We start from the raw sequence: 60,948 nt of genomic DNA, 5'->3' as shown, positions 1-60,948 counted from the left end.
GGGGTCCCCGTCGGGGGGGGACGCCCGGCCTGAGCCCCACGGGGGACACACACCCCACGCGGGGACCCACAGCCATAGTGGGCACGCACAGCCCACGGGGGACCCACACCCAGAGGGGGCACCCAAACCCGTTAGAGGGCACCCACACTCCGTGGGAGACCCACACCCCACGGGGGACTCACACTGATAAGGGGCCGCCCACACCCAGTGGGAGACCATGCCCATATGGGACCCACGACTGATAGCGGGCAGCCCACAGCCCACTGGGGACTGCACCCCACTGGGTCCACACCTGATAAAGGGCACTCACACCCCACTGGTGACCGACACCCCACGGGGGAACCACGACCTGGCAGCCCACACCACACGGAGGACTGCTCCCACGGGGACCCACACCTGATGGGGGTGGCCCACACTCCGTGGGGAACCCACACCCCACGGGAGACCAGGCACCACAGGGGATAAACACGCGATAGGGGGGCCGCACACCCCACGGGGGTACCACCCACCCGTGGGGGATAAAGACCCCACAGGGAACCACCACGGGGACCCACAGCCCTTGTAGGACACACGCCTCATGGGACCCACACCTGATAGGGGGCACCCAGACCCCACGGGGACCCACACAGGATAAGGAGGCCCACGCCCCACGGGGGATCAGATCCCACGGGGGACATACCCGATAGGGGGCACCCAGACCCCAGGGGGACCCACACCTGATGGGGGCCCCCAAACCCCATAGGGACCCACATCCATAGGGCAGCCCACACCCCGTGGCAGCCCACACCCCGTGGGGACACAACCCCCCCCCCAGCTGCACCCACGCCCCATAGGGACCCCACACAACATGGCCCTGCACCCTGTAGGGGCCCGACACTCCCCAGCTTCCCCCCCACTCGCTATAGGGCCCTCACCCAGCCCCTGCGACAGCTATAGGGGCTCGGCCCCGATACGGCTCTAACTCCCCCCTCACCCTATAGGGGCCCTGCTGACCTATAGATGGGTCCCACATTGGTCCACCCTGCACGCATGGGACCCTGTACCCCACGGGACCCTCCACCCACACCCAGCACCCTGCACCCACGGGACCCGCACCCCACAGGACCCTGTACCCCATGGTGTCCTCCACCCACATCCGGGACCCTGCACCCACGGGACCCTGCACCCCACGGGACCCTGCACCCATAGCACCCTCCACCCCACAGGATCCTGCACCCACACCCAGCACCCTGAACCCACGGGACACTCCACCCACACCCAGGACCCTCCACCCCATGGGACCCTCCACCCACACCCAGCACCCTGCACCCACGGGACCCTCCACCTGACACCCATGAGACCCTGCATGCACCCCACGGGAACTTCCACCCACACCTAGTACCCAACACCCACGGGACCCTCCACCCCATGGGACCCCGCACCCACACCCACCACCCTGCACCCACGGCACCTTCCACCCCACGGGATCCTGCACCCACACCCAGCACCCTGCACCCACGGGACCCTCCACCCCACGGGACCCTCCACCCACACTCACCACCCGACACCCATGGGACCCTGTACCCACGGGAACCTCCACCCCAGGGGACCCTGCACCCACACCCAGCACCCACGGGACGCTGCGCCCGCAGCGCCCTGCAGCCCGCGGTGCCCAGCGCCCGCCGCCCCCGCGCAGCCCCCGGCCCCGCAGCAGGAGCCGCGCGCTCTCTTGCTGGCTTTATTTCGGCTGCTCTCGTCCCCCGGCAATAAATAAATAAATAGGGGGCGGCGCGGGGCGCGCGGCCCCTCGGGCGCCGGTGCGCGGCGGTGCGGCGGTGCGGCGGTGCGGCGGTGCGGGGCGGGCGCCGCTCACAGCACGATGCTGTCCTCGTAGAGGGAGAGCAGCAGCAGGGCGGCCCAGCCGGCCAGCAGCCCCGCGTTGTGCAGGGCGAAGAGCAGCCAGGGCCGCCGGTCCTGCACGCTCAGCATGGCCGGCAGCTGCGGGAGCGCGGCGCGGGGTCAGCGCCGCACGCCCGGCACCGCCCGCACCCGCTGCGCCGCGCGCCCCCGGCAGCGCACCCCGGCACACCCGCTGCGCCGCGCACCCCGGCACCGCGCACACCCGGCACCCTGCATCACGCACCGTGCACGGCACACCCGCTACACCGCGCGCCCCCGGCACCGCGCACACCCTGCACCACGCTCTGCACGTGGCACACACCTGGCACCGCACACACCCGGCCAGGCACACACCCTCATCACACGCACAGCAGAGCACACACGCTGCAGCATGCACACCCACCCCACACCCACCACCTGAAACCCACGGCACCCTCCACCGCACGGTGTCCTGCACCCACACCCAGCACCCAACACCCAAGGGCACCCTGCAGCCACACGGCCAGGCGCACACCCGCATCACACACGACACAGCACACGCACTGCACTGTGCACACCCAGCCAGGTGCACACCCACATCACACACAGCACACCCCCTGCACCATGCACACCCGGCCAGGCACACACCCGCATCACACATGACACAGCACACACGCTGCACCATGCACACCCGGCCCGGCGCACACCCGCATCACACACAGCACACACACTGTGACGTGCACACCCGGCCAGGCGCACACCTGCATCACACACACCACACCCACTGCACCATGCACACCCGGCCAGGCACACACCCACATCACACATGACACAGCACACGCACTGCACTGTGCACACCCGGCCAGGCGCACACCCGCATCACACATGACACAGCACACACGCTGCACCATGCACACCCGGCCCGGCGCACACCCGCATCACACACAGCACACACACTGTGACGTGCACACCCGGCCAGGCGCACACCTGCATCACACACACCACACCCACTGCACCATGCACACCCGGCCAGGCACACACCCACATCACACATGACACAGCACACGCACTGCACTGTGCACACCCGGCCAGGCGCACACCCACATCACACACAGCACACCCCCTGCACCACGCACACCTGGCCAGGCACACACCCGCATCACACATGACACAGCACACACGCTACACCACGCACACCCGGCCAGGCGCACACCCGCATCACACACAGCACACACACTGTGACGTGCACACCCGGCCAGGCGCACACCCGCATCACACATGACACAGCACACGCGCTGCACCACGCACACCCGGCCAGGCGCACACCCTCATCACACACAGCACACACACTGTGACATGCACACCCAGCACATTGCACACCCTGCATCGCACATGGCACACGCGCTGCACCGTGCACACCCAGCCCAGTGCACACCCACATCACACACTGCGCAGCACACACGCTGCACCGTGCACACCCGCATCACACCCGGCCTGGTGCACACCCGCATCACACACAGCGCAGCACGGCACACGCGCTGCACCGCGCACAGCCGGCCCGGCGCACCCCCGCATCACACCCGGCGCAGCACACGCGCTGCGGCGGGCACCCGCGGCCCCGCTCACCATGTCGCAGAGGGCCACGTAGAGGAAGAGCCCGGTGGCCACGGTGAAGATCCAGGCCTCGAGCTCGGCGCTGGTGGCCACGGCCAGGCCCACGTAGAGGCCCAGGAAGGCGGTGAGGGCGCTGGCGAAGTTGAGCAGCAGCGCCCGGCGCACGCTGAGCCCCGCGTGCAGCAGCGCCGCAAAGTCTCCTGCCGGGGCCCCGCGTCAGCACCCCGCGCCCTGCACCCCCCTGCACCCCCTGCACCGTGCACCCCCCTGCACCCCGCACCCCCTGCACCGTGCACCCTGCACTGTGCACCCTGCACCCCCCTGCACCCCGCGCCCTGCACCCCCCCGCACCCCCTGCACCGTGCACCCTGCACCGTGCACCCCCCTGCACCCCGCACCCTGCACCCCGCACCCCCCTGCACCCCGCACCCCCTGCACCCCGCACCCCCTGCATCGTGCACCCCCCTGCACCCCGCACCCTGCACCCCGCACCCCCTGCACCCTGCACCTCGCACCCCCTGCACCGTGCACCCCCCTGCACCCCGTACCCCCTGCACCCCGCACCCTCCTGCACCATGCACCCACCCTGTACCCCATACCCCTGCACCATGCACCCACCTGCACCCCACACCCCCCGCACCATGCACCCCCCCCTGCACCCCACACCCCTCTCACCGTGCACCCACCCTCCACCCCACACCCCCTGCACCGTGCACCCACCCTGTACCCCATACCCCTGCACCATGCACCCATCTGCACCCCACACCCCCCGCATCATGCACCCCCCCTGCACCCCACACCCCTCTCACCGTGCACCCACCCTCCACCCCACACCCCCTGCACCGTGCACCCACCCTGTACCCCATACCCCTGCACCATGCACCCATCTGCACCCCACACCCCCCGCACCATGCACCCCCCCTGCACCCCACACCCCTCTCACCGTGCACCCACCCTCCACCCCACACCCCCTGCACCGTGCACCCCCTGCACCCCACACCCCTGCACCCCACACCCCCCGCACCCTGCACCCCCCCTGCACCCCACACCCCCCGCACCCTGCACCCATCCTGCACCCCCCGCCCCCCGGCGCCGCGCACCCAGCTCGTGGGGCAGCTCGTGGCACAGGACGGCCAGCGAGGTGGCGAGGCCGGTGCGCCAGGAGGCGGCGAAGGCGGCGCCCAGGGCCAGCCCGTCCGCCAGGTTGTGGATGGCGTCGCCGGCCGTGAGCGCGTAGGGCAGCGTGCGCAGCTCTGCGGGCCCCATCAGCCCCACTGCGCTCCCTGCCCCACGGCGCTGCCCCTGCCCCATTGCACCCGCCGCGCTGCTCCCTGCCCCACGGCGCCCGCCCCGCCACCCTGCCCCTGCGCCATTGCACCCGCCGCGCTGCTCCCTGCCCCTGCCCCACAGCGCCCGCCCTGCCGCCCTGCCCCTGCCCCATTGCACCCGCCACGCTGCTCCCTGCCCCTGCCCCACAGCGCTGCCCCTGCCCCATTGCACCCGCCACGCTGCTCCCTGCCCCACGGCGCTGCCCCTGCCCCATTGCACCCGCCACGCTGCTCCCTGCTCCCTGCCCCATGGCGCCCACCACCCTGGGGTCTGCTCCCTGTGCTCCCTGCCCCACGGCACCTGCTGGGCTGCTCCCTGCTCCTGCCCCACAGTGTCCGCTGGGCTGGGGGTCCTGTCCCTCAGCCCCCCAGCCCCATCCTACCCCCCCTGCCCCCAGCCCCATCCAGCCCCCCATCCTGCCCCCCCAGCCCCTGGCCCTATCCTGCCTCCCTGCTCCATCCTGCCCCCCAGCCCTGGTCCCATCCTGCCCCCCTGCCCTCCTCGGTCCCCTCCTGCCCCCTCTCCAGCCCCCCATCCTGCCCCCTCAGCCCTGCCCCTATCCTGCCTCTCACCCCCATCCGGCCCCCCCCTGCCCCCTGGCCCCATCCTGCCCCCCTGCCCCCCCTCCTGCCCCCCAGCCCACCCCCATCCTGCCCCCCAGCCCCCCCTCCTGCCCCCCAGCCCACCCCCATCCTGCCCCCCCGGCCCCATCCTGCCCCCCTGCCTACCCCCATCCTGCCCCCCAGCCCCATCCTGCCCCTCTGCCCACCCCCATCCACCCCCAGGCCCCATCCTGCCCCCCTGCCTGGCCCCCTCCTGCCCCCCAGCCCCATCCTGCCCCCCCAGATCCATCCTGCCCCTCTGCCTACCCCCCTCCTGCCCCCCAGCCCCATCCTGCCCCTCTGCCCCCTGGCTCCCTCCTGCCCCCCGGCCCCCTCCTGCCCCCCTTCAGCCCCCCCATCCCGCCCCCCGCCCCCCCGCGCCGCCCCCCCGCGCCGCCCCGCAGCATGAGAGCAGCCCGAGCGCCTGCAGCCCAGCGGCCCAGTGGCCTAATGGATAAGGCATCAGCCTCCGGAGCTGGGGATTGTGGGTTCGAGTCCCACCTGGGTCGCCCGCGGGGGCTCCTCCCCCCGCCTTTTTTTGCTCGCCCGCTATGGGGTGGGGGCTGTGGGGCGCTATGGGGTGGGTGGGTGGGTGGGTGGGCGGGGGGGGTCTCGTACCCCGACTGAGCGGCTCCGGCTTGGTCTGGCTCTCGGGGGGGTCTTCAGCCTGCACCTGGGGGCAGCGATGGGGGTCCGGGGCCCTGCCCCATGGCAGCCCCATAGCCCAGCCCTGCCCCACGCCACCCTCCACACCCTGCCCTGCCCCACAGCGCCCCCCACACCCACACCACCCCATGCCCAGCCCAGCCCCACACCCAGCCCCACACTACCCCTCCTGCCCCCAACCCCCCTGCCCCCCACAGCCACCCCAGCCCCCCCACCTCAGCCCCACACCGCCTCCCCACCCCCCCAGCCCCACAGCGCCCCCCACACCCAGCCCAGCCCCACACCGCCCTCCCCACACCCCCCCAGCCCCCCACCCCTCACACCCCCCAGCCCCCCCGCACCCCCACACCACCCCCTCGCCCACCCCAGCCCCACGCCGCCCCACCCCCTCCAGCCCCCCAACCCCCCCCACCCCCCCACCGCCCCCCGAGCCCCCCGGCCCCTACCAGCTCGGTGCGGGACGAGCCCTGGGGGTGCTGGTGGCCCCCGTCCTGGCAGCGCTGCAGGGCCACGGCGTGCTGGCACCGGGAGCCCCCCCGCGCCGCCGCCTGCGAACGGGTGCCGTCAGCCCCGGCCCCCCGCCAGCCCCCCGCCCGGCCCCCCGCCCGGACCCCCGGCCCGGACCCACCTCCGCCTCCTGGGGCACCAGGATGCTGAAGAGTTTCTCCAGGAGGAAGAAGCCGTAGAGCCCCCCCAGCACCGCCAGCAGCTTCCAGGTGTAGCGGGCGTCCCCGTCCCCGTCCCCATGCTGGTGGCCGCCGGCCGCGTGCGAGTGCGCGTGCAGGCCCAGGAACTGCGCCGCGGCCCGACGGTCAGCGCGGGCCGGTGCCCCCGCCGCCCCCGCCGCCCCCCAGCACCGCGTGTCTCTGCGCGGGTGGGCACGGGCGGCTGCGGTCAAGGGTCCACCCGCGCGCCTGTTCGCGTGCGCGCCCTCCTGCATCCCTGCCGGACTGTGCACATGCACACACACAGACACGCACACCCGTTCGCATGCACACACGTGCGCGCCCTCACACATCCCTGCCGGACTGTGCACACGCACACCCGTTCGCATGCACACACGTGCGCGCCGTCACACATCCCTGCAGGACTGTGCACACGCACACCCGTTGGCATGCACACACGTGCGCGCCCTCACACATCCCTGCAGGACTGTGCACACACACACCCGTTCTCATGCACACACATGCACACCCTCACACATCCCTGCCGGACTGTGCACACGCACACCCGTTCTCATGCACACACGTGCACACCCTCACACATCCCTGCCGGACTGTGCACACGCACACCCGTTCGCATGCACACACGTGCACACCCTCACACATCCCTGCCGGACTGTGCACACGCACACCCGTTCGCATGCACACACGTGCACGCCCTCACACATCCCTGCCGGACTGTGCACACGCACACCCGTTCGCATGCACACACGTGCACGCCCTCACACATCCCTGCCGGACTGTGCACACGCACACCCGGTCGCATGCACACACGTGCGCGCCGTCACACATCCCTGCAGGACTGTGCACACGCACACCCGGTCGCATGCACACATGTGCACGCCCTCACACATCCCTGCCGGACTGTGCACACGCACAGTCGTTCGCATGCACATACGTGCATGCCCTCACACATCCCTGCCGGACTGTGCACACGCACACCCGGTCGCATGCACACACGTGCGCGCCGTCACACATCCCTGCCGGACTGTGCACACGCACACCCGTTCTCATGCACACACGTGCACACCCTCACACATCCCTGCAGGACTGTGCACACGCACACCCGTTCTCATGCACACACGTGCGCGCCCTCACACATCCCTGCCGGACTGTGCACACGCACACCCGTTCGCATGCACACACGTGCGCGCCCTCACACATCCCTGCCGGACTGTGCACACGCACACCCGGTCGCATGCACACACGTGCACACCCTCACACATCCCTGCAGGACTGTGCACACGCACACCCGTTCGCATGCACACACGTGCACACCCTCACACATCCCTGCAGGACTGTGCACACGCACACCCGGTCGCATGCACACACGTGCACACCCTCACACATCCCTGCCGGACTGTGCACACGAACATGCACACATACACGCACACACAGGGGTGCACACCCTTGCACATCCCTGCAGGACTGCGCACACACACACACACACACACACACACACACACACACCCGTTTGCATGCACACACCCTCCCGCATCCCTGCAGCACTGCACACACACACAGGGGTGCACACCCTCACTCCCGTTTCCATGCACACCCTCACGCATCCCTGCAGGACTGCACACGCACGGATGCGCACCCATGCACACCCTCCTGCATCCCCGCAGCACTACACACACCCCCACAGGTGCACACCCTCACACCCATCTGCATGCACACCCTCCCGCATCTCCATAGCCCTGCACTCCCTCGCACACCCTCCCACATCCCCGCAGCCCTGCACACCCTCGCACACCCTCCCGCAGCCCTGCACACCCACACACGCAGGTGCACACCCTCACACCCGTCTGCGTGCACACCCTCGCACATCCCTGCACACCCACACACACGCAGGTGCACACCCTCACACCCGTCTGCATGCACACCCTCCCGCATCTCCATAGCCCTGCACACCCTCGCACACCCTCCCGCAGCCCTGCACACCCACACACGCAGGTGCACACCCTCACACCCGTCTGCGTGCACACCCTCCCGCGGCCCTGCACACCCACACACGCAGGTGCACACCCTCACACCCGTCTGCGTGCACACCCTCGCACATCCCTGCACACCCACACACACGCAGGTGCACACCCTCACACCCGTCTGCATGCACACCCTCCCGCATCTCCATAGCCCTGCACACCCTCGCACACCCTCCCGCAGCCCTGCACACCCACACACGCAGGTGCACACCCTCACACCCGTCTGCGTGCACACCCTCCCGCGGCCCTGCACACCCACACACGCAGGTGCACACCCTCACACCCGTCTGCGTGCACACCCTCGCACATCCCTGCACACCCACACACACGCAGGTGCACACCCTCACACCCGTCTGCATGCACACCCTCCCGCATCTCCATAGCCCTGCACACCCTCGCACACCCTCCCGCAGCCCTGCACACCCACACACGCAGGTGCACACCCTCACACCCGTCTGCGTGCACACCCTCCCGCGGCCCTGCACACCCACACACGCAGGTGCACACCCTCACACCCGTCTGCGTGCACACCCTCCCGCAGCCCTGCACACCCACACGCGCAGGTGCACACCCTCACACCCGTCTGCGTGCACACCCTCCCGCAGCCCTGCACACCCACACACGCAGGTGCACACCCTCACACCGGTCCGCGTGCACCCCCTCGCACACCCTCCCGCCGCCCACCTGGGGCACGAGGTGCAGCAGGGCGTCCCCGGTGAGCGAGCCCACGGCCAGGCTGACGAAGAGCTGCACGACGTAGGGGCGGGCGCCGGCGCAGGCGGTGCACAGCAGCAGGGTGATGCCGCACAGCGAGCACAGGCACACGGCCAGCGTGGCCAGCGAGCCGTACACGTACCCTGGCGGGCGGCAGCGCCGTCACGCACCGCCGCCGCGCCTGCCGCCGTTGCCCGCCGACGGGGTGACACTCACTCTCGGCGGTGCTGAGCTCCCCGGCGGCGGTGCCGGCGGTGGCGTGGGCGCCCGGGCAGGCGCCGCTGAGCCGCTGCTGGAGCAGCGCGGGGCCGAGGCGGGCGAAGTCGGACCGGGTGAGCGGGGCGGCCGCATCCAGCCCGTGCACCTGCAGCAGGGCGCTGGGGCCCAGGCACACCTGGGGGGGGGCACCGGGGCTCAGCCGGGCCCCCCTGCACCTGCCCCTAGGGCTGCCCGGGACCCCCGGGACCCCCGCTCACCGTGTCCCACGCGGAGCTCCTGCCCGACGCACGGGCGTCCTCGTGCGCGTGTGCATCCTCGTGCACGTGCTCGTGGTCGCCCTCGTGCTGCTCCACCGGGATCAGCTCCAGCTCCTCCATCAGGGCGCTCAGCCCTGCCGTGCACCCGTCAGCCCCAGCCCCCAGCCCCGCTCCCCTGCGGGGTCCGGCCCTGCGCTGGTTGCAGCCCCCCCGGGGTGGGCACGGGGGCACGGGGGACTGCGCCCCACCTGTCCCCCACCCTCCTGGTGGGTCCAATCAAGCCCATGCCCTGGTCTGGGGCACTGCTGCACCCCCGGCCTGCTCCCTGCACCCCCAGCCTGCACCCCCAGCCTGCACCCTGCATCCCCAGCCTGCACCCCCAGCCTGCACCCCACACCTCCGAGCCTGCACCCTCAGCCTGCACCCTGCACCCCCAGCCTGCACCCTGTTCCCTGCACCCCCAGCCTGCACCCCCAGCCTGCTCCCTGCACCCTGCACCCCCAGCCTGCACCCCACACCTCCGAGCCTGCACCCCCAGCCGGCCCCCTGCACCCCCAGCCTGCACCCCCAGCCTGCACCCTGCACCCCAGCCTGCACCCTGTTCCCTGCACCCCCAGCCTGCACCCCCAGCCTGCTCCCTGCCCCCTGCACCCCCAGCCTGCACCCCACACCTCTGAGCCTGCACCCCCAGCCTGCACCCCACACCTCCAAGCATGCACCCCCAGCCAGCCCCCTGCATCCCCAGCCTGCACCCCACACCTCCAAGCATGCACCCCCAGCCTGCTCCCTGCACCCCCAGCCAGCCCCCTGCCCCCCAGGCCGTGCCCCCCCCCCCCGCCCACGGCCCCGGGCTTCACCCTCCAGCGAGAGGTTCTGGGAGCCGTTGCCGAAGCGCTCGAAGATGTAGTCGAGGAAGAAGGTGGGGGGCGGCAGGGCCCGCAGGCAGCTCCCGCGCACCACGTGGGCGCCCAGGGTGGCCAGCACCCGCTCGGCCAGCCCGGCGCCCACCCGCGGCGCCGCCGCCGCGCTCTCCGCCAGCACGCGGGCCGCGTCCACGCAGGGCTGGGCGACACCGTCAGCACGCAACGCCCACGGCACCGCGGCGGTGCCCCCGCACCCCGGCCCGCGGGTGTGCATGCGACACCCCCGGCACCGCGGCTGTGCCCCCGCACCCCGGCCCGCGGGTGTGCATGCGACACCCCCGGCACCGCGGCTGTGCCCCCGCACCCCGGCCCGCGGGTGTGCATGCGACACCCCCGGCACCGCGGCTGTGCCCCCGCACCCCGGCCCGCGGGTGTGCATGCGACACCCCCGGCACCGCGGCTGTGCCCCCGCACCCCGGCCCGCGGGTGTGCATGCGACACCCCCGGCACCGCGGCGGTGCCCCCGCACCCCGGCCCGCGGGTGTGCATGCGACACCCCCGGCACCGCGGCGGTGCCCCCGCACCCCGGCCCGCGGGTGTGCATGCGACACCCCCGGCACCGCGGCGGTGCCCCCGCACCTCGGCCCGTGGGTGTGCATGCGACACCCCCGGCACCGCGGCTGTGCCCCCGCACCCCGGCCCACGGGTGTGCATGCAACACCCCCTGCAGCCTGGCACATGGGTGTCCATGCAACACCCGCAGCAACGTGGCTGTGTCCCCTACACCCCAGCATGCGGGTGTGCGTGCAACACTCCCAGCACCACGGCTGTGCATGTGACACCCTCAGTACTGTGTGTGCCACCTCCCCGTGCCCTGGTACACGTGACAGCCTTGGCGTCCCACGTGCCACCTCCCCGCGCCCTTGTGCATGCAGTGGCCTTGGTGCTCTGTGCGCCACCTCCCCGCGCCATGGTATGTGTGACGGCCTTCGCACCGTGTGTGCCACCTCCCTGCGCCCTGGTGCACGCAGTGGCCTTGGTGCCCCATGTGCCACCTCCCTGCACCCTGCTGCGTGTGACGGCCTTCGCACCGTGTGTGCCACCTCCCCGCACCCTGGTGCACGCAGTGGCCTTGGTGCCCCATGTGCCACCTCCCTGCACCCTGCTGCGTGTGACGGCCTTCGCACCGTGTGTGCCACCTCCCTGCGCCCTGGTGCATGTGATGGCCCTGGCGCCCCATGTGCCACCTCCAGCACCCCAATGCATGCAACACCCTCGGCACCCCATGTGCCACCTCCAGCACCCCGATGCATGCAACACCCTCGGCGCCCCGTGTGCCACCTCTGGCGCCCCAGTGCATGCAACACCCTCGGCGCCCCATGTGCCACCTCCAGCACCCCAATGCATGCAACACCCTCAGCGCCCCGTGTGCCACCTCCAGCACCCCGATGCATGCAACACCCTCGGCGCCCCATGTGCCACCTCTGGCGCCCCAGTGCATGCAACACCCTCGGCGCCCCGTGTGCCACCTCCAGCACCCCGATGCATGCAACACCCTCGGCGCCCCGTGTGCCACCTCTGGCGCCCCAGTGCATGCAACACCCTCAGCGCCCCATGTGCCACCTCCAGCACCCCGATGCATGCAACACCCTCGGCGCCCCATGTGCCACCTCTGGCGCCCCAGTGCATGCAACACCCTCGGCGCCCCATGTGCCACCTCCGGCGCCCCGATGCATGCAACACCCTCGGCGCCCCATGTGCCACCTCCAGCACCCCGATGCATGCAACACCCTCGGCGCCCTGTGTGCCACCTCCGGCGCCCCGGTGTCCCCGCAGCCCCCGGCGCGGTGTGGTGCGGCGCGGCGGCTCACCTCGTGCTGGGCGGCAGCGGCGCCGCGGTAGTTGCGCTGCACAGCGCCCATCAGCCCGGCCACCGCCTCCAGGCTGGGGCCGCCGGGCGCAGCGGCCCCGGCGAAGCTGGCGTGGAGGGCGCGGGCGCGGGCGGCCCAGGAGCCGGCGGCGGTGGCAGCGCAGGCGCCCGCCGGCTCGCTGACGGCCAGCAGCACGGCGGTGCCCAGCCAGGGCAGCTCCGCGGCCTCCAGGCGGGCGTCATCGCGGCGGCCCCCCTTGCCCACCAGCCCGAAGACGTCCTCGGCCGAGATGCACTGCGGGGACAGGGGCAGCGGGTGCGTGGTGGGGACACCGGGCTGGGGGGGGGGGTGCCGTGGGGATATGGTGCCACGGGGGGCATGGTGCAACAGGGACACGGGGACAGGGTGCACCGGGGACATGGTGCAATGGGGACATGGTGCCATTGGGGACATGGGGACATGGTGCAGTGGAGACACGGTGCTGTGGGAACATGGTGCCATGTGGGACATGGTGTCAGGAGGACATGGTGCCATGGAGGACATGGTGCCACGGGGGACACAGGGACAAGGGGACATTGTGCCATGGGGACATGGTGTCATGGGGAACATGGTGCCATGGGGGACATGAGGCACCATGGAGGACATCATGCCATGGGGATATGGTGCACAGGGGACATGGGGACGTAATGCTATGGTGGTATGATACCATGGGGGATATGGTGCCATGGGGGATGTAGGGTCATGGGGAACATGGTGCCATGGGGACATGGTGCCACAGGGGATATGGGGCCATGGGGATATGGGGCCATGGGGCCATGGGGACATGGTGCCACAGGGGATATGGGGACATGGGGCCATGGGGACATGGGGCCATGGGGATATGGGGCCACAGGGGATATGGTGCCGTGGGGATATGGGGCCATGGGGCCATGGGGATATGGTGCCACAGGGGATATGGGGCCATGGGGATATGGGGACATGGGGCCATGGGGACATGGGGACATGGGGATATGGGGCCATGGGAACATGGGGACATGGTGCCATGGGGGACATGGGGCCATGGGGATATGGGGACGTGGTGCCATGGTGCCATGGGGACATGGTGCCATGGGGGACATGGTGCCATGGGGATATGGTGCCGTGGGGATATGGGGACATGGTGCCATGGGGACATGGTGCCACAGGGGATATGGGGCCATGGGGATATGGGGACATGGGGCCATGGGGACATGGGGACATGGGGATATGGGGCCATGGGAACATGGGGACATGGTGCCATGGGGGACATGGGGCCATGGGGATATGGGGACGTGGTGCCATGGTGCCATGGGGACATGGTGCCATGGGGGACATGGTGCCATGGGGATATGGTGCCATGGGGACATGGTGCCACAGGGGCCATGGTGCCATGGGGATATGGGAACATGGTGCCATGGGAATATGGGGCCATGGTGCCATGGGAATATGGGAACATAGTGCCATGGGACTGTGGGGCCATGGGGCCATGAGGACATGGTGCCAGGGGGGACATGGTGCCACGGGGGACATGGTGCCATGGGGATATGGGGACATTGGGCCATGGGGACATGGTACCACAGGGGACATGGTGCCATGGGAATATGGGGGTATGGGGACATGGTGCCACAGGGGACATGGGGACATGGGGATATGGGGACATTGGGCCATGGGGACATGGTGGCATTGGGCCATGGGGACGCGGTACCACAGGGGACATGGGGACATGGGACCACGGGGCCGCGCCACGCTGGGGCAGAGGGCAAGGCGGCAGCAGGGCGGCTGCGGGGAGCAGCGGGGCAGGGCGGCAGCGCGACCCCCCCGCAGCCCCACGCCGGGGCACCCACCCACCCCCCACCCCGGACACCCCCAGCCCCTCGGCAGCCCGTCCCACCCCGGGGAGCCGCGCGGGGGCCGCCGCGCCGGCCGGGCTGGAGTTTGCCCTGGGGCGGCGGCGGCGGCGGCGGCGGTGGCGGCGGCGGCGAGGGCGACGGGCACTTTCCGCACGGCCCGCGCCGTGCCGCGCCGTTACCTTTCCGCACGGCCCGGCGGGGCAGTGCGCACGGGCCGCCGCGGCGCCCACGAGGGCCTCCACGGCGGCGCGGGGCAGGGCGCCTTCTCCCGACGACAGCAGCGCCCCGAGGGCCGCCGGCGGCCCGGCGGCGGCGGTGGCATGGGCGGCGGTGGCATGGGCGGCGGTGGCATGGGCGGCGGTGGCATCGGCGGCGGCGGCCAGGCTCAGGGCCAGCAGGGCCAGCAGCGGGGCCATGGCGGCGCGGCGCTGGCTCGCTGGCTCGACGGGGCCGGCGGCGCGGCACCCGCCGCTCTAATCTGCCCGGGGCCGCGGCGGTGATTGGCTCGGGGCGGGATTGGCCCGGGTTAACCATTCCTCAGGGCCCCGCGGCCGCCGCCCGCGCCCCCGCCCGCGCCCCCCGGGCCACTCGGCTCCCCCCCGCTCATTGCACCCACGGGCGCTCAGCTCGCCCCGATTCGTTGCACCCATGGGTGCTCCTCTCGCCCCAGGCTGCACAGCTCGCCCCAGGGTGCTCCTCTCACCCCGATTCACTGCACCCATGGGTGTCCCTCTCATGCCAGGGTGCTCAGCTTGCCCCAATTCACTGCACCCATGGGTGTCCCTCTCATGCCAGGGTGCTCAGATCGCCCCGATTCACTGCACCCATGGGTGTCCCTCTCATGCCAGGGTGCTCAGCTCACCCGAATTCATTGCACCCATGGGTGCTCCTCTCGCCCCAGGGTGCACAGCTCACCCCAGGGTGCTCCTCTCACCCCGATTCACTGCACCCATGGGTGTCCCTCTCGCCCCAGGGTGCTCAGCTCGCCCCAATTCACTACACCCATGGGTGCTCTGTTTGCCCCAGGGTGCTCCTCTCACCCCGATTCACTGCACCCATGGGTGTCCCTCTCGCCCCAGGGTGCTCAGCTCGCCCCAATTCACTGCACCCATGGGTGTCCCTCTCATGCCAGGGTGCTCAGCTCGCCCCGATTCACTGCACCCATGGGTGTCCCTCTCATGCCAGGGTGCTCAGATCGCCCCGATTCACTGCACCCATGGGTGTCCCTCTCATGCCAGGGTGCTCAGATCGCCCCGATTCACTGCACCCATGGGTGTCCCTCTCATGCCAGGGTGCTCAGCTCACCCGGATTCATTGCACCCATGGGTGCTCCTCTCGCCCCAGGGTGCACAGCTCGCCCCAGGGTGCTCCTCTCACCCCGATTCACTGCACCCATGGGTGTCCCTCTCGCCCCAGGGTGCTCAGCTCGCCCCAATTCACTGCACCCATGGGTGCTCTGCTTGCCCCAGGGTGCTCAGCTCACCCCAATTCATTGCACCCATGGGTGCTCCTCTCGCCCCAGGGTGCACAGCTCGCCCCAGGGTGCTCCTCTCACCCCGATTCACTGCACCCATGGGTGTCCCTCTCGCCCCAGGGTGCTCAGCTCGCCCCAATTCACTGCACCCATGGGTGCTCTGCTTGCCCCAGGGTGCTCAGCTCACCCCAATTCATTGCACCCATGGGTGCTCCTCTCGCCCCAGGGTGCTCAGCTTGCCCCAATTCACTGCACCCATGGGTGTCCCTCTCATGCCAGGGTGCTCAGATCGCCCCAATTCACTGCACCCATGGGTGTCCCTCTCATGCCAGGGTGCTCAGATCGCCCCGATTCACTGCACCCATGGGTGTCCCTCTCATGCCAGGGTGCTCAGCTCACCCCGATTCATTGCACCCATGGGTGCTCCTCTCGCCCCAGGGTGCACAGCTTGCCCCAGGGTGCTCCTCTCACCCCAATTCATTGCACCCATGGGTGTCCCTCTCACCCCAGGGTGCTCAGCTCACCCGAATTCATTGCACCCATGGGTGCCCCTCTCGCCCCAGGGTGCTCAGCTCACCCGAATTCATTGCACTCATGGGTGCTCTGCTTGCCCCAGGGTGCTCAGCTCGCCCCAATTCACTGCGCCCACGGGTGCTCCTCTCGCCCCAGGGTGCTCAGCTCGCCCCGATACATTGCACCCATGGGTGTCCCTCTCACCCCAGGGTGCTCAGCTCACCCCAGTTCACTGCATTCATGGGTGCTCTGCTCACCCCAGGGTGCTCAGCTCGCCCCAATTCATTGCACCCATGGGTGCTTCTCTCACCCCAGGGTGCTCAGCTCACCCCAGTTCACTGCACTCATGGGTGCTCCTCTCGCCCCAGGGTGCACAGCTCACCCCAATTCACTGCACTCATGGGTGCTCTGCTTGCCCCAGGGTGCTCAGCTCACCCCAATTCATTGCACCCATGGATGCTCAGCTCACCCCGGGGTGCTCAGCTCGCCCCTGGGCTGCTCAGCCCCCCTCAATTCGTTGCACGCATGGGTGCTCCTCTCGCCTCCATGGGTGCTCAGCTCACCCCTAGGGTGCTCAGTTCCCCCGAATTCATTGCACCCATGGGTGCTCCTCTCGCCCCGGGGTGCTGAGCCCGCCCAGACCCCTCCTCGCACCTGCCGGCTCTCGGCTCTGCCCCGAGGTCCCCGTGTCACCCCAGCCCGCGGCGGCGCCCGGCGCTCGCCCCCCTCCCGGCGGTCACCTGCGGGCCGCGAGGTCCTGGGGGGCCTCGGACCCCGGCCGTCCCCGTCCCCGCGGCCGTCCTGCGCGCGGGACCCCGGCGGAGAAGGAAGTGAGCCGGCCCCGCCGCCGGCTGACGCCACCACCGCCGCTCCCCCGTCACCCGCAGGCGGCACAGCCGGCCGGGCCGGTCCCGCGGCCGAGCCCGGCGCCCGCGGCGAGGCGAGGAAACCGGTGGAGCCGGCGCGGGGTGCCCGGCATGCACGGCCGCCGCGGCGACCCCCCCCCCCACCCGCCCCGGCCTCCCGCTCGGCCGAGCCCGACGCGGGCGCACGTGCCGGGCCGGGCCGGGCCGTGCCGTGCGCACCGGCCGGCCTGTCCACGTGCCCGACCCGTTGGCGCTGCCTCTGCCCCCGGCACGCCCAGCCCGGGCGCCGGAGACGGGTGCCACGGCGCCGTCGAGCCGGCCCGGCCCCTGTTAAGGGCAGCACTATCAGCACGCAGATGGTGCGTGCCCATCACCGTGGCGTCTGGGCTGCCCTGGGAGCGCAGCGCCGGTGCCTGCACCGCCGCCCCCCAAGCTCCTGGGGTTGCAGCGGGGGTGAGCGGGGGGCTCGCCGCGGGTTTGTCCCCGTCTTTGCCAGCCGCAAGACGGCCGCCCGGCAGGGTGGCACCCGCGGGTGGCCTTGGGGTGCAGCGCCGGGCGCCGGGGGGGGGGGGCAGCTCCACACCTGGGCCCAGTGGCCTAATGGATAAGGCATCAGCCTCCGGAGCTGGGGACTGTGGGTTCGAGTCCCACCTGGGTCGCCGCTGCCACCACCGCCGGCTTTTGCCGCGCTGGCCCCGGCCCCAGGAAGAGGAAAAGCTGGGAAAACCCCAGGCTGGCGGGTGGCGGGATGCGGGTGGCGGAGCTGGCCCGCGGCCCAGGAAGAGTCACTGCAGGGAAAACCCCGGAGGGGGGTGGCAGGAGCCCGGGGGGGGGTTGGTGACAGCGCTGGCTCTGTCCCCAGGAAGAGCCGGGGCTGGGAAAACCCCGAGTGGCCAGACAGTCCTGGCCCCGGGCAGAGGGGGAGTCGGGAACGGCGCCGGGGAGAGGGGGAGTCGGGACCCGCTGCGGGGAGATGGAGAGTCGGGAGGAGCCCTGGGGAGAGGGCAATTGGGAACGACCCCAGGGAGAGGGCAATCGGGAACGGCAGAGGGGAGAGGGGGAGTCGGGAACGGCGGAGGGGAGAGGGGGAGTCGGGAACAGAGGAGGGGAGAGGGGGAGTCGGGAACGGCCCTGGGGAGAGGGGGAGTCGGGAATGGCACCAGGGAGAGGGGGCGATTGGGAATGGCCCTGGGGAGAGGGGGGAGCTGGGAATCGCTCCGGGGAGAGGGGCAGTCGGGAATGGCTGCGAGGAGAGGGGGAGTCAGGAACGGCCCCGGGGAGAGGGCAATCGGGACCGGCCATGGGGAGAGGGGGCGATGGGGAACAGCCCCATGGAGAGGGGGTGATTGGAAATGGCTCTGGGGAGAGGTGGAAAAGGGACCGGCCGCGGGGAGACGGAGAGTGGGAACGGCTGTGGGGAGAGGGGGAGTCGGGAACGGCCCCGGGGAGAGGGGGCAATTGGGAACGGACCTGGGGAGAGGGGGAGTCAGGAATGGCCCCGGGGAGATGGAGAGTTGGGAATCACTGTGGGGAGAGGGGGCGATGGGGAACGGCCCCGGAGAGAGGGCGATGGCCCACAGAATCACAGAATCACACAACGGCTGAGGTTGCAAGGCACCTCTGGAGATCATCTGGTCCCAACCCCCCCCTGCTCAAGCAGGTGCCTCTAGAGCACGTTGCCCAGGAGCGCGTCCAGGCGGGTTGGGAAGATGTGCAGGGAAGGAGACTCCACAAGCTCTCTGGGCAACCTGCTGCAGCGCTCAGGCACCCTCACAGTCAAGAAGCTTTTCCTCATCTCTCCATGGAACTTCCTGTGTTCCCGTTTGTGCCCGTTGCCTCTTGTCCTGTCGCTGGGCACCACGGAGAAGAGTCTGGCCCCGTGCTCTTGACACCCTCCCTTCCGATACTTGTACACATGGAGGAGATCGCCTGCCAGGCTTCTCTTCTGCAGGCTAAAGAGGCCCCGCTCTCTCCGCCTCTCTTCAGAGCAGAGATGCTCCAGTCCCCTCACCATCTTTGTAGGCCTCCGCTGCACTCTCTCCAGCAGCGCCATGTCTCTCTTGTCGTGGGGAGCCCAGAAGTGGACACAGTACTCCAGGGGAGGCCTCCGCAGGGCTGAGGAGAGGCCGAGGATCACCTCCCTCCACCTGCTGGCAACACTCTTCCTAATGCAGCCCACGATCCCTTTGGCCTTCTTGGCCACAGGGGCACATTGCTGGCTCACAATTAACTTGTTGTCCCCCAGCACACCCAGGTCCTTCTCGGCACAGCTACTTTCCAGCAGGTCAGCCCCCAGCCTGTCCTGGGGCCTGGGGTTATTCCTGCCCAGGTGCAGCACCCTGCGCTTGCCTTTGTTGAACTTCCCGACGTTCCTCTCGGCCCCACTCTCCAGCCTGCCCAGGTCCCTCTGCGTGGCACCACAGCCTTCTGGTGTGTCAGCCACTCCCCCCAGTTCAGTATCCTCAGCCGACTTGCCGAGAGCGCCCTCTGGGCCTTCCTCCAGGTCATCGCTGGATGCCTTGAACAAGACTGGAGCCACGACTGCCCCCTGGGGGACACCGCTAGCTCCACGCCTCCAACTCCACTCTGCGCCACTGACCACAACCCTCTGAGCTCTGCCATCCAGCCACTCCTCAATCCACCTCACTGGCCACTCACACAACCCACGCTTCCCGAGTTTACCTATGAGGATGGCATGGGAGACAGTGTCAGAAGCCTTGCTGCAGCCCAGGCAGACACCATGCACTGCTCTGCCCTCCTCTACCCAGGCAGTCCTTCCCTCAGAGAAGGCTATCCGATTGCTCAAGCAGGGGTTCCCTTTGGTGCCTCCGTGCTGACTACTCCTGATCACCTTCTTGTCCTCCGTACGCTTAGTGCTGACCTCCAGCCTGAGCTGTTCCATCAGCTTTCGCGGGATGGAGGGGAGGCGGACAGGCCTGTAGCTTCCTGGCTCCTCCTTCTTGCCCTTTGGCGAGACTGGAGTGACACTGGCTTTCTTCCAGTGCTCAGGCACCTCCCCTGTTCTCCAGGACCTTTCCAGGATGATGGAGAGTGGCCTAGCACTCACATCCGCCAGCTCCCTCAGCACTCGTGGGTGCGTGCCATCAGGGCCCATGGATTTGTGGGTGTCCAGTCTGGACAAAAGATCTCTAACCCGCTCCTCCTCCACCAGGGCAGAGTCTGCCTTTCTGCAGCCTCCCTCTCTCGTCCCCAGGCTCTGGAACTGCTGAGGGCTGGCCTGTCCCCCCTTCCCTCACTCTCCGCACTTCCTCCTTCCGCTGGAGATTGCCCAGCAGTTCCCCGCCCCTGCACGCAGGTCTCCTGCCCGCTTTGCTCGGCTCCCTGCTCACAGGGACGCACCGACCTCCAGCCCGGAGGATGCTTGAACGTGAACCAGCCCTCCTGGACCCCGCTTTGGCTCCTCCCCCCCCGTAGCCCCGCCCTCACCCGTAGCCCCGCCCACCCCCCCGTCGGCCCCTCCCGCCCGCAGGCGGCGCAGCCGCGCGCCGAGCGCCCCCCCTCCCCCGCCAGGCCTGGCCAGCCGAGCGCCGAGGCGCCGCCATTTTGCGGAAGTGAGGCCCGGCGGCGGCGGGTCGGTGCCGGTCGCGCACAGGATGTTTCACGGTATCGCCGGCCCGCCCGGCGCGGGAGGTGAGGCCGCTGCGGGCCTCGGGGGGGGGGGGAGCGGCTCCGGTGTCACCGGGGATGGGGGGCGGCCCGGTGGCACCGGGGATGGCGGGGGGGCTCCGGTATCACTGGGGACAGGAGGGCTCCAGTGTCACCGGGGATGGGGGGGGGTCCATGGTGCCAGCGGGGGTGGGGGGGGGGGCTGCGGTGTCACCAGGGATGGGGGGGGTCCATGGTGCCAGCGGGGGTGGGGGGGGGGGCTCCGGTGTCACCAGGGATGGGGGGGGTCCATGGTGCCAGCGGGGGGGGGGGCTGCGGTGTCGCCAGGGATGGGGGGGGTCCATGGTGCCAGCAGGGGTGGGGGGGGGCTCTGGTGTCACCAGGGGTGGGGGGGGTCCATGGTGCCAGCGGGGGGGGGGCTGCGGTGTCACCAGGGATGGGGGGGGTCCATGGTGCCAGCAGGGGTGGGGGGGGCTCTGGTGTCACCAGGGATGGGGGGGGGGTCCGGTGTCGCTGGGGGTTTGGAGGGGGGGGACACTCCGGTGTCACTGGGAATTGGGTGGGGGGATGACACTCTGGTGTTACTGGGGACTGGGGGGGGGGGACACTCCGGTGTCACTGGGGACTGGGTGGGGGGACGACACTCCGGTGTCACTGGGGATTGGGGGGGGGGGACACTCCGGTGTCACTGGGAATTGGGTGGGGGGACAACACTCCAGTGTCACTGGGGATTGGGGGGGGGACACTCCGGTGTCACTGGGGACTGGGGGTGGGGGGACGACACTCCAGTGTCACTGGGGATTGGGTGGGGGGACGACACTCCAGTGTCACTGGGGATTGGGGGGGGGGATGACACTCCGGTGTCACTGGGGATTGGGGGGGGGACGACACTCCGGTGTCACTGGGGACTGGGGGGGGGGACACTCCGGTGTCACTGGGAATTGGGTGGGGGGACGACACTCCGGTGTCACTGGGGATTGGGGGGGGGAACACTCCGGTGTCACTGGGGATTGGGTGGGGGGACGACACTCTGGTGTCACTGGGGATTGGGGGGGGGACGACACTCCGGTGTCACTGGGGACTGGGGGGGGGGTGGACACTCCGGTGTCACTGGGGATTGGGTGGGGGGACGACACTCCAGTGTCACTGGGGATTGGGGGGGGGGACGACACTCCAGTGTCACTGGGAATTGGAGGGGGGGTGGGGGGACACTCCGGTGTCACCAGGGCCGGGAGGGCTCCGGCGCTCCCGAGCCCCCCAGCAGCTCTGTCCCCATCCGCGTTCAACGGCGTTTCCCCGCTCGCAGCCCCCGGGAACAAGCCGGAGCTGTACGAGGTGAGTCTGCTGCCCCCCTGCTCCCGCCCCACGGCGCCGCTGTCCCCCCGCCCCGTGGGGCCGCGCTCCGGGCTGCCCCCCCGCTGACCGGCGTCTCCTCGTTTCCCCTGGCAGGAGGTGAAGCTCTACAAGAACGCGCGGGAGCGAGAGAAGTGAGTTCTTGCCCCGTCCCGCCCGCCGCGCGCACACACACGCGCGTCCCATAACGCGGGGCGAGCGGCGCGCGCCCCCCCGGCCTGCTCGCCGCCTGTCCCACCCACCCGCCGTGGGGCACCGGGGCCGAGCGGGGCGGCGGTGACGGCGCCTCCTCTTCCGGCTGCAGGTACGACAACATGGCCGAGCTCTTCGCCGTGGTGAAGACGCTGCAGGCTCTGGAGAAAGCGTACATCAAGGACTGCGTCTCCCCCAACGAGTGAGTGCTCGGGCGGGTGCGGCGCGGGGGCGACTCCGGCCCCTTCCTTCCGGAACAGCCTTCGGAGGAAGCTTTTGGTCCCTAGCGACGCCGACTTGGGAGGTTCCCCCCGTCCCTCTCCGCGCGTCCTGTCCCCTTCTCCCCCCTGCCCTCCCTGAGCTCTGCTCCGCCAGGGAACGGAGCCCCTTCCCTCCTGCCCGCCGTTCTCACCGGGGGCTCTGCGCCCGCTCCCGCCCTGCCCCAGGTACACCGCGGCCTGCTCCCGCCTCCTGGTCCAGTTCAAAGCCGCCCTCAAGCAGGTGCAGGGCTCCGAGATCAGCTCCATCGACGAGTTCTGCCGCAAGTTTCGGGTGAGCGGGGCTCCGCGGCGCCGCCTGGCCGGGGCCGCTGCGACGAGACGGTGCGACAGGGCCACAGGCGGAGGCGGCCGTGCAAAGCGTCGCTTCCCGGGAGGCGCGTTCAGCGCGCGGCAGCCGAGGAGCCCGCGGGGCTGCGGCTCGGCCCGCCGGCTCCTAACGGCGGCCTCGTCTCCCGCAGCTCGACTGCCCGCTGGCCATGGAGAGGATCAAGGAGGATCGGCCCATCACCATCAAGGACGACAAGGGCAACCTGAACCGCTGCATCGCCGACATCGTCTCCGTACGTCGCCCCGCCATCCCGGCGCTCGGCCTGTCCCTGTTACGAGGGGCGGGTTCGGCCCGCGCGTTCCCGGGGGCCTTGACTTCCCCAGGGCTTGCGTCCTCCCCCGCCTGGCCAGCGGCGTCCTGCTGCCCCCTTGGCCGAGGGTCCCACGGCGCGGCCTGCGGGTCGGCACGGCCCTCGAGGGCCACGTGCCGCCGGTTACGGACGCTTCGCTCGCGGCGGCGGCGTTGCGCCCTGGGGGGACGTTGCTGTCCCGGGGCGGGAAGCACCCGCTCGCAGGGCTGGGGAAGGGCCGTAGCCGAGCGCCTCGTCTCTTGCAGCTCTTCATCACGGTGATGGACAAGCTGCGCCTGGAGATCCGAGCCATGGACGAGGTAGGGAGCGCCCTGCCGCGGGCGCTGCTCTCTCCCCGGGCTTCGTTCGCGCGCAGGGGCGGGGGCTGGCAGCGCTGCCGGCGCGCGCTCAGCGCGGAGGAGCTCCGGGCGGTCGGCGGCAGGGGACGCGAGCCCCAGCAGCGCCGGCAGCCAGCCCTGGCCTCTGTCCGCAGATCCAGCCTGACCTGCGGGAGCTGATGGAGACGATGAACCGGATGAGCCACCTGCCCCCCGACTTCGAGGGGCGGCAGAAGGTGAACCAGTGGTGAGTGCTGCCGGGGCCGGCGACGTCCGCGAGCGCTGCCGCGGGGAGCGGAGCCGGGCTCCCTTGCTGCCCCACGCCGGCGGGCAGCGCCCGAGCCCGCTGACGCGGCCCCCTCCCTTCTCCTCGCAGGCTGCAGACGCTCAGCGGGATGTCCGCCTCCGACGAGCTGGACGACTCCCAGGTGCGGCAGATGCTCTTCGATCTGGAGTCGGCTTACAACGCCTTCAACCGCTTCCTGCACTCCTGAGGCGGCCCGGCCCGCGCCACGGACTGTCGGCGCCCGCCGGCGCTCCCCTGCCCGGCGCCTGGGCCCGGCCCTTTCACGGACGCCTGGCTGCAGCGAGGGCGGGAGACGCTTCCTACTCCCTCGCTGTAGCGCCCGGTTTGGGACTCGGGCCCTCGCCTCGCCGTCCTTACCAGCGTTACGAGCAAGGTGCTGAGCTGCCCCAGCCTCCGTCTCCTCTGGTCCGCGCACCGCCTGTACCGGCGAGGACAGGCAATAAACCCCCCTTGGTCAGCGGTCATCCTTCACCTGCGCCCTGGGCACGGGGACGCCCGTGCTCCGACAACGCCGGCTGCGGCACATCGGACGGGGGGGGGGGCCGCCGCGCGGTAAAGCGGAGCTGGGGGCCGGTGGGGCGCTGGTCCCACGGAGGCGCCGCGAGCAAAGGCAGGCTCCTGTCCCGGGGCAGCAGGCAGGCGGGCAGGGACGAAGGGGAGCCGGGCCCAGGCCTCTTGCTCCTCGCCGGTAGGGAAGGGTGGACGCAGCCCCCAGGAAGCACCAGCCAAGCTCGTAAATACTGTGTAATGTTCAGCCCAGTTCCAAGGTTAAAAACGCGCGCGCTGGCGAGCAAAGGGCAGCACCGCAGCCGCCCCGGCGGCGCTGGGCACCAGGGCCGGGCCCGAGCAGCGGGAGCGCCCTCAGCGCGGTCCCGCAGCGCAGCCTCCTGGCGCGGACACGCTCTGTCGTCACCCCAGCGCCTACTTTGGCCGTGGCTGCTGGTCAGCGGCGCGGCTAGAAGAAGAGAGGCGATGCCGCGAGCCGCTGGCGTGGCAGCCGGCTTCCCCGAGTCCCCGCGTGGCTGAGACGCCGGCGGAGGGAGCAGGAGGAGCCGAGGGAGCCGCAGTCCGGGCCCTCAGAGGCTCTTGCAGAAGAGCTTGCGGTGCCGGGTGAGGGTGCGCAGGGCGGTGCCGGGCGGCCCGTGCCAGGCCTCGCCGGCAGCCCGCTGGTCGCTCGGGCTCACGCGCCGGCTGCAGAGCCGCAGGTCCCGCACGCCGGCCGCGGCCCTGGCCCAGGTAGCGCCGTCCAGCGGGCCCTCCACGGAGCAGCCTGCGAGGGAAGGCGCCGTCGTCAGCCCCCCCCGCAGCGGCAGCGGCCCCCTGCCCGCTCAAGCGCCGTCCCTACCTGCCAGGCTGAGGTAGCGGAGCCCCTCGCGCCTCTCCGCCAGGGCCGAGAGCAGCGCGCGCAGCCCCGCGACACTGATGCCGGGGTTGGCAGACAAATCCAGGGACACCAGAGTGGGGCAGGCGGGAAGGCAGCTGCGGCCAAGGGGAGGCGGTGAGGGGGTGTCCCCGTCCCCGCGCTCCCGCAGCGTCCCGGCACCGCCGCGGCCCCCAGCCCCTCACCTGGCCAGCTCCAGGGCCGCCGCGTCGTCCAGGTGGTTCCCAGAGAGCGTCAGGTGGGTCAGGGCGCAGCCCTCCTGCAAGGGAGCCGGCGCGGCTGTCGGCGGAAAGCGGGTGGCCACAAACCCGCCCCGTGCAGGGCGGCTCTGCCACGGCCTCCCCCCCGCCCAGAGCAGGGGACCCCGGGGGACCCTCCCCACGAAACGGCCGCAAAGGCTGCGGCTGGGCCGAGGGAAAGGGGAGCGCCGAACCCACGATGGAGGGGTAAAACCCAGGGCAGCGCCGCTTACCTGCGTCAGGTACCTGCGCGCAGCCTCGGCGAGGGCCTGGGCGCCCGCTCCGGCCACGGAGCCCGCCTCCAGGCGGGCGAGGGTGCCGCAGGGCAGGCTCCGCAGGAGCTGCTCCAGCCCCGCCGGCCCCAAAGCGTTGCAGGACACAGCCAGCGTCTTCAGGTGCGCGGCTCCTGGGAGCAAACGCCCGCGTTGGCGCCTCGCCTGCCCGCCGCCCAGCGCTCCCGCTGCCCCGCCGGACCGGAGCCCAGGGCCGCTCACCTGCGAGGGCGCCGGCCAGCGAGAGGCGGCAGTGCCGGAGGAAGCCGGCCGCGAAGCCGCAGGCCTGCAGCCGGAGCGTCGTCAGCACGGGGCAGGCCTGGAGCAGCAGGGCCAGGGGCCGGCAGCTGGCATCGCCCAGGGGGTTCAGGCTCAGATCGAGCTCCTCGAGGCTCTGTGACGGCAGGGGAGACGGTGCTCACCAGCCCGGCCAGGGAAAGCCACTGCTGGGGGGGCTCCAGGTCCCAGGGGGACGGAGCTAGGGCACTTTGCCCCCTCCAACCCCGGCAGCCGGGCCGCATCCGGTGCCAAGGACTGGCTCAGGATGGGGCAGAGCACTGGGTCGCACCCCCGGGAGAGCAGCTTTGCACCCCCCCCCACCCACAGCTCTCCCCCTACCTGGAAGGCCGCCGGGCCAGGGAGCTGGGGCACGAGGTGCTGCAGGCCCTGGGCGCTGAGCTGGTTGCCCGAGAGGTCGAGGAGGGTGAGGCCGGGCATGGTGCTGAGCGCGGCCAGCAGCTCGGCGGCCGCGCCGTCGGCCAGCCCGCTGCCGGCCAGCCGCAGCTGCCGGAGGGGCGCCTGCAGCTTGAGGGCCCGCAGCAGCGGCGGGAGGTGCGGGGGGCGCAGCGCGAGCCCGCCGGCGCTGAACGCGGGGCTCTGCTCCTGCAGCTGCGTCACCTTCAGCAGCAGCGGATGCGGCTCTGCGAGGGCGGGAGACGCTGACAGCTCCCTGCCGGCCCCCAGGGGGCTCCCCGGGACCCCCTAGCCCGGGGCAGGGGGCTCGGAGCAACCTCGAGGGTCGTCAGAGCCCCAGCCCCAACCTGCAGCGCTTCTCCCTGCCGAGCTCCCCCCCAGAGGCAGGAGGGGTCGGGCTGCTTCCCAGCCCTGTCCCCGGCTCCCCGCAGGGCCGGTCCCCCAGGCCGGGGCGGTGACGGGGTCCTTACCCACGGCCAGGCTCTGACAGGCCTTGCGATAGCGCTCAGCCAGAGGCGGCAGGTCCCAGGACTGCACCTCCGCCAGCACCTGCGAGCGAGAGCAGCCTCCGCTAGCTCAGCGGGCGAGGACGGGCCCCGCGTGCCGCCTGGGCGCACTCACCTCCTCGTTGCTCTGCAGGACGTCGCCCACGAGGTCCTGGGGGGCCAGCAGGGCTCCCTCCTTCTTCAGGGTGAGGCGCGGGAGCAGCCCGCAGGTCTGGTAGTAGCGCTGGGCAGCCTGCTCCGCCAGCCAGCTCACGGCCCGGCTCTCGCTGCCGCGGGGCGAGCGGCAGTCACCGGCGAGCGCTCCCGCCTCGGCCCATCCGCGGAGGACGGGGCGACAGCAGGAGGGGCACACGCGAAGCTGAGCTCTTACCTCTGGGGCACGGGGACGAGGAAGACGTTGTCCTGGACCCGGACGCGCACTCGGATGGTGGGCAGCGGAGCCGGGGCGGCCGAGAGCGAAGGGGGCTGCCAGGGAGGAGAGAGGCTTAGGAGACCCAAAGGGCACCTCTATCCCCCCTGCTCCCCACACCCTGTCCCCTCACCTGCGTGGGGCCCCGGGGAGGGCTCTCCCCACCGCCCCCCAGGCCCTCGGCCTCCGTGGGGCCATCGGCCCCCCGCGGGACGGGGTTCCCGGCCGCCTCGGGGGCGCCGCGCTCCCGGCAGCGCCCCAGCAGGGTCCTCTCCACCAGGCGGGTGAGCCGGCTCTGCGTGGTCCGGCGGCGCTGGGGCCGGGGCCGAGGCGGGCAGGGGGCCCCGCTGTCGCTCTCCGGCCCCGTGCTGTCCTCCGAGGCGGCCCCCGGCTCCTGCGGCTCCCGGCGGAGCCGCTTGCGGACCCCGCGGGCCGCCCCCAGGTCGTCTTCCAACCAGTCGTCCTCCACGTACTGCTCGGCGGGGATGAGGGCCGGACGCGGGGCCGGCCCGCGTGCCACCTCCGGGCTGCTGCCGAGGAGGGACTTGGCGCTGCCCAGGCCCCGGATGGCGGCTTCGTACTCGGCCTGGCTCCTGCTGGGGGCCGCCGGCTGCTCCGGCAGCCGGCTCCCCTCAGACCCCAGCACCCTCTGCCGCTTCTTCACCGGCCTCAGCGGAGACATGTCGCCGTCCTCCGGCTCCGGCCTGTCTCTCTGTGCCCTGGGGGGCTCCGTGGCGGCACCCCAGGCCTGGGTCCCAGTCCCACCAGGGGCAGGGGCCTTCCTGGGGGGGCCTTCGCACCCCGGGGGAGAGCGGCGCAGGATCAGGGGCTCTGAGAGCTCGGCGTCAAACAGCTGGGAGTCCTGGGAGAGCGGAGGCGCTGCAGGAGCTGCAAGGAGAAACCAGAAATCCTGAGCTTCCCCCAGTGACGGGGTTGGATGGAAGAAGAGGGTCCCGGTCCCCTGAGGCCGGAAAGCCTCCGCGGCCCTGCTCGAGAGCATGCCGGCCGGGGACAAGGCCGCCTCCCGGGTGCCCCGGCCGTGCCTCACCTCGGCTCGACGCCGTCTCCTTGAGCAGGCGCTCCATGGCCCGGCAGCGCTGCCGCGTCTCCTGGTCCAGGTCCTTGCTGTACATGCTCACCCACTCTTCCAGCGTGCCCAGCGGCGTCAGGCCCTGCGGAGGAGGGGACGAGGCTCGCCAGAGCCGCGAGGGGACCGGCTCCCCGCGGCCCCAGCCCCTTTGCCAGGTGCCCTCCGTCCTGCCTGTCCCCCTCCCCGGGCTCCTCGCGCCCCCGCCCCCCCCCCAACGCCGCTCACCTTGGCGTTCCTCAGCGTCACCGACGCTCCCCTCTGCACCAGCAGCTCGGCCACGTCAAAGTGGCCGCAGCTGAGCGCGTCGTGCAGCGGCGTGATGCCCTCGCAGCCCGGCCCCCCGGGGTCGTCTATAGCAGCGCCCCGGTCCAGGAGCAGCCGGACGATCTCTGGGGGCAGGAGGCAGCGGTCACTCCGGGATCCCTCCCCCAGCGCGGGGCTCTGCCCTGTCCCCCGGCCCCCCACGCTCACCCAGGTGCCCGTGGTTGCAGGCCTCGTGCAGCGGCGTCCAGCCACAGTAGTCACGAGGGTTCAGAGGGTGCCCCTGCCGAAGAGGGGGGACACACGGGGGACAGTCGCACCCGGATGGCTGTTGTATTTGCCAACAGGCTCCGGGAACCCTCTCCACAACCCCCGCCAAAGGAGCCTCTTGCTCCTGCATAAAGGCCCCTGCTGCTGGGCAGACGGTCGCTGTCTCCCTGCAAGCGTTGCCCTGTCCCCACGGGCGCCGCGGCTCTCCGTGCCCCGAGCCAGGGCCCCGTCTCCTACCTGCTTCACGAAGAGCTGGGCTCGCCGCAGGTCGCCCTCGATGCAGGCGCGGTGCAGCGGCGTCTCTCCCCGGTCGTTCCGCCGGTTCCACTGCGGGCACAGGGAGGGGCGGTGGGGACCCAGCACCCACGGGGGCCCGCGGAGGGACCCGGCGCCCCAGGAAGACACCCAGCACCCACGGGGACTAGGCTGCGCTAGGGCAGTCGAGCCAGGACTCCTCTCCCCTCCGCGTTTCCCCCCCATGCCGGACGAACCCTGGGGAGCCCCAGCCCGCAGCCGGGGTTTCACAGCAGCAGCTCAGGACGAGGGAGGAGAGGAGCGGCGCTCACCTTGCTGATGCGCCGGCGGCCGGGGACGCTCTTGCTGTAGCCGTCGAGTTCATCCTCCTCCTCATCTGCAACAAACCCCCGTGAGGTCCTGGGGCCGCCCAGCCCCGTAGGGACCCCGTGTGGGGCCGCCGGAGCCTCGCCGGCACTGCCGACAGCCCTGCTCTCCAGCCGCACCTCGGGGAGCCCCCGGCCGGCCCCGGCCTGCTCACCGCTCTCCGACAGCTCCAAGTCGCTCTCGTCCAGGGCCTCGCTGCTCTCCAGCTCCTCCTCCTCCTCCTCCTCCCCGGCGCTGTCGCCTCCCGAGGCCGCCAGGCTCTGCAGCCGGGCCATGGTGGCGGGCGCCTCCGCGCTGCCGTGCCGCTGCTGCAGCGAGTGGAGGTGCTGCAGGATCTGCCTCTGGGGAGGGGGAGAGGACAGGCCGGGTGGGCTGTGCGTGGCCGGGGCCGCGCGGCAGGCACCCGGCGGCACCCACGCAGAGGGGCCGTGGGTCACAGCGCTGGGCGCGGGGCCCTGCTAGGGCCAGCCAGCGGGAAACGCCCGCAAGGCCTACTGCTTAGAGAAGGACGACTGCAGGGGCATCGCAAAACACGGGTGTGGGTTGTGGGGCGGCCGCCAGGTCTCAGCACCCCAGCGCAGGGTGCCAAACACTTATGGGGCTTAAAGTCAGCTTTTGGTGCACCAGTTCCCCGGAAGCAGGCTGATCGCACCACAGCTGCCCGATCTTAAGCCGTTTCTAGGCCTCCAGGAGCAGCACGTGGGGCTGGACGGAGCCCGGGCGCGACCCCAGGGCCGCCAGCGCTCAGCCCAGGGCACGCATGGGTGCGCAGGGGCTGGGAGCCCACGGCCGGTCGCCGGCCCCTCACCTGCAGCCGGGGCTCGCTGGCCTCTTCGGCTCGTTCCAGCGCCGTCCTGAAGCAGGCCTCGAGCTCGGCACGGGGCTCGCCCACCTCCTCCTTGGCCAGCGCGATGTTCAGCCACGTCTTCCCCTCCTGGCGCAGCGAGGGGTCAGGGCTGCAGGGCGAGCAAGGGACTGCCCGGCCCCGCACCCGCCCCGGGCGACAGCGGACCCCCGACGACACCGCGCAGCCCCGTACCCTCTCCTCTCCACCCTGACGCAGGGGCAGCTCCTGAGATCAGCCCGGAGCTGGGAGCCTGCCCTCACGGAGCACCCTTTCTGTAGGAAAAAGGCCCCCGGGACTCTCCCCAGGGAGGCAAGGGCCCATCTCACCTCCAGCGCGTTGCCCCGGTGCAGCGCCAGCTCCTCCTGGTAGTGGTGCACGGCCTGCGCATGCTCCTTCAGGTCCCCGAAGGTGGTGGCCAGCGAGACGTGGATCACAGCCAGCTCCTGCGCGGGTCTCTGCAGGGCCTGGGCGTAGCCGAGCTGCAGAGAGGGACGCGCCGTGAGCGGTGCCAACGCGCAGGCCTCTCCCACCCCGGGCCTGCACCCCGCTCACCTGCCTCTTGTAGTACTCCACGGCCCTGCCGTAGTCCCCGTGCTTGGAGAACACGTCCCCCAGCTGCTCGCAGAGAGCCAGGGCCGCCGGCGGGTCGCTCACCGCTGCCTCCTCCAGAGCCTCCTGCAGGCGGCTCACCTTGGTGGCTGCGGGACAGGGCAGCGGTCAGGGTGGCGGCGGGTGCCCCGGGATCACCCAGCGGCTCGGCATCCCCTCGCAGCATCGCCCCCTGTACAGCCTGGGGACCCATGCATCCTCCCAGCCCTGATCCGGGCTCCCTGAGCGCCAGGACAGCGACCTGCAGGACGGCCTGGAGCTGGCCTGGCTCCCCCATCAGGCAGGAGGCTCCTGGAGAGCCACGACAGCGCAGTCTGGGACCCCAGGGGAACGGGAGGCTGTGGCAGAGCCAGCGAGCACAGCAGCCCTCCCGCCTCAGGGCTCCGGGCCACCGCCTCTCCCCTCCGGACGGCCAGGGATGGGGGGAGCCCAGCTCACCGTAGCGGAGGTTGCAGCGGATGAGGTCCCGCTGCCAGGGCTGCCGCGATCCCAGCACGTAGGCTTTCCTCAGCGAGCGTTTGGCAGCCACGAAGTCGCCCAGGCTCAGCAGGACCTGCGAAGCGCCCAGGAGCCAGCATCGCGGAGGGGGCACGGCCGGAAGCGGGGACTTCACGCGGCACGGAGCTGCCCCTCTGCCGAGGACGGAGCCGGGGCCCCACGCTCACCTGGGCCGTGCTGCTGCAGCACTCGCTCTCCATGGCCTTCTCCTTCATCCTGCGGGCGCAGTCGCGGGCCCGGTCGAGGCAGCGCAGGGCCTTGGAGTGCTCGCCCTCCCGCAGGTGGATGTTGCCCAGGTTGAAGTAGGCGCGATACAGGTCTTCGCAGAGCTGCGCCTGCCTGGAAGCAGCAGGTCGCAGCCAGCCTTTCCCCACGCCACCCCGTCCCCCGCTGCAACGCAGCCTCCGGCAGGGCATCCCGTCCCCCGCTCCGCAGCGGGGCTGACCTGCCCCACGCGCCGGCTGCCTGCCCGCGCGCCAGGCTGCTGCCTCCGCCCCCCGCCGGGCGGGAATAGCCTGCCCTTACTCGGAGAGGAAGATGCTCTGCTTGATGTAGTGGCTGCACTTGGCCTGATCCTTCAGGCTGTCGTAGACCAAGCCGAGGTTCAGGTAGAGACGGGCCCTCATCTCGGTCAGCTCCCGGTTCGGGACAGCCCCTGCGACACACAGAACAGGTCCCGTTTCACAGCCAGCCGCAGGCCTCTCGGCTCGCCCGGGCCAGGCAGGGCTCCAGGAACGTCTCCCACCGGGCCAGCACGGCTAGCGCCGCTCCCCGAGCTCCTGGGGACCGAGCCCGCGCTCCTGACAAACGGGGCTGGAGCCCCAAAGCACCCTGCGCGCCCACCGCCCTTCGCCGTGATGACAGTGCTCAAGGCAGCCAGGGCCGAGCGCTGGCGTTTGCCGGGGATGGAGGTGCTGGGGGAGAGCAGGGGGTCCGGGCGCACCCAGAAGGGCCTAAAACACTCCCGGGCTCCCCGGCGAGGGGCTGAGACGCTCCCCCGAGGGCCCCAGGCAGCCCGCTCACCTTCCAGCTTCTCCTCCACGATGGCCAGGCTGGTCCTGAAGGCCCGCTCGGCCTCGCGCAGCGCCGGCGCCGCCTCGGCCGGCGGGCGGCTGTCGGCGACGAACATGTACGTGCGGCCGATGGTGGCCCAGGCCCGCTGCTGCTCCGTGTGATCCGAGAGGGAGCGGGCCAGCTCCAGGTGCTGGCGCTGGTGCTGCGGGCAGCGGAGAAGGTGAGCGCCGGCGGCTGCCGGCACTGGCCCCGCTCGCAACGCCGGGGCGCCGGGCGCGCACCTTCAGCGCCGCCTCGTAGTCCTCCAGCTCCGCCAGGCGCTCGCCGATCTTGCGGTGGGCCACGGCGCAGCCGATGCTGTCGCCCGCCCCCTCGAGCAGCCGCAGCTCCTGGCGATGCTCTTCCAGGGCCTCCTCGTAGCGTCCTGCCGGGCACCGAGGGGCTGCCATGGGGCGGAGGGAGGGGGCCCCCGGCCCGAGGCGCGCCACCCGCCACCCCCAGCCCCCTGCCCTGCCCACGGCCGCCCGCGCGCACCATGGCTGGCCAAGATCTCCCCGAGCTGGTTGCACGCGGCGGCCTCCTCCACCAGGTTCCCGCTGCGCTGGGCCTTGTCCTTCGCCTTCTGCAGCTCTGCGGGGCGCAGCGGGGCGGCGTCGGCCCCGCAGCCCCCCGGCACCCCGCGGACCCCCCAGAGCGGCCCCACAGCGGGAGGGGACCCCGCAGCCCCCTCTGGGACCCCGCAGCCCCTGCTCCCCCCCCACAGCTCCACACCTAGCAGGGACCCCACAGCCCCCCTGGGACTCCACAGCCCCCCTCGCCCCCCCACAGCTCCACACCTAGCAGGGACCCCGCAGCCCCCTTGGGACCCCGCAGCCGCTGCTCCCCCCCCACAGCTCCACACCTAGCAGGGACCCCGCAGCCCCCCCGGGACCCCGCAGCCGCTGCTCCCCCCCCACAGCTCCACACCTAGCAGGGACCCCACAGCCCCCTCTGGGACCCCACAGCCCCCCTCGCCCCCCCACAGCTCCACACCTAGCAGGGACCCCACAGCCCCCCTCGCCCCCCCACAGCTCCACACCTAGCAGGGGCCCCGCAGCCCCCTCTGGGACCCCGCAGCCCCTGCTCCCCCCCCACAGCCCCACACCTAGCAGGGACCCCGCAGCCCCCCAGGACCCCACAGCCCCCCTCGCCCCCCCACAGCTCCACACCTAGCAGGGGCCCCGCAGCCCCCTCTGGGACCCCACAGCCCCTGCTCCCCCTCCACAGCCCCACACCTAGCAGGGACCCCGCAGCCCCCCTGGGACCCCACAGCCGCTGCTCCCCCCCCACAGCTCCACACCTAGCAGGGACCCCGCCGCCCCCCCGGGACCCCAGAGCCCCCCACCCCCCCGAAAGGCCCGGCAGAGCCCCGCAGCCCGCCGTGGGGCAGCGGGGGGGAACCCGAACCCCCGCGACCGGAGGAAACTGTAGCGGGGAAGGGGCCGCAACAGGGGGGAGGGGGGAGACCGGGCTGGAGAGTGGAAGGGGAACGGGGGTGGGGGGGGAACAGCAGGGGAGGGGTCCCGGGGATCGCAGGGGAGGGCACCGGGGGGGGGGGCTCCGAGGGGGAAGGGGAAGGGCCTGGGCCTGGCGGGTCGTGAGGGCCCCGGTGGGGCGCGGGGCACCGGGAGGAGGCCGGGCCCGGTGGGGGGGGGGGTTATGAGGGCCCCGGGGGGGTCCCGGGGTGCCCCCGGCCCGGCCGCTCACGGCGGATCTCCCGCGCCCGCTCCGCGCTCATCCCCCGCCGCCGCCGCCGCCGCCGCCGCCGCCGAACCGCCCGCGCGCGCCGCCGCCGCCGCCCCCCATTGGCCGCCGCTCCGCCCGCTCCGCCAATCCGCGCCGGCAGCGCCGGAGTCCGCCTCGCCCATTGGCCGGCTCCCGGACCCGCCCCTCTGGCCGAAGGACTACGGCTCCCGGCGGGCCGCGCGGCGGCCGCAAGGGCTGCTGGGATATACGGAGGCCGCGAGGCGGGGTGGGGAGGGGCTGGCGCACCCCGCCGGGGCCGGTGATCCCGGGGACCCCAGAGCTCCCAGTGCTCCCAGTAACCCCCCGGCCACTGCCCCAGTGCCCCCAGTAACCCCCTGGATACTGCTCCAGTGACCCCAGTGCTCCCAGTAACCCCCTGGCTACTGTCCCCAGTGCTCCCAGTGACCCCAGTGCTCCCAGTAACCCCCTGGCTACTGTCTCCAGTGCTCCCAGTGACCCCAGTGCTCCCAGTAACCCCCTGGCTACTGCTCCAGTGACCCCAGTGCTCCCAGTAACCCCCTGGCTACTGCCCCAGTGCCCCCAGCACCCCCAGTAACCCCCTGGCTACTGCTCCAGTGACCCCAGTGACTCCAGGGCTCCCAGTAACCCCCTGGCTACTGTCCCCAGTGCTCCCAGTGACCCCAGTGCTCCCAGTAACCCCCTGGCTACTGTCCCCAGTGCTCCCAGTGACCCCAGTGACCCCAGTAACCCCCTGGCTACTGTCCCCAGTGCTCCCAGTGACCCCAGTGACCCCAGTAACCCCCTGGCTACTGCCTCAGTGACCCCAGTGCTCCCAGTAACCCCCTGGCTACTGCTCCAGTGACCCCAGGGCTCCCAGTGCTCCCAGTAACCCCCTGGCTACTGCTCCAGTGACCCCAGTACTCTCAGTGACCCCAGTAACCCCCTGGCTACTGCCTCAGTGACCCCAGTGCTCCCAGTAACCCCCTGGCTACTGCTCCAGTGACCCCAGGGCTCCCAGTGACCCCAGTAACCCCCTGGCTACTGCCTCAGTGACCCCAGTGCTCCCAGTAACCCCCTGGCTACTGCTCCAGTGACCCCAGGGCTCCCAGTGACTCCAGTAACCCCCTGGCTACTGCTCCAATGACCCCAGGGCTCCCAGTGACCCCAGTAACCCCCTGGCTACTGCCCCAGTGACCCCAGTAACCCCCCGCCTATTGCTCCAGTGACCCCAGTGCTCCCAGTAACCCCCTGGCTACTGCCCCAGTGCCCCCATGGCTCCCAGTGACCCCTTGGCTATTGCCCCTAGTGCTCCCAGTAACCCCCTGGCTACTGTTCCCAGTGCTCCCAGAGTTCCCAGTAACCCTCTGACTACTGCCCCCAGTGCTCCCAGAGTTCCCAGTAACCCCCTGGCTATTGCTCCCAGGGCTCCCAGTGACCCCAGTAACCCCTTAGCTACTGCCCCCAGTGCCCCCACGGCTCCCAATAACCCCCTGGCTACTGCCCCAGTGTTCCTAGGGCTCCCAGTGCCCCCAGTAACTCCCTAGCTATTACCCCCAGTGCTCCCAGTAACCCCCTGGCTACTGCTGCCAGTGACCCCAGTGCTCCCAATAACCCCCCACCTACTGCCCCCAGTACTCCCAGTAACCCCATCCTAGTGCCCCCAGGGCTCCCAATAACCCCCTGGCTACTGCCCCCAGTGACCCCAGGGCTCCCTCAGCCCCTTCTGGCTACTGCCACCAGTATCCCCAGTAGCACCCTTGGCTCCCCCAGAGCCCTCTGCAGTGACCCCTGCCCAGCACCCCCAGCCCCGTAGTGCCCAGTGTCACACCAGTACCCCCCCCACACTCCCCAGCAGCCTCCTAGCGACTCCTATCACCCTCCTCCCTGCCCCCAGCCCAGGGCTCCCAGTATTCCCAGTCCAATGCCCACTCCGGACCCCTAGCACTCCCAGTACCCTGCCCAGTGCCTCCCCGCAGCCCCTGCGCCCCAATATTACATCCCCTGGACCCCCAGCGCCCCCCCGGCCCGCCCCGGGGAGAGCAGGGAGCCAACCTGACCTTTCTAATTACTGCACTCCAGGGAAGAGGAATTAGCAAGAGCAGCTCGTTAATTTGTAATGAGGGGGAGGCGCGCGCTCCCGGCCCAGGAGACACCGACACACAGCCGCTCGCCCCGCTTCTTCCTTGGGTTTTTTTTTTTTCCTTCTTCTCTTTTAGCTACAGAAAGAGCTGTGTAAACGGGGCCGGGAACCCCCCTTCCGCACTGGGAAATTTAAAAACACCCAAAAAGAGTCGCGGCGGGGAGAGGGGGGGAAGCGTCCGGACCGAACCTCCTGCGCGACCGGCAGCGCAAAGGCGGCAGGGTTCGGTGAGCTGCCGGTCACTGCCCAGGAGCAGCTGGCTGACGCGACGCCCCGCGTTTAAAAACACCTTAAAACCAGCGCTAAGTGAAACAGGGCTGTAGCTCTTCTCCGCGGTTTGGTGAACGGCTGCGCTCTCCCTCTCCAGAGCAGGCGGTACGCATTCAATATATATAAAAAAAAGATATCATCACATTGTAAAATTGCATAATTACTAGACGAGCCTGCGACTTTTTCCTGTTCCGCAAGAAACTCAAGTTTCGGCAAGACGGGAAAGGGGCAGGATTTCACCCCGCGCTCCGAGAGGCCTGCAAGATTTGGCCTCCGTTTCTCCCTAGGTCCGTACGCGCGAGCAAGGGTTTCGGGCTGGAGGCAGAGGGGGACGGCCGGGGTGGCCTGCGGGCCAGGCAAGGCGGCAGGGTCACGGCCACGCAGGAGGGACGGCGACGGAGGACCCGACGCGATCCGCTGCCCGGCGGCACCGGGACGCAAAGCGGGACCCCGCCGGGTGCGGGCGAGCGCGGGCCACCGCCGTCCTCGCCTCCTCCTCCGCGGCCCGAGCGAAAGAGAGGGGAAGGGACACGGCCCGAGAAATGGGTTTGCGCAGAACGGGGAGGTCGGGACTGCGGAACGGCTTCCCGGGGCGCTCCGCAAACCCCCAAACAGCCCCGGGCGTGACTTCTGAAGGTAAAAACCAAAATAATCTGAAAATTCCCCATTTGTTTTATTCTAATAGTAAAACAGACAGAGGACCCACTGTACAGAAAGCAATGACCCAGTGCTCCCAAGCCCTGCAGCCCAGCCAGAGGCGTCTCTACGCTCCCCTCCCCAAAACGGGGCATCCGACCCCCAGCAGATTGAAGTCGCGCTCGCGTGCCGCCGGCGGGGAGTAGGAGAAGAGGCCGACGGCCCCGGCCCGCGAACCGCCACGCGTCGGCCACGGGCGAGAGCGGCGCCTCTCCGCGCCGCGGCCGCTCGGCCGCCCTCCCGCCGGCCCTCGGGAAGGAGCCTCGTCTGCCCCGGGGCGGCAGCAGGGGGAAAGACGGGGAAAGAAAAGGAAGGCTGTGACTGCTTACGCTTGTTGCATACACATGCAGACTTTTGTTTGTTCGTTTTCCTTTTAAAATGACCAAATTACTGTGAAATCACAACTGGCACAGGCAGCCGTACGAGGTAACTATGGTTCAGTGGTGCTTTCTCGGCAGCTTCCGGCGCAACTCAGCCTTGCCTATTTCTGTATCTGAAATATAAAAAGCCGCAAGTTGATGTTCTTGGCCGCCAGCAGTTTGTTACATTCCACGGAGTCTACGATGGGCAGCGGCATGTAATCCGTCTCATTGTTCTCATTGGTAAAGACAAAGTGGTAGATGACGGGGTTGATCTTGACGTCGTCGTAAGGCCCCTCGAGCAGCAGGAAGGAGCACTCCATGGGGGAGTTGATCTTGCTTTTGAGAATGAGCTGGAAGGAGAGGGTGCGCTTGCAGGACAGGTTGGGGTTGCGCTCCGAGTCGTTGACCCGCGCCTTCAGCACCCAGGTCTGGTTGAGCACGGTGAGCCTGGGCGTCTCGTAGTAGAGCCGGGTGATGAAGTCGTCCGTGCGGTAGGGCCGGAACTGGACCTCTGCAACACGAGAAGAGGGAGGGGGGAGACGCAGGCAGTCAGCGCCGGCCGGCGGGCGGCAGGGCAGCCGGGCGCCCGTTACCTGTCGCCGCCGCCGCCGCGCGGCCCGGCCCCGGGCCGCGGCGGGGAGGGAGGGACGGACGGGGGCGGCCGCGCGACGCCGGCGAGCGTCGGGGCAAACCAGGCTTCTCGGGGGAGGACCCGGCGGGGGAGCACTTTAATATTGAAAACGACAATACGTTATAGATGAAGCGTTTCCAGATAGGGAGGGAAAGGCGGGAGGGGAGGGGAAAGGAGGTGGGGGGGAAAAAGAAAAACAAACATGGTTAATCATATCAGCACAAAACAAGAGCACGTACACACACGGACTGCCATCCTGGCTGGGACCGCCAGTCCGAGGAAGGATGGAGCAGCCCCTCCAGCAGACAGCCGGGCGCCCCTCGCCCCCCCGGCGCCGGCTCCCTAACCCCGCCGGCCTTGCCCCTTGCGGGCTCTCCGCCGCCACGCTCTAGCCCTTTCCTCGCTCCCGCTAAACGCCGCTCCCCGCAGCTTTTCCGGGCATACGAGTCACCAAAACTCCTGGCCGGCGACAAATAGCTTCCCCTCAATCCTTTCAGATTCGCTGCTGAAAGTAAAAGGACAAACGAAGATCAGCTCACGGTGCTCGGGCTGCCGACTGCGTACAATTAAAGCCTAAGTAGTCGGTTGTCTCACAGCAGGTCTGACAGATGCAACTCATCTGCGTGAGTTTAGTTACAGAACAGGCTATCAAGAGAGCCAAGAGAGGCAGTTCCCTGCCGCCGGCTGCGGAAACGCTTCATCGTCCCGCGGACGCTACGCGGCACGGAGAAGAGGTCCTACGAGGTGCAAGGGATCCGGCGTTCTGGGCAGCACCGACGCGCACGGCCAGCCGTGCCCACGGGAGGTCCGCAGAGCGTGGGAGCAGGAGAACACACAGACAGGATACGGTTCAGATAACAATGCACATTTTATTGGGAGTATGCATACAAATCCGTAAACAGGGCAGTTAAGGCACAATTACGCGTCACCACAGCGCAAAAAGAAAAAAAAAAACAAAAACCAAAAAACCCCAGAGAACAGGGCACGTGAAATACAGGCCTTGAGGTAGTAATAAGGTACAGAGGATCCTGTGTTCAGATACATAAAGGCGAACAACAATACATTGGAGAGAGATGGTTCCACGTTCAGGTTTGCACATGCACGGTCGAATTTTAAGAATAAGCCAAACCTTTCAAGGCACAGTCCACCGTCAGTCCGTTAAACCCCTTTCCAGGGGGGTCCAGGGTGCAACAGTTTTTCCCAATCTAGTACCTTTGAACAAACACACTGTTCACCGTTTTAAGTCTCTGCTGTACAAACCGTGGCATCTCAGAGTGCAACTACAAGTACAGTGAACCTTTAGGTGCACTTCACACAGATTTACGCGTTCTTCAGCGCTTCCGGGAGAGAGAAGAGCACAGCTGGCAACACCTGGACAGAGGAGGCGATCAGTTATTCAAGCTACACAACATAGGTATCGCAACGCTCTGCTGCGCGCCACCCTGCTACTGCCGCAGCCTACAGCGGCGGCCGAGCGTCCAGCCGCGTGCCTCAGCGTCGCGCCGGGCATCGCCGCTAACGCGCCCGCGCCGCAGCCCGCAAAGCCGCCCGAGGGCCCTCGCTCTAGCGGAGCCGAGCCCCAACGCCTCGCCGGGGCGCAGCCCGCGCCGCTCCGGCTCTCGGCGGCGCCTGTGGGCTGCGCGATCGAGGTGTAGGCGTTACCACGTCGGGCTACGGCACCCCGCTCCTCTCCTTAACACCCGCTGCTCAGGGGCGTCCACAGACTAAGCTGGGAAAAAAAAAAAAAAAAAAATCAGACTGCGGAGCGAAGGGACCAGCTAACGAGACCGTTCGGCAGTCGCGACCCGAGTTCCCAGCGCAAGCCGTTTGACAAACACCCGCCTGCCTGGGTAACTGGCGCGAAAGACTCGACCTCCGATATGAGACAAAGCGATCCACGCCACCGCTGCCGCGCCGAGCCAAAAGCACAACCCCAGTCACCCTTCTACCTCCGGGGTGACCGGCCAGCCGCTCTGGGAGCCCCGCTCAGCGCCAGCCCGCCTCCGAGCGCCGCGGGGCCGCGGCCGGCAGCGTCGCGCGCCGTTTGCCTGGCGGGCGAGGGGAAGGTCCTTCCCCCTGCAGACCCTCAGAGCGGCTCTCCTCCCAGGTTATCTGCCTCCTGGTGTTTAAAGCAGAAACAGATCTTAAACAGCAATTCAAGGCCAGGTTTTTACATTGAGAGACCAAGAAAATATCAAGCTTACCTGCTTTAGCAACTTAAGTGTGGCTTTTCACACTGATTATTAGCCAGTTCCCACCGTGCCCCGGCGCAACCACGCACCCAGGGCAGTATCAGGCAGACCTCGACAGCTTTCCACAGGGTGGGAGAGGGGTTTCGTAACCCCTTGGAAAAGCAAGAACAGGAGGTACTCAACTAGGAGGGAGAGACGTCCAAGAATCGTGAGTGCTTCTCCGGACAAACAAACAAAAAAAAGGCACGGAGAACCCCCTAGCAGAAGGGAAACCGAGCTCGGCTGACGGCCGCCCGCCTGGCCGCGCGTGCGACTCCACGGCAGCTACCGGAGGGAGCGCGGGGAGCCGAGCGCGCAGGGCCGGTCCGCGGGGAGAGCGCGTCGCTGCAGTCGATGCACGCCAAGTGATTAATACGCAGGGCTCCACTGCGAAGGACACACCAGACAGCAGACAAGGGCTCTGTTAGCGCGGTGCTGCCCCATCTCCCTTTCGTTCGCGGCAACACAGAGACACGTCACAGGCCACGCTGGTTTTCAAACTCTCGTTACGCTGCTCCTGTCCGTCAGTGCGGCGGGACGCAACCACAGCGCCTTACCTGCGGCTAGGAAGGGGCTCTCCTCCACACTCGCCATCAGTGCTGCTCAGAGGATGAGCCTTCAAGGGAAGCGGCTCCGAGGGAACCGAGGCCAGCTCCTGCCCACAGCCCGAGCACAGGACCTTCGGGACAGATCCAGGCCTCCAGCGGCCCGAGGGCCGGCAGCCCGCGGGCAACCGCCTGCCTTCAAACCCCGGCCGGTGCCCGGACAACCGTATCCGTCGCGCTCGGAGCCAACACTGACCATTGCGCGCAACCCTCTGCCCGTCGGCAAGGAGAGAGCAGAGACGGGAGCTAAACCCGACCGTCAGGAAGAGAGGGGAGAGGTGGCCCAGCAGCACCAAGGAACAGGCGCGCTGCTGTTACCGGGTGCTCGGCAAAGCCCCGCTCTTCGCTTCTACAGAATCAGTCACTGCACATCACACAAGAAAAACAGGTTTCATCAGCATGTAAACAGCGTCAGTGCCAAAAGGAACACACCAGAAATATTTTCAGGAAGCCATTTCTGTCCAAAGCCCTGGCCAAGTCATTACCTGTGTAGCCAATCTTCTCAAAGCTGAGCAGGCTGAAGATGCTGTTATACAGCTGCATTTCTTTTTTACGGGTTTGGTCCATCTCATCCAAGATCTCCATCAACTCATTGCCAGTCTTTGTTGGGTGAGTGCACTCTGCTTCATGCACCGTCAGCTCGTGGAACGGACCCTGCCACGGGCACCCGATCCGCTTGTACTTGCACTGGGTCACCCTGCCGGGCAGAAAACAAGCGTGAGCGTTCGCGGGGTCTGGGCACGGGCACCGTGCTGCCAGGCAACACGCCGCACCGGTAAAGCGGCACCCTGCAAGCCACGGCAGACCCCGGCGTGGCCTGGCCCCACCGGGAAGGACGCCACGGACTGCCAGAGCACCCAGGGGCTCATCCCCGGCCGCAGCCCTGCGCCTCTGCCAGCATCCAGCCCGTCCGCGTTCACTCGCGACGGAGGCGAAAACCAAGCGGCGGGAGCCCGCCGCGGGCTGCGACCCTACGCCACGTACAGCCGGGGGGGCCGCTCGGCGCGGCCCTCGCATCGGGCTCCCTCCGCCATCCCTTCCGTTACCCCCTTAGGGGATCCCTTGCAGGAGGGGCCCTTTGCTGCACAGACAGCAGCGAGCCCGGAGTGAAATAAGAGCAGGAAATAATCTGTTCGGGACAGCACAGATTGCAGAAGGCAAAGTTAAAAAAAAAAAAAAAAAAACACAACCGAAATGCAACAAAGTCGTCCAGGAAATCCATTGCAAAGTACTCAAGAAACGACATCTGCAAAATCTTCGGGTGTCACCTGCACTACAACCAGAGCACGACGCGACGGGTTTCCCCAGGCCACCAGCAGCCACCGGCCAAGCACGAGAGCGCGCGGACTCCGTCCCCGAACCCTAACGCCACTCCGGAGAGCGCGCGCGTGGGCGGCTGCAAGGGCACCCTAGCCCAACGCGGCGGCCGCCGGCCCGGGCAGGGGCGCAGGCCGGACGAGGCGGCCGGGTTCCTCCGCCCGCGAGGCGAAACCCAGCCGAGGGACGCCGCGCTCGGAGTCGCCCGGCAGGCTCCCGTGCAGCGGAGGCGAAGAAAGCAGCCGCAGGAAAGCGTCCTCCGCTGGCAAAGCGGAGCATCGCCCTGCTCGCAAGGGAGCGAGGCGAGAGCGGCCGAGCAGGCCGCGACTCGCGGGCTCCGCTCTTCATCGACAGCGGCGCGAGCTGCTTCCCGAGACCCAACTTGCCCCGAGCTGCTCCCGGGACCGCCGCGTTCCCGTCCTTCCCAGTGCTTCTCCCTGGGAAAAACGCAAGGATGGAGCCTCCTTCCCCCGCTGCAGCTGCGCGCCCGGGTAAAGCGCAGGGCGGCCGCGCCGGGCCGCGCAGCCGCAACCATCGCTGCCTGCGGCTCTCGGCACGAGCGCGGGCGCTTCGCTGCGGCGCCCTTCCTCCCCGGTGTGCGAGCTTGCCGAGACCTTCCCCGCCTCAAGCGGGAGAAGGGGCTTTTTATTCACCGCCGCCGGCCTTCAGGCTGCTCCTCGGGGCCGGACTACCCCTCCCGAGCTCCTCCGGGCTCTGCCGAGCACCGACGAGCAGGGCAGCTCGACACACCTCACACCCCAAGCGGGAAGCGGCTCCTGCCGTCCGGGCACGCCGGAGAAACCCACCTGCCCGGCTAAGCTGCGCGCGCGCGGGGACGGGGGACGCGCTCCGATCGACCCGGCCCCGGCTCAGCCGGGGCGAACGGCCTCCCCCCGCTGTGGGAGGCGAGCGGCTCTCGAGCAGCGGCCCCGGCCCGGGAACCTGCGCGCTGGCGCTCGGGAAAGCCGGCTGGCAGCGCTGCACAACCGCCCCCAGGCTAGGCGGCGGGGGTACCTCCAAGCGCCGGCGCCTCGGCCCCGCCGGGGCCGCCCGAAGGGCAGCGGCCGAGGCGCGCGGGGCCCGGGGAGCTCGGCGCCCCGCTGCAGCGAAGCGATGCTCTTTACCTGTCCTGGCACTCCTCTTTCTGGTGCCTCTCCAGAAGGGAACGCGGGAACTGCTGCATGCAGAAGCCACACTCTGATGGCAGCTCGCTCACTGCTTTTTCCACAGCAAGGTTTCGGCAGCACAGGCTCTTACTGATCTCACACCGGCAATTTGGGCAAGTGGCCTGCTCCTCCTTCAGCCGAGCGTCTGCTAGGAGGTGGATAAAACAGCCAGCGCACATCAAGTGGCCATTCGTACACTGCGGAAGAGGAAAGGGAAATACAGCTTCAAACATCTCGCATGAACCAACGCAGCAGAGCTGTCTCCCTCGCGGAGACGCTACGTTCTGCACTCTAATTCAGCGGAAACAGAGTCTTATTTTTGCAAGCGCATCCTTTTCGCTCAATGTCTACAGGTATGGGGCGCCCGGGCTGACTGATGTGAGAGACGAGAGCAAAAGAGGTTTAATTATTTTTAAGTGCAAATACAGCAAGGGTGCCAGGTCGATCGGACACGTAACGCTTATTCCAGCGCCCGCACTACTTAAGGCGGTTTGCTTCGTTTTGCTACAGCTGAGAGCGGGCCGGGGCCAGGTCACGGCTCCGGCAGCAGGAGGCTGCACCGAGACCCCGTCCAACACGGCTCCTCGCTAAACACGCTCCGTCCCCGGGCTGCCCTCCCACGCAGCCCTCCGCCGCGGCCGCTTTAGCTTCGTTTAAGCGCGGGGAGCATTAGACTTAAGCCCATAAAGCCCAGGGAAAGTTACGGCAGCGCTTTTACCCTGCGCTCCTCGCGGCGGACTCGAAACCCCTTCCGGCGCTGCCCGGTAAACCGCGAAACCCCGAAGGCGGCGAGGGGCTCTGGCGGGGCGGCCCGCGAACCTCGGCGGCCAGGCAGCCGCTCCGACCGCTGCCCAAAACGAACCAGGTGACACCCGGGGCCGCACCGCTCCGGTTGCGCGCGTCCAGCGCTCCCGGAGCCTTAAAACAGGACACCGCCATAAGCGCCCTGAGATTTCGCTGGTAACCGCAACAGCGAGTCGGGCCTACACCGCGCGGCAAAGCCAGGTCCAGGACGGGCAGCGCGGGCCGTCACCCGGCGGCACCCAGCAGCGCGGGGCAGAGTTTGCAGAGCTCGGGACCAGCTACAGGAAACAACAACAAAATCACCCGCTGAGACACCCCGCTAGTCCGACTAACCTCCGCTCGGGCGGCCCGGGGAGCCGTCGTCGGACCGCCGGCGCGAAGCTGAGCCAGCTCGCCCCACGCCGGACGGCGCGGGCACCCCCGGGGAGCAGCCGGCGCTCCGGAAAGCGCCGGGCTACGCTGCCGTATGCTCCCGAGCGGCTGCCCCGACAACCGGGGATGGCACCCGCTAAAAATATGCTAGGCTGCGATTACAAGTGACCTAGAAATACAAGTTGCATTTCTGCCCTCTCTGCTTATCATAAAAACCTAATGCCGAGTTTTCTACTAATCCCTTAACATTGAAAAGATCAGGGAAATAAATCCCTTTCTAGCCTAGCTCCCTAAGGAAGGGCAGCTCACACGGCTGTGAGATTTTTCCCCACCTTCCCCAGGAAAACTCCGGGAGCTGCTCCAGAGCCAGCCCCGCTCGGCAGCGCGAGAGCAGTCTTGAAGACAAGCGCGTGCCCAAGAGGTTCATGCAAACCCGTGGGCGGTAGAGGACGGAAACTCGAGCGAAGGCTCCCCGGGAGGAGAAGGTAGGCGAACTTGGCTGTCACATACGCCATTTGGCAGCGCCCAGCTGGCCGGCACCGAACAAGCCCCCGTACAGCAATAGCATCTCTGCTTAGTGGGTCGCAGGAGACGAGCGGTGGGATGGGGGGAAGGAAACCTCTGTCACGGAGCAGCTTGCGAGCCCGAGTGCTCTGCCAGACTGAGGGTTTTTCCTTGCTCCTTCCTTCACGGGCTGTCAGATCCCCCAGCAACAGCTTCTCTCCCCACTGTTTACAAGGGAACAGAAGTAAAAAGCCTCCGTTTCCTCTTCTCATCCCTTGGTTTCAATCTCATCACGTGATAACCCTTAATCCAATTCCCCAGTCTACCAGCAAGACGACAGAGGATTAGCGCTGATATTCCCGACTTTAAAAAGGACTAGGAGAAACTTCCTGCTTGCTAGAGAAGAGGCAGTCTGACGGGAAGGACGCGACAAACGTACTTCACCGAGAGGGAGAACCAAGCTTTCCTGCTTCCCACTTCACGGGATTTCAGGCAACTCTAGCAAGTCAGGAATAGGACACGGGGAACTCAAAGCATTGCGTCACAAGAGGGCTGGATGCTAACACGCATACCAAATGGGGCAGGATAAGGCAGAAAAACGGTAGCGTTCCTTGCAAGTCTACGGTGAGGCCCTGTCTGACGCTTCACACGTTCCTGCTCACCCCCTCGAGAGCTGTTGGGGCTCAGAGAAGAGAAACAGGACTGAAACCAGAGCGAGACGCGGACCGTGAGCCGAGAACGCAGACGAGGCAGAGGGGACGCACAGGGCAGAGCCTACGCACGGTGGAGAGGAGCTCCCGAGCTGCCTCCCGCGGCAAAGAACAGAAGGAACCAGAACAGCGGAAAAATTCAGGGCCCAAAACACCTCCTTCTCCCTGGCAACACACAAGCGAGCCGCGTCCCCCACTGCCCTACAAATTCAGCCAGATCCCGAAGGACGGGACGTCCCTGTAGATGCCAGGGCAGCCCAGAGTTAACGGCGACGGACTGCCAAGAGTTTCTCGAGTCTGCTGTTAAACCAGCCACTGTTACTCAGGATTAGCACAAATCTAGGAGTGGATAAAGCACTCCGCATCTGCCTAGCGCGGAGCCTGCCGTCGCTTCCCACGAAAGGGCAGATGCCGTCCTCCCCGCAGCCAGGCTTCGCGGCTGCGCAGGGGGCAGGCCCCCAAATCCCCCTTTCCTAGAACAGGACTGGGTCAGGCTTTTCTTTTTTTTTTTTAAATGCCATTTTTTTTAAAACGCCATAAACCAAGGCAGACGAACAAAAGCCGAACGAGAGGTCTTGGCGTCCGGCAGGTTGCTTTTAAGTTTCCCAGCGAAGCAGCTTGGTTTCCCAGGCTGCTACGCTGATCCCGAGCTATCCCGCTCTCGCGGAGGGCGTCCTACCCGAAAGGTTTCGTTGGCGGGAGCCGACGACTCACGCGACGGTCTCGGGAGGGAGCGGGGCTGCGGCGGTCCCGCGCGCCGACGGCCCGGCTGCAACCGCGCTGCCGAGCCGCCCTGCTCCAGCCGGCTCCGCGACGGCGGCGCTTCCCTCCTACAAAATCCAATTAAAAGTCATCAGCAGAAGCAAACGCACGGCCAGGACGGCAGGGCAGACGGGGCCCTGGGGATAGGGCCTCAAAACCCACAGCAGGAAGCCGGGAAAGGTATAAGAGATCCACCCACAAAATACACCCACGCGGCTGCAAGCCGTTCCCCCCCCCGAAGAGCCTCCCCAGCGCGCTCGGTCTGCCGACGTGAGCCCCGGCTTGAGCGCTCAGCGCCCGTCCTGGGTCGCCGAAGGCCGCAGGGATCGCCCGAGGGGCTCGGGCCGCCCCCGCTGAGCGGCACGGCCGCCGAAAGCCGCTACGCCGAGCTGCAGGAGCCGCCAAAAAGAGCGCCGCTGCGTTTAGCCACGTCTCGCGCTCGCGTGCCAAGGAGATAAGCGCGCCGGGTTTCACCGGCTCCAGAGCCGACCGCCGCATCCCGCTTCCCCGGGCGAGAGCAGGGCCAGGCTGCTGAACGGGGAGGGCGATTAAAGAAAAAAATATATATAAATACAAGTTATTTTACCCCAGCGCGTTCACCTTTAGGATATAAGCCGATGGGAGAGGGCCGCCTTCGCCCCGGGACAGCCTATTCCTTCGCCACCGACGCGCTCCACGTAACTACGCGGGGAAACAGCAGCTTGCGACCCAGCGGCAGCAGGGCAGGTTAGCGACGCACCCCGAGACCTCGCCAGCTCCCGGCGCTGGGAGAGCCGAGCTTCGCCCGGGGAACCCGCGGGGCGGTGGCATCAGAGCCCGGCTGACCGCTCCTGGGCCGACCGCGAAGCCCTAAAACTCCAAAGTTACGCGAGTGTTTTGGTTTTCCTCCAGCTTTACGGAGGAGATGCGAGCTCTGGACCACATACCATCCACAGCACTGTTGAAAGGAGAGAGAAACCAGGACCTACGCACGCAAGACCTCCAACTCAAACGTAACTACAGCTCCCTGACACACAGGGATGCCTTGCAGCCCCAAGACAAGAAAAGTTTCTCCGGTCCCTTTATAAGCAGGCCACAACTCCTTATGTTGTGGCATCCCGTCCTCCCAGGCGGCAAGCAAGTCTTGAAAAGTGAAGCAGCCGTTCACCTGCACATTATACCTACACGAGCGTGCAACCAGCCCGGAAGAGCTGCGAAGAGAAAGGGCACGTACTAACTCCAGTTTCTCAGCACATCAAGATTGGTTTTAGCACCAGTTTAATGTGCCCATCCGACCGCAAAGAGCGCTGCCCAAACGCCGCGGGGGACATCCTCGCGGAGGGAGAGGAACAGAACTTGCGTGTCCTACACAGCGCCCTGGCTTCCCACCACTGTGGGGGGACGAGACGAGGGAAATCCAGACCAGACTCTAGAAGTACAACTAACCAGGCACAAGCTTCAAACAGGCTTGTGGAGAAGTCCCTCTCCCCGGCTCTCGGCCGTCTAGAGTCAGAGTTACCGCCGCACAGCCCCTCTACCTCCAACACGACGGAAGAGCAGCCCGAGCACCCTTTCCAGACGCTTTCCGTAAGGTTTGTCACGGAAAAGTTAGATGAGGGCCCAAGGAGACGCATCTCCTAGTCGCACGGGGGCTGCTGTCTGTGCTAACAGGGAGCCGTGCCACACCACCACGGCTTCTGCTGGGCCCTGAAAACGTCGCACAGCTTTGAACACCTCGGAGCAGCCCAATCCAAACCAAACAGCACTGGAAGAGAGGTTTCTACAACGCCTCGCACACCACAGAGATCACCTAGGCGTACGCAAACGGGACGCCGAACAAGCTGCTGACTGGAAACACCCGATCGCTGGTCCTCCAGCAGCCTCTGAAAGCCAGGGAAGGAGCAGACCCAGCAGCACACTTATTTGAAGGTCCTGTTAAACACGGAAAAGTCAGATGTGGAGCAGCATCTAGAAGATACTGACCATCCCGCAGGAGAGAACGTGCCCATGAGACATCCCACCCCGCAGCCTGGCTCCCGCCGTCGGCGGCCCAGCGCCCACTCGGCGGCCAGCGCCTGCCCCAGCCCACGCGAGCTGCACCATTCCTCCGAGGCTTCTGCAAACGGTTTGCGGGCAGGTGTTTTTCCAGGAGCCTGGAGCTCTGACCCAACATCTGGAGCAACCCTCACACATCAAACAAGTGCCGAGGCCCTCCCTTGAGAAGGGCTGAGCGCTCCCAGGGGCACACAGCGAGGAGCGCGGCGAAGGCTGCCCGAGGACGGAGGTGAGGACCATGGCCGTGCAGAGCAAGTTGTAGGCACCATCCAGGTCACCAGCGCTCAGCTCTGAGCTCTTGGCACAGCAGTGGGGAAATGAAGGACTCTGAGCTGCCCCGAGTGCATCTGCGCTCACAGCAACGGAACAGATGAGCAGGGTGACTGTAAGCCTCAGACTTTAGTCTCTGCCCTGCAAGCAGAGGCAGGCAGAGATTTTGTTCTTCTAGAGGTGCTCGGGCAATTCACGCGGACAGCAACCCAAGACGCAAGAAGCCACAGCCTAGAGGCTGTGGGACATAGAGGTCGTTGGACATAACGGCCGAGCCGAGGACAACAGCAACCGTGGCAGTCCAGTGCATCCACATAACGCAGAGGAGCCGCAGACACCACAGTGAACAGCAAGGTACCAACAGAGCCCAGCCGGCACCACACGAAGCCCAGGCACCTCCTCTGGAGGCATCAGCCAACCCTTCTTCAGGTGCAAGAGCCAAACTGGGAGCAAAGGAGAAACAAGTACTGAATTGGAAGAGTTTCATGAAATGCATCTCCAGGACGACGCAATGGAAAGACTGGGGTAATCTGTTATCGTTAGGACAGATTCACCAGTATGAGAAGTTATCTGGAGAGAACTAAGGACTGGTTTTTGGCTGGACACAGGTACAAGAATTTGCTGCTGAATGGGAGTTTACGTTGGCAATAACTGGCGGAGCGAGGAGAAGCCCTTGGCCTTCAAGAAGGAGCCTTTACTAGAAGCCCAGCCCCAGCCGCTCCACTTGCGTTGGCAAAGCCCCTGCTAGTATTCAGCACAGCACCCATTTTTCATGGCTGCTTTTACTGCAGGATGGAGGCAGCTCCCTTCTCCCTCAGCTACAGCATGAGCCAGACCAGTGTAGGCTTTCACCGAAGGCTCCCGTTGTCTGTCCTGGCTGCTGCTGGTCACGACAGAAGTAGCAAGAGACATCTCGGGATGATTTTGGAAAGGACCTTGTGGTATTAGATCCAGTCTCTTACCCCCAGAGACAGCAAGCTGTTCACAGGCTCCTCACACGCTTTCCTGAGCGAGCAGGGTCCCACAAGCCATCTCCCTCTCTGCCGGAGAACTCCTGCCCATGCAGCCTATGCTCTTTCCCACTGCTGATCCCAGTTGACCAGAGCTAGCCCTTTCCAGCTGATGAGCTGTCAGCATTCATCTTCTGTCAAGGATCTTCAGGCACAAACCCTCGTTCTGTAACGGGACGTACTTCCTTTCCCTTCCTCCATGCACCGGCATCGCCCAGCACCTCCTGAGCGCTCTTGTCCTCCTCCCAACATCACGCCTTAGCGGGATGTCCCAAATCTTCGGGTTTAACGCTGCTGATGTAGCCAGAGTCCAACCCTGAGGGAACTTGCAGAACTTCCCCTCCACCAGCCCTAGCCCATTGCCATCTCACACTCTATGCTTCGCCTGCCTGGCCCCGTATCCAAGCTTTACGCAACCCAGCTACCTTCTCCAAGCTAAAGGCAGCACTAGCAATGCAGACGCCTCTCCCTCTAGGAAGAGGGCCTCTGCTCATGAGATTGGAGCTGCAACAGAGGTTAGGGCAACAGACAGGCTCCCACTGGCATTTAGCACATTATAATCAAGAGCCTGGGACTCGGCAAATTAACTCTATTCCAGGATTTCTAAATCTCCGTCATCCCCAAGCACGTACAATATTGATCATACATCCTTCCTTCAGCCTTCCCAAACTGATCATAAGAATGTGCAGAAGCGACACTGATGCAGTCTTCTGGAAAGAGAAGATCTTGATCCTGGCACAACTCCTGGAAGCACAAGCTACGACAAAAGCCAATATTGTCCATTAAAGGCCTGAAAACTGACTACACAAGTCTCAGAACAGTTGTAAATGGGAGGTGACTGAGCAGGTGCATCTCAACAGCTGCCCTGCAATGACTCCTGTCAGCTTGCTGTCGTACCAAGATAAAATTTGCAGAACAGAAATACTTGCAGAAGGGAGAGAAGAGCGCCGACAAGGACGAGAGAAAGCAAACGGCAACCTAAGTTGACAGAGAGACGGTACGTGCAGATATATCTGTGTGCAGCTGGGCATGAAATTATACATCAAGAAATAAAATGCAGTCACAGTCTTACGGCGCAGACAGCTCTCTCAGTAAGGAAGGAGCCAGACTCCAGGAGCTCAATTTCTCACAAGAAAAGGCTAAGGGGGGGTCTGGGCTAGCGTAACACCTATAACAAATCTGGTAGGGCGCTCGTCTACCCAGCGGAACGAGCTGCAACACGAGCCAGGCACCAAATTCAGAAGGGAAGTGCAGTTTAGCTACGCTGTTAAAAAAAAAAAAAACACCACCACTAAACTCACCAGTTCTGCAGAAGATTGTCACCAGGCTTACAACATCCGGCTGGATGCTGCCGGGGGATCAGCTGTGGTCCCAGCAGAGACTATTTCAAGACTCACTCTGCTATTATCAGTGTCCCCAAAGAGCGAGAAACCGGTGAATACAGCCACTGGCGAACGCAGCGCACCGCCCCGGGGAGCAGACCCCAGGAGACTCCTGAAGAGCAATCCCAACGCATGAAGAGCGTTGCCGACTTCCAGCGAGGTTCAGCTACAACTGGGGGCCGCTCGCTCGGATCAGCTGGCCCGTCCGGCCTTTGCACGGGGCGTCGCAGCACTGCGCCGCCCCCGAAACGCTCACCGACGTGCACGAGGGGAATGCTTCCCTCGAGCCCAGCTGGACCGCTGTCCCGAGCTCGCGGGAAACCAGACCATTTATCCTTACCGAGAGCAGCCGGCAGCTCTGCCAACGCCCCCGCCAGCCGCGCAGCACAGGGGCTCAGCGCCTCCGCCTAGGGCCGCACGCTCCGAAGGCTGCTCTCCAGGAGAGACCACCGACGCTTCTGTCACAAGACGTAGCCCGGCATCGCCGCAGGCTACATCTGAACTCGGCAGCATCGGGGCTTTAGCTAGCTTCGCTGACCAGCGCGCCCAGGATCGGCCCGCTGGCCAGGTTTGCGACGGCAGCAGTCTCCGCAGAGCTACACGGGCAGGTTTGTAAAGAGGACGGGATGGTCATCCGCGTAGGAAGGAAGTCTCGGGCACCGCGTGCAACAGGCCGGACAGCAGCCTCGAAGGCTTCATAAGTTTCCCCCAGCGACCACGCAGGGCTGCCAGCTGGAAGCCGCAAGTTCAGACTAGCGGGAAGCTTGAGAAGAGGCCGAAATCAGCGGGAGGCGGCCGCGTGACGAGCTTCACAAAACACGTCTGGGTTGGAATATTTCGTGCTCAAACACAGGTGCCTGAGGCACACTTGGAACAGGACACGGACTTGGCTCGCCGCCCCCAGGACAGGCCCCAACAGCTGATGACCACGAGACACCAGCTAGGAAGGAGATTAATAAGAATAGGGCAGTTGCCCAAGCAGAGCCCGGGGATAACCCGGCCTCCCCAGGCGAGCGGAGCGCAGTAAGGCAGAGCCGCCTGGGCGCCAGCGAGGCACCAAGCGGCAGAGCTGGCGCTCCTCGCCCCCGCGGGGTGACACCACGCAGCGCCGAACCCAGAAGGTGCTCCCGGCTGAGAGGGAGCCCGGCTGCCGCTTCCCAAGCCATCCACAAAGCAGGGACCTTCCCCCAGGTGCCTGCAGCGCCTGGGACGCTGCCGAACCCAAGTCCCACGCCGGGAGGGGGAGCACGGAGGCTCTTCAGCAACACGCAGCGAGCCAAATTAGCGTTCGGCCTCCGGTCAACTCTGGGCTGCTCTCCCAAGAGCCCGCGAGCCCCCAGCAAGAGACGAGGCAGCCGAACGAGCAGGAACTCATTAAAAGCCACCCCTTGAGCACTCACAGAAAAGCTTAATCTTCACCGCGGCAGCAGAGATGGGAAAGGCCTGACCCTGCCATGGAGATTAGCGACTTATCTGCTTACAAAGGAAATGAATTGTTCCAGCTCTAAAAGGCTGTGGATTTTCCTCCTGCCGCGTAGGAGCGCGGCAGAGAGAACGCAGAAGGCGAGACTTGCCCCAAAACCCTCGTGAAAGAGGGTAACAGCCCGTTCCTGGGGAAATCCCTGCCGTATGCGAAACACTCGAGCTAGTCTTCCTCCAAGCCCTTCTCTGGGAAACACCCTAACCCCCGCTCCTCCTCGGAAACGAGGAATCCTTAAACTGTCCTCACCTTAACGCCTCTGTAGGCAGCTTAAGTGACAAAGAGTCTAGACTCCGAAATACCTGCGCTGTCTTCTACAGCACTACGTACAACGGGTAAGACAAGTCTGGTCTAGACGTGCTAGAATCATCTATCATTTATTAACCTCTTCCGAGCTACTTTTAAAAGCAGCTTTCACGTTGACAGAAGTCAGATAATCACACCCGCTGCGACGCCCCACCAGGAAACATCAGCAAAGCACACGCAGCGCCGGAGACACCCGCCGCCGGCTCTGGCGTGCCTCTCCCCTCCGCCTCACCTTCAATAAAGCGTGGTTCGGCCTCGGAGCCTGGCAGAGCGAGGCCAGCCCACCGCCAGCTCCAGCCCGTTGCACGTCGGAGTCCCCGGGCACGAGCACCGGGGACAGGCACGTGGCACCAACGCCACCTCCGGGCACCCGAGCCCAGGAGAAGAGGGCCCTCGTTGTCAGGGATGAGGCCTCTCACGGCACTCGCGGGTCAGCCCTCTTCTCTTCGGGGCGGTTATTCATGCCGAACTGGAATCCACTTGAGACTAAACGCTGGAGAGCAAAGTGCAAAGAAGGAGTAACGGCTCCCAAAAACCACCTCCTGTCATTAAAAGTTACGGCTCTTACAGAAGTTGAAGTTAGCCACAGTGCATGTTTGCACGCAGGCTCCACCAGATGATGCGTGACCCTGCTCTGGAGGGCTGTACCAGGCCTTTAGGTCCTCCTACGAAGGCGACCCCGGACTTGCACCTCATATCCCAGCCCTGCCCAGTCTAACCTCCAGCGCCTTCAGGTTGCCCAGAGAGGTTGTGGAGTCTCCATCCTTGGAGATATTCAAAAGCCGCGTGGACAAGGTCCTGGGCAACGTGCTCCAGGTGACCCCGCTTGAGCGGGGGGTTGGACTAGATGATGTCTAGAAGTTCCTTCCAACCTCAACCGTTCTGCGAACCTTTGCGGCTGTATTTCTTGCCCCCAGCATTAATGCTGGTCCTGGAGTTTCCATGGAGTAAGCGCAGTAGCGCCCTCCCGCAGGTGCCTGGCTTTCCAGTGGCAAAGCCAAGCATTTTGCTGGCACAGCCACCCGGCCAGCACAGCTGCAAGAAGTTTCAGCCAGATCCCACTGAACAGAGGTGCTAAGCGGAGGTCTGGGCTGCCCAAGCACTCTGGAGAGCTACCAGTCTCCCCCGGCCATAACCCCTGCTGTACCAGACCTCACCAGGCTTAACGCGGATTTGGAAAGGGTGGCAGGGAAGCCTGCGAGCCTCGCGGGCCACGAGCTACGGCTAAGCTTGCCAAGGAAAGCAAGCACAGAGCTGGAAGGCAGTCGCCTTACGGGAGACAGCTGGACGCCTGCTCACAGCCACCTGCTGACACACAACTCGCACCTGAGCCGTTCGCTGCGAGAGCGGAGCCCGCTCCGGGTACCCCAGGCCTCTCTTGCTCTTTCAAGAAGCCTTCAAAGCTGCCCAGAGAGACGGGCTGCAGATCGCCCCAGCCGTTAGAGCGACGCGCACCACGCAGCCAAACGCTAGTTGCAAACCACGTCTGGAAGCAATCAAAGTCATTAACATATTACAGTAAACTTACTGCTGGTACAAGAATTTCCTCTTGCAAATTCACGAGCCTTACGAGCTCACCCCTCTAGACGCGAGGCAGCCAGCGCTAGCAAGTCGGATGTATTTAAACTAATCTACAGCACGGGAGGTTTAAATTGCCACAGACGTTTCCGCCGAGGAACATGCCGCCGTGCTGCGTTACTTTGTCAGAACAGCCCCAGGGTTTTGGGGAATATTCTTGAGCGATCTGCAATAATTCGGACCCTATTTACAACCGTTCAAGCCCGGATTACGACCGTTAGGAAGCCTCTGAAGTTTCCAGGAGGACACAGATGCCCTTTTACCACGTCCCCCCCCGAGAGCCCGGCGGCGGCAGGGAGAGCGGAGAGGTGGCGGCGTGCCAGCGCCATCGCAGGAAAAGCGGCGCGCGGGGAGCCGGCTCGCGGGCCCGCGTGCCTTACTGCTGCCACGCTAAAAATACCGGCACACCGACGAGTCAGAGCCGCTTGGCAATCGAGCCCAAACACGAGGCAAGCGCCAGCTCAGCGCTCCCGCAAACACTGAAGCTACATTTCCTTAGAGGCACAAGTGTGTAATTACAGCTGCTCGCCACCGCCTTGGCCGCCTTTCAGCACTTGATCGGAGTCTTGCATTTTAGGCCTCGAGAAACCCACCCGAGAGCTGACGGCCCATCACGGAGAGACGTAACCAAGGTGCTAGCAACCCCAGGCGCAACGGAGACCCTCGGGCGCTCGCGCTGCCTTTCCCCGCAGCGGCCGTCCCTCCTCCCGACGCCTCGGCGGCTCCCACGCGCCGGGCCAGGTAATTACAGACAGCACCCAGGCGGCTGGGCGCATCCCTCCCCGGGACGAGGCCAGCCCTGCATTCACGCCCCGGCCGGCTGCAGAGCGCTGGGGCCCTTCGCGCGGCGAAGCCAGCACAGCCCGGAAGCAGAGCAGGCCGTTTCAGCATCCCGGCGTATCGCCCCACCGGCGCGATGAAGGAAAACACCGGCCACTGCAGCACTCTGGGAAAATCCTTCTTGCCGTCCGATGAAACGGTCCCCCGATAACCGCGCAGTCCTTGAAAAAGCACCCTCCGCCCTTGGACCTTGCTGGGCACCCTTTCTCCTTAGGCGGAACATAAAAACGCTGGTGAAAACTAGCTGTGTTCAGAGGTACCTATCGCAGAGTCATGTACGTGCCTGGCCACGACGGTGGGCCCAGGGCAAGTCAGCTGTGCGCCAACTTCCCGCCCTCTGCGCCGCTGCATTTCGGGGAGACCTAGGCTACAACACAGCATCACGTTTTACTGCTGCCTTGCAGAAACTCCCGGACCTACAAGCCCAAGCAGAGAGATTATTCACCTTCCTTCCCCAAGGCCAGGCCAGGCAAAGCGGAGGCTGAGCAGGGTGGAGCACGGCTTAGACAAAAACAGCCTAGTTAAGGTTTTAATTACTGGGGCTCCCCCCACACCCTCTCAGAGGCCCTCGCCAGCCCCAGACTGCAGGCAGCTAACGCCGGGGAAGAGCGACTGCCCCAAAGGCTGCCGAGCAAGCTCAGGGCGCAGGCAGGACGTCCCCTCCTTCGAGCACGCGAGCATCCTTCCTTGCTCTTGCGCGCCCTCGTTTTCGCAGGGGGAAGAGGAGCCCGCGACGAGCCACATGTAAACAGCGGGCTCCTCTTTGCAAGCTGGAAATACAGCCCACGAAGACAACGAGGTTGGACATCTGCAGCAGAAAGAGCCCGTGGATTCCTGTGCGCATATGGCTCCCATCAGCCCCCAAAGCCCTCAGAAGCGGTTGCCTTTATGTTTAGCGTTTGTTATTCCCTTCTCAGTTCGCAGGCGAGAAGCCGAAATACGGCAGCAAGGGGAGCAGAGCTAGGGAGCAAATCCAGCTACCCGAGGCCTCGAGGAGCTTTTTTTGCCATAAGGATTCTCCCGCTCGGACCGAATCCTCGTCTCTGTCTAGGAGGCAAAAAGAAGTCAGGACGCTCCTGGAACAGCTCTCTCCCCGCTATCATGGATAAGGGCCATGCATCTGATCAGGTTATCTAGATGCCCTCCTCAGGAGGCGCAAAGCTGGCTTCAGCAGGTTCCCAGCGCAGGCCTCTAGAGATGACGTCCGCGAGCCAAGACGCTACGCTTTGCGGGCTGGCATCGATAGGGATCTCTCGCTAGGCACAGCTATTTCGTCTCCGGTAACGTTTTCATGCTCTTAATCGACTCTGCCAAGGGAATTCCACAGCTACAGTAGAGCCGCAGACTGGTTTAAACCAGCCTTGCCCCCAAAAATCACAATCCTTGGCTTCCTTACAGCAGCAGTGATCTCGCAACCTTCACCGTGTCACCAGGAAGAGGGCGGCTGTCCTACCCTGCCAGTGCCCCCCAGCTTAGGGGGCAGAAGCAGCCCGCCCCCTTCTCCTGTTCTCTGCCAAAAAAAGAGATGAATTCAAGATTTATGTCACGGAGGGGAATTGCCAAGCAGCCGGCTGAGGGCAGAGAGAAGCGCAAGGGCCCCTCAGAGCAGGCATCTAATCCCTTCCAGTCCTTTCCACGAAGTCTCACAGCCTCAGACAGCAGAGCCACTCGCCCAGCAAGTTTTCCAGAGCAAAACCCGTCCCCTCCTCACCGCCTCTTGTAAGTTAATCCACAAACTCCCTTCTCGCCTTTGCTCGTAAGCGCAAAGCAAGCGGCCATCTTACGGGATCCCGCAGCTGCCGAGTCTGTAAAACTTAACATGAATGATCCAGCTCTCCGCGCGAAGTAAGCCCAGAGGCAGGTTCCCTCTCCTGCCTCGAGACAGCACAGCTCTGCCATCTTACGCTGCTGCCACACCAGCCACTGCGCGGATATTATTAGTATCTGATCAGCAAAGTGTAACATCACCAAGGCAATGACCTTTGCATTTAGGCTCTTGGCTAATTCAAGTCACATACTCCCGCCATCAAGGCTTTCAAGCTCGCTCTCCTTCATCTAGTTCGCTTCCCCCCCCCCCCCCTTCCCGCATTCCCAACCGCGGAAATTAAGTGCAAGCCCGGCTAATTCGCAGAGCCGGCTTGCCTCCCTTTTCCTTCTCCTCCGTAGAGCCACACTTCCGACAGGCCCGGCTTCGGCACGGCTCTCGCGCCGCACCGACTGAAGCCCGGCGCGGTTTTCCGCCGCGGTCCGCGTACCCTGCCGAGGCCAGCTACCAGCTCCGCTCCGGCGGCGAGGGCCGAGCACCTGTTTCGGTCATCCTCCGATTACCGCGAGCGAGAGGCAGCGCCCCAGCGGGTCAGCGTCACACAAAATGGATGCTGGCGAGGCCGGTGCCGCCACCACCGCGCGTCTGCCAAATCGCTCCACGCTACCGCTGCGCGGCTACGAGGAGAACCGGGCGGCCGGAGCACGGCGATACCACCGCTCCGGGGAGAGCTGCCAGAATTAAGAGCAGGTTTGAATCCTGTCAACAGAAACAAACGTGTCTGCACACAACACATTTATGTAACAGGCCGGGAGTTCCTGGCAGCTCCAACCGCTCTGCTCCGATAAAACCCTCAGCCTTCGCTGCGTCTCAGTGTAGGAAGTCGCAGCTGGCAGCGAGCCCGAAGTCGCCGCCATCCACCATCACACAACCCCGCTCGGCGGGGAAACAAACTCGGGATGCAGTAAAACGGGTCGGGTTCGGCAGAGCGGCGTTCCCGTTTCACTCCTCGCGCATCAGCCTCCCGCCCAAGCCCGGCCCCGGGGAGGGAAGAGGCCGGCGGCATCGGTCTCCGGAAGAGACGCGAGCCGGCTCCTTTCAGGGCGAGGAGCTAGCGACGGGGTGGGAGCACGGGACCCCCGCGGAGGGGAACGGCTCGGCCTCGGCAGCGGGGCCGAGCGGGACGTTCAGAGGCCAGCGGGAGGCTCGCTGGTGGGGCCTCGGCGGGGAGGAGGAGGAGGAGAGGCTGAGCTCCCTAACCATGGGGACACCAGCTGGAGGGGGGCATCCCGCCGGGGATCCCCTGGGCAGGATGGGAAAGGGGGGCAGGGGGACACACCTGAAACACCCGGTGGGGGTGGGTGTCCATGGGGGGGGGGGGAAGACCCCCCCCCCCCCAACTAGTGCAGGGGAGCGTCAGGGCCCAAAGGGGAGACCCCCCCCCCCAGCAGGGTTGGGGGGGGACAGCTAGGGTCCTTCAGAGCCCAGTGCCGGACAGGCAGGGAGGGGACGCAGCCCCCACCGGGTGTCACACAGTGGGGGAGCTCCCGGCGGGGGTGGGGGGGGATGTTACAGCGATTGGGGCAGGCAGCAGTGACCCAGAAGGCCTGGGTGGGGGCAAGGCAGCCTTGGGGGGCTGTTGGCGACTGGTGGGGGGGATGGGAGGGGCACATCGGTGACAGGAAGGGGGGTGGCAGTGACCAGAGGTTTTTGGGGGGGGGGGGGAAGGGGGGAAGCCCTGGACGGCATCAGTGACAGAGCAGGGGGAGATCCCGGGGGTGCTCGTGACTGGCAGGCCCCGGTTGGGGGGGGGATGCTGGTGACTGGTGAGGGACACAGCAGGCTGTGGGGGGGGGGGTCAGTGATCACAAGGGGGAGGCAGGCAGGCCCTGGGGGCTGTCAGCAGCCGGAGGCCCGGGGGGGGGGGCACTGACCAGTGAAGGAAGAGAGGTCCTAAGAGGATCTTGGAGACTGGTAAAGGCAGGGGGAGGCCCTGGGGGGGGTGTCAGTGGCTAGTGAAGGGGGGGAGGCCCTAGGAGGCGTCAGGAGCCAATGACGGCAGAGAGCTCCTGGGCGGGGGGGGGGGGGGGCCTGGCAGGGCCATCGGTGGCCAGTGGGTGGGGGGTGTCATTAGCCAGTGAAGGGGCAAGAGAGAACATCAGTGGCCAGTGAAGAGGCAAGAGAGGCCATGGAGGCAGGGATATCGGTGGCCAGTGAAGGCAGGGAGGCCCTGGGGGGGGGGGGGGGGGGGACACATAGGTGGCCAGCGAAGGCCCGGAGGGGTATATAGGTGGCCAGTGAAGGCAGCTGGGGGGGGGAGAAGAGGCCCTGGGGGGGTTATTGGTGGCCAGTAAAGGCAGGGAGGCCCTGGGGGGGGTATATAGGGGGCCAGCAAAGCGGGGGGAGGCTCTGAGGGGGGACATAGGTGGCCAGTGAAGGCACAGAGGCCCAGGGGGGTATATAGGGGGCCAGCGAAGGTGGGGGGGGGGAGAGGCCCTGGGGGGGTTATTGGTGGCCAGTGAAGGCAGGGAGGCTCGGGGGGGGGGGACATAGGTGGCCAGCGAAGGCCCGGAGGCCCTGGGGGGGGGGGGGGGGACACATAGGTGGCCAGCGAAGGCCCGGAGGCCCTGGGGGGGGCGGGGGGACACATAGGTGGCCAGCGAAGGCCAGGAGGCCCGGGCGGGGGGGGGAACGACACATAGGTGGCCAGCGAAGGCCTGGAGGCCCGGGCGGGGGGGGGGGGGAACGACACATAGGTGGCCAGCGAAGGCCCGGGGGGGGGGGGACACACATAGGTGGCCAGCGAAGGCCTGGAGGCCCTGGGGGGGTTATTGCTGACCAGTGAAGGCGGCTGGGGGGGGGGGAGAAGAGGCCCGGGGGGGGGGGTTACTGGTGGCCAGTAAAGGCAGGGAGGCCCTGGGGGGGTATATAGGGGGCCAGCAAAGTGGGGGGAGGCTCTGAGGGGGGACATAGGTGGCCAGTGAAGGCACAGAGGCCCGGGGGGTATATAGGGGGCCAGCGAAGGTGGGGGGGGGAGAGGCCCTGGAGGGGTTATTGGTGGCCAGTGAAGGCAGGGAGGCTCGGGGGGGGGGGGGGGGGACATAGGTGGCCAGCGAAGGCCC

The 60,948-nt window shown here is 67.1% G+C and overlaps 4 protein-coding genes and 2 non-coding genes across 6 annotated transcripts; 3 read left to right on the top strand and 3 right to left on the bottom strand.

Moving 5' to 3' along the window:
- Positions 1-1,703: 1,703 nt before the first annotated feature.
- Positions 1,704-17,378, bottom strand: SLC39A4 (solute carrier family 39 member 4). Its single transcript, XM_068933558.1, has 13 exons — positions 17,295-17,378; positions 14,747-15,045; positions 12,700-12,993; positions 10,823-11,027; positions 9,966-10,099; positions 9,706-9,883; positions 9,460-9,632; positions 6,697-6,861; positions 6,515-6,616; positions 6,021-6,075; positions 4,572-4,724; positions 3,484-3,671; positions 1,704-1,977 (listed from the first exon to the last, which is right to left on the bottom strand). Exons 2-13 carry the CDS (start codon positions 14,981-14,983, stop codon positions 1,849-1,851), a joined length of 2,013 nt encoding a protein of 670 aa, XP_068789659.1. The 5' UTR covers positions 14,984-15,045; positions 17,295-17,378; the 3' UTR covers positions 1,704-1,848.
- On the top strand, positions 5,839-5,911 carry TRNAR-CCG (transfer RNA arginine (anticodon CCG)). Its single transcript has one exon. It is a non-coding gene; the product is annotated as a tRNA-Arg (tRNA).
- Positions 17,379-18,006: 628 nt separating the features above from the next.
- Positions 18,007-18,079, top strand: TRNAR-CCG (transfer RNA arginine (anticodon CCG)). The gene has a single exon. It is a non-coding gene; the product is annotated as a tRNA-Arg (tRNA).
- Positions 18,080-20,908: 2,829 nt separating this feature from the next.
- VPS28 (VPS28 subunit of ESCRT-I) lies at positions 20,909-24,599 on the top strand. Its single transcript, XM_068933557.1, has 9 exons — positions 20,909-21,071; positions 22,354-22,382; positions 22,497-22,534; positions 22,705-22,794; positions 23,039-23,144; positions 23,332-23,433; positions 23,757-23,810; positions 23,984-24,075; positions 24,205-24,599. The coding sequence occupies exons 1-9, from the start codon at positions 21,035-21,037 to the stop codon at positions 24,320-24,322; spliced, it is 666 nt and encodes a 221-aa protein (XP_068789658.1). The 5' UTR covers positions 20,909-21,034; the 3' UTR covers positions 24,323-24,599.
- Positions 24,600-24,723: 124 nt separating this feature from the next.
- Positions 24,724-34,670, bottom strand: TONSL (tonsoku like, DNA repair protein). Its single transcript, XM_068933556.1, has 26 exons — positions 34,592-34,670; positions 33,380-33,475; positions 33,127-33,269; positions 32,855-33,047; positions 32,357-32,486; positions 31,999-32,170; positions 31,772-31,886; positions 31,277-31,422; positions 31,051-31,203; positions 30,686-30,811; positions 30,032-30,218; positions 29,823-29,887; positions 29,494-29,583; positions 29,197-29,269; positions 28,951-29,114; positions 28,684-28,807; positions 27,769-28,523; positions 27,597-27,691; positions 27,342-27,492; positions 27,191-27,269; positions 26,646-26,947; positions 26,250-26,421; positions 25,989-26,161; positions 25,702-25,775; positions 25,481-25,614; positions 24,724-25,405 (listed from the first exon to the last, which is right to left on the bottom strand). The coding sequence occupies exons 1-26, from the start codon at positions 34,620-34,622 to the stop codon at positions 25,212-25,214; spliced, it is 4,137 nt and encodes a 1,378-aa protein (XP_068789657.1). The 5' UTR covers positions 34,623-34,670; the 3' UTR covers positions 24,724-25,211.
- Positions 34,671-37,655: 2,985 nt separating this feature from the next.
- ZFTRAF1 (zinc finger TRAF-type containing 1) lies at positions 37,656-44,206 on the bottom strand. Its single transcript, XM_068933555.1, has 3 exons — positions 43,968-44,206; positions 42,012-42,223; positions 37,656-38,570 (listed from the first exon to the last, which is right to left on the bottom strand). The coding sequence occupies exons 1-3, from the start codon at positions 44,186-44,188 to the stop codon at positions 38,179-38,181; spliced, it is 825 nt and encodes a 274-aa protein (XP_068789656.1). The 5' UTR covers positions 44,189-44,206; the 3' UTR covers positions 37,656-38,178.
- Between the last annotated feature and the right edge of the window lie 16,742 nt (positions 44,207-60,948).

This window comes from Struthio camelus, chromosome 2 (genome assembly GCF_040807025.1).
Source record: "Struthio camelus isolate bStrCam1 chromosome 2, bStrCam1.hap1, whole genome shotgun sequence".
In the NCBI taxonomy this organism is placed as follows: domain Eukaryota; kingdom Metazoa; phylum Chordata; class Aves; order Struthioniformes; family Struthionidae; genus Struthio; species Struthio camelus.
Note: the sequence above shows the minus strand (reverse complement) of the source record. Positions and strands in the feature narration are given on the sequence as shown.

What these genes read in the sequence shown, in the direction of transcription:
- SLC39A4 (XM_068933558.1), bottom strand. Translation starts at nt 14,983, where the DNA reads ATGGCCCCGCTGCTGGCCCTGCTGGCCCTGAGCCTGGCCGCCGCCGCC. An exon ending in GGAGCTCCGCGTGGGACACG is followed by an intron (nt 9,884 to 9,965) that starts GTGAGCGGGGGT and finishes GCCCCCCCCCAG; the next exon opens with GTGTGCCTGGGCCCCAGCGC. An exon ending in GCCGGAGCCGCTCAGTCGGG is followed by an intron (nt 4,725 to 6,020) that starts GTACGAGACCCC and finishes TGGGGCCCGCAG; the next exon opens with AGCTGCGCACGCTGCCCTAC.
- VPS28 (XM_068933557.1), top strand. Translation starts at nt 21,035, where the DNA reads ATGTTTCACGGTATCGCCGGCCCGCCCGGCGCGGGAG. An exon ending in ACAAGCCGGAGCTGTACGAG is followed by an intron (nt 22,383 to 22,496) that starts GTGAGTCTGCTG and finishes TTCCCCTGGCAG; the next exon opens with GAGGTGAAGCTCTACAAGAA. An exon ending in AGTTCTGCCGCAAGTTTCGG is followed by an intron (nt 23,145 to 23,331) that starts GTGAGCGGGGCT and finishes CGTCTCCCGCAG; the next exon opens with CTCGACTGCCCGCTGGCCAT.
- TONSL (XM_068933556.1), bottom strand. Translation starts at nt 34,622, where the DNA reads ATGAGCGCGGAGCGGGCGCGGGAGATCCGCC. An exon ending in CAGAGCATCTTCCTCTCCGA is followed by an intron (nt 32,171 to 32,356) that starts GTAAGGGCAGGC and finishes TGCTGCTTCCAG; the next exon opens with GCAGGCGCAGCTCTGCGAAG. An exon ending in GCTGGCCGGCGCCCTCGCAG is followed by an intron (nt 26,162 to 26,249) that starts GTGAGCGGCCCT and finishes GTTTGCTCCCAG; the next exon opens with GAGCCGCGCACCTGAAGACG.
- ZFTRAF1 (XM_068933555.1), bottom strand. Translation starts at nt 44,188, where the DNA reads ATGTGCGCTGGCTGTTTTATCCACCTCCTAGCAGACGCTCGGCTGAAG. An exon ending in AAAGAGGAGTGCCAGGACAG is followed by an intron (nt 42,224 to 43,967) that starts GTAAAGAGCATC and finishes TCTGCCCGGCAG; the next exon opens with GGTGACCCAGTGCAAGTACA. An exon ending in TGAGAAGATTGGCTACACAG is followed by an intron (nt 38,571 to 42,011) that starts GTAATGACTTGG and finishes CTCGTGTTGCAG; the next exon opens with AGGTCCAGTTCCGGCCCTAC.